We start from the raw sequence: 61,868 nt of genomic DNA, 5'->3' as shown, positions 1-61,868 counted from the left end.
CTTTTCTTGAGTAAACTTAATATAATTCTGTGCTAGTTACACTTGCGAGGTGTGTTTAATCCCAGGGGAAAAAAAAATACATCTCCTGGTTTGATGTAATAGGTATAACAGAGACAAAACAAAGGAGGGTATTTTTCTTGATTAGAACATCTTGGACTATCAGTAGAAAGCCCAGCCTATGAGCTTGTTAAGGTAAAAATTCCTGGCTCATTCATTTTGGTACCTGTGGTGTTTGGTACTCAAATATTTGTTAAATAAGTAAGTAATATCAGCAAGTGACTAGTTAAGGAAAAAATACCTACTTCAGGTATATCAAAGTAATGTAAAGCAGAGTATAATGAATGATTTCAGTAGATCTCAGGCTATGCTGTAAGTCCAGTGGTCACCATCCCTTGGTCTCAGGGTACTCTGTAGCGTGCCTCTCAGAACTCTTCAAAAGTCAGTCTGACTGGAGGACACTGAGCCTTGCCCGTCCTTTGCCTTAATGGTTTCATTGGCAGTGGGAGCCATCCAATGGGCCCTGGAATCTGCTCTATCTCATTTTTTAAAAAGCAAATTTCTACTTTTCTCAAAATCATTAGTCTAGTAGATTATGTATCATTCCACTTAAAAGGTGGTTATCACTTCTGATAATTATCTGATTAATTATCATTCAAGAATTTCTAGACTAGGCTTCAGGCAGAAAGAAAACAGACTTCTGGCAAGCTTTTCCAGTACTGAATACGATTGTATATTTATCACCTTATGAAGAAATTCATTAGGAACCATATCACATTACATATTTGCAACTTTTTTTTGAAAATTCCTCCAAACAGGTATTGGCTGTAGACTAAGTTACATAAAGACAGTTTTTATTTCTGGCTATATATGCTTATCTAGAACTGAAACTCAAAACCATGGTGAGAGTTAGGATCCATAAAAATGACGTCTTTCATGAAAAGCTCAAGTATGCAGAACAGAAATATGTTCTGCACCTTCCATCTTCCTTATTAAAATTTTTTTTTATTTTGAGAGAGAGAGAGGGCAGGTGCGCGAGTGGGGCAGAGGGAGAGGGAGAGAGGGATTCTGGAGCAGACACCCAGCTGAGCATGGGGCTAGATCCTAGGACCCTGAGATCATGACCTGACCCAAAATCAGGAGCAGCCACATAACCTTCAGAGCCACCCAGGCACCCCCTTTCTTCCTTATTTTAAGTTTCCCATTTAACGACTCAATACTACTTTTGTGTGAACTAGATGCAGTGTTCTATCGCTTCTCTTGTAAAAAGAAATAAAAACTGAACTTGTGTACTTTTTTGACTTTTACTTGTCATAAAAGGGGAGGCGCTCAGATAGACAAGTGCCTGTAACTGAATTACTGACAGGAAAAGTGATGGCCTCAGATCAGCTGCCGCAAAACCAAAGCTGCTGCTGTTAACTGACAGTCTCCAAACCTAACCAACTTTTGGTCACTTGTGCTACACAATAGATCAAATTACTTAGCCATCTAGAGGCATTAGTTTTGTAGTGTTTTAACTTGTGGACATCACAAGGAAGTTTCACTGCTTGATATTAGGTATTTTACGAGTGTTTTTCTTTGTGAGTAAAATGATTGCTCTAAGTCAAATTCAGAGAGGGTAGGATGGCAGTTCAGGGGCTGGGGAGATCGGGGCAAGGGGAGGTCTCATTTAATGGGTACAGAGGTTTACTGTTACAAGATGAAAATAGTAAAAAAAATTTTAAGATGAAAAGAGTTATGAAGGTGGCTGTTGGTGATGGTTGCACAACATTATGAATATTATATTATGAATATATTTAATACCACCTAACTATACACTTAAAATGGTTAAGATGATACATTTTATATGTTTATTTTACCACCGTAAAAAAAATGGGGAAAATGGACTGCATAGGTGGTAGGTGTTTGCTAACCGCCGCTTCACAGATTTTAGAGGCTAACCCATCACAGTTGTGTTTAATGGCAGACTCTTGACATGAGGCTTAGAATAGATCCGCATTTGTTTTCTGAGGAAAATCTTGGCTTAGTCCACAAATATTTCCTCAGTTCCTCTCTCTTTCCTTGAACTTGTATAAAACATCATTAGCCCTATCCCCAATTCTGCTGAGTGCTAGTGGAAATGAGTATGCCCTAAATTGCCAACGTGTCTGTCTGCTTTGCAGATATTATCAGAAATGCTCAGTTGAGAGAAGTAGTGTTAATGAAGGATTTCCTGAAGACCATTCACTCTTTTTGGGTGATCTAAATTTAGTCTTGGAAAGTGATCAGAAATCTGTCTTTGGAAAGTCTCGTTTTGGATCTTCCCGTGCTTGCTTTTACTGTTTGAACTGCAGTTTAGGGCCATAAGAACAGCTGGAGTCTAGGGACCATAGGGAAGCAGCCTGGGAATCCCACAACTATTTTTACTGCAGAGGTGCCGATAAGAAGGCTGCTCATCGTGTTCTCTTAACAAGAGACTGCAGAAACTGATTACCACAGATGACTGTGCTTCTCTTGAGCAACTAGTTTTATAATCTGAGCATTTTGAATTACAGATTGGAATGTACTTCCTTCCAGCATGTGTTGGTACTTTAAAAATTTGGAGGCTTGCTCATGGCCAGTCCCCAGACTCTACACTGTACATTTTGTGAATTACTTTTACCCTGAGTTCTTACTTGTTTACTCTTAGTTTCCCTTTGGTTAGTTACTATACTTCCTTAACATCTTATTGGACTGTATGTATTTTGTAAGACATCTTCAATCTTTCCTAAATAAAAGGAATAAAGGAAAAGTACTCATTACTGTAAGTCATAAAGATTAGATTTTTGTTTGTTTGTTTTTACTTGTTTATTTTGGAGGGGTGGGTAGGGGTAGAGAGGGAGAGAGAGTCCTAAGTGGATTCTGAGCTGAGCACAGAGCCCAGGGCAGTGCAGTGCAGGTTTCATCTCATGACCTTGATACCACAACTGACTGACTCAATTGACTGCACCACCCAAACACTCCTGTTTGTTTGTTTTCCCCATAAAGATAAGTTTTAAATGAGACAACAATGAATCTCAAATAATTTAATCTGAAGATTATGTGATTTCCTTTACCTCCACAACAATTACATATGAATTTTCACTACTTTATAGTGACTATAAATGCTAATTTGTGTGAGTAGCAGATTGACTGGAAAAAATGAGTAAACATTCAATGAGTAGGGATCCCTGGGTGGCGCAGCGGTTTGGCGCCTGCCTTTGGCCCAGGGCGCGATCCTGGAGACCCGGGATCGAATCCCACGTCAGGCTCCCGGTGCATGGAGCCTGCTTCTCCCTCCTCCTGTGTCTCTGCCTCTCTCTCTCTCTATGTCTATCATGAATAAATAAATAAATCTTTAAAAAAAAAAAAAAAAAAAAAAAAACATTCAATGAGTAGAAGCTGCAGCTAGGTAAGGCAGTATGGAAAGGAGAAAAAGAATGTGAGCGAGAAGAAAACATGCTGAGTCAAAGTGAAATCAAGAACGATGTTCGTTAAGATTGCACCGAGTAGAATGGGTTGGAAATTGAACATTGAGAAATGGTAATTCAAAGAGACTTCTGTATAGGAGACAGGATGAAGGTGGCTACTTGCCGAAAGGACTGGCTTGAACATCTGACTTTGGCAATAGCTCACCACTAAGGAAGGTTATAAGAGATATTCACGTAATGGCAAAAATCCTGTTGTTTCTTAGTACTCAGGTTGCCTGAGCAGAAGGGCTCTGGGGATGGACTGAAAACGGGCTGGGTTGGTGGTTTGCGATTATGGGAGATGGATATGGGAGCAGAAACAAAATGTTACCTGAAGAAGCCACACTTCTCGAAGAGTCAGATGAGAGGAAGATCTGAGCTGGAGAGAGCTGAGATCTGGCAGTGATCCACAATAATCTAGAGCAAAAGAAGTCCTTGGGTATCTCCAGTGCTGAACCTAAGGCCTGGCACATAGTATGTATTCAAAATTTTTTTGTCGTATAAATAAACCTGAACCAAATTGAGTGCTGCATCTATGTCATTGTGATTGACCATTTGTCTGTGGTTAATGTCCCAACATGGCTCTCACGGCAAGAAGGCCTTCCCTTGTGCACATATGACAGCATCTGGATAAGTCTGCCTTAAGAAATGACTCCCTAGACAGAAGAGGAAATAAATGAATGAGGTCAAGACTGTGGTCTCAGCCACTGTGGGTCATTTCACATGCTGCATATACCTTCTGGAAATTTCTTCTGATATCCTCTACTTTCTTCTTATTCAGCTAATTCTTCTTCATCATTTAAATCTTAATGTACAAGTTACCCTTCAGAGGTTATATCCCCTTGTAGAGCTAGGAACATTTACATAAACTCTAAACACATATAAGATTTTGTTGGCTCCTCCCACCATACACCTAAATATGAATCCAAACACAAACAAATGTGAAACATTTACTTTTTTTTGGAAATGATATACAAAAAATGCATGCATATTCAGAAGAACTTCTTTCTAGATTTTCTTCTGATTCAAATTATCTCCCTCTTTCTCTCACAGATGCTGTCCTATATGTACTCATGCTCTCACTCTTTTTCTCCCTCTCTTTCACTCTTTCTTGAGCTTTTGCTGGTGCTTCAAACAAGGACTGAGTCAGCTGTCCAGGTAATTCTGCACACTTCCCGTTAAGTACTCCCATGGTGTCCCATACCTCTGCAAACACTTTGCACACTGGTCATTGTGTAGTGTTTTGCTGCAGACTGCTTAATTCTGTCTTCCCTATGACACTGTATTCTTCTGGAGGGCAGGGACTCAGTTGGTGAAGTTCAAGAATTCAAATATAAACTTGCTTGACCACTTAGTTGGTAAAATGTTAACAACTTTTAAGTGACCAGTGAAGAAATCAGGGACTCTTCTAGAATCTTCTAGAATGGTCATTTGGACTTGTATGAGTAGAAGGAGGATAAAATACGAGATGAGAAGGACAAATGAAATAAGAGGTATTCTGCACAATATTGATTTAATCAATGACTTCACAGACTATTATTGCTATTCTAGTGAAGTAGATTGATTTCCTCTTGATAATTCCTAGACAAATATAAATCTGTCATTACAAGCAGTCTCTTGCTGACAGTTTTATAAGACCCATTCACAGAATTATACTAAGGGCTTTCCTATCTAGGATCCAGATGCTGGATCCTGGCTCTCCTCCTCCATTCTCACCTCTTCTGTCATCACTCAGTTATTCAGCAAATACCAGCCATTGTGCCAGGTGCCTGGGCTTACAGTTCCACAGACATTGTTCTCAAGGTGTTCATAGTTTATTACCTGGGGTACTGTCCTAGAATTAAGTTATTAAAAGCACAATTTTATGTTTGTCATCTTGAATATAATGATCATATACGTGGAAGTGTTCCGAAATGTACAAACTGTACCTGTCTAGGAAATTACAGGTACATAAAGTAAAGAAGCTCCATAGGAAGATAAAGTTTAGAAATTTCTTATTCTAAAAAAAAAAAAAAAAAAAGAAATTTCTTATTCTGTCACCTGCAGCTTAAGACCTGCTTATTCACTGACCAGATAGATCCTCAATAATTCTCTGAGACCTGATAACATTTCTTGCCAATCAGCATATTCACACTCAGTGTGACTTTCATGAAGAAACATCCTGTCTGTAGAAGAGGAGATTGTATCTCATCTACACGAAGCAGGAGTGATGGTGTTGTCAGTGTGTATGTGTGTATTTATGCATGGATATGAAGACATGGAGAGGTGATGTGTGTATGATTTTAATCCAGAATTATTAATGAATGCAAAATTGTTAGCTTTACACAGAGGAAAACTCATCCCATGATCATAGCTTGCACTTCCAGCTCCAAAATAGGACAAGAAAGAGCAGGTAACTCAGTGGAATCATGAGCATGACATGCCCAGAAATTCAGTTCAAACATATAATGGTGGATCAATATTATCATTGCAATTAAAGAGGAGGAGATTACTGTTAGATGCATCACTCTAACTTTCCACTGTTCTGTGGGGAAAAAAAGAGGAAAAAAACCCCTCACAATCGTAATGGGAATGATAAACAACTTTTCAAACACACATATATATGCATATTTCACTCAGTATTATTTTACATGTTGCTTTTATTTATGTACCTGTACAGAAAGATGCAAATATAACTTGATCTTAAAAAACATGAGTGTGAATTCTAAGAGTCCTTAGTCCAACTCAGTAATTAATGACGACGTCAATGAATGGAAGAGCTCCTGAAGGGTACATTAGAATTCTGAATGGCATCTTATTTGTACTTTATTGAATTGTTTTGGTGTGTCAGACCAGAAAATGCAATCTTTTTTCCGTGTTAAGTAATTAGTGTGTCAGGAAAGATTCCAGTTTTTAGGTTGTATCCATCAGTTTAGTTCTGTGTGTTTTTATTTTTTATTTTTTAATTTTTATTTTATTTTAATTTTTTTTAGTTATGTGTGTTATGTTTTATCAAGTTGCTGATTAAAACTCTGATACAGTACTTAGTGTGTAGTTTTAATACTGTCCCATAGCTTCCCTAAAATGATTACTTCATTACTCACCCCTGACCATGCTCTTCTGCTTCTCAGCAGCAGAGCGGGTGTGCTGATCCAGGACCAGCAAGAACCCATCGTTATTGACACCAGATCAAGGACACACAAGTGTCTCACTGTGGCTCTTTGTAAAACCCATAGATGGAATTTGTCTCCAGTTAAAACCTGAAATTCTCTTCTTCCTGGATTTCCTGTCTTCCTCTTGTCCCTTCAGACTTTCCTCAGAATCCTAGTTCCCAGCTGCTCCCTGGCTCTTGAATCAGAGTCCGAGAAGATGCATCACTGAATCCAATGTGGGAGAATGATGGAAAGTATTAGCATTCTTCAAAGGGGGGCATTTGCTGCTGTTAATCACCTGTCTTAATGGAACTTTGATGATTTTTAAATATTAATATTTTATTTAATATTATTAATAATAATGTTCAGAGGTGAGCAAATGTAACCTGTTCTTTAATTCCTCTTTATTCAGCTTCAATTTATTGATTGAATGTTAGAATAAAAGTACATTGAATTAAATTACATTTGGCTACTTCCAGAAATTTGCAATTTAACTGTGATGCCATAATCACACTATTAAACGCTATACAATCTTGTAACTAATACACAAGGTTTCTTCAGAACCAATTTGATTATTAATGAAAAGGGGGAATCTCTCCAATATGGTGCTCAGAGAAAATAATTGCGGAATGAAAGATATCTTTTGTGGATATACAATGCAGAGAGGTTCAAAGTCAGTGTTACTTCTCTATACTTTTCTCTCCAATGATATCATCTCTGTGGATAATATTAGATCTTCAATATCTTGCTTTTACCTATCGTTTTTCTCTGTATCCCCAATTGGTTTCAGCATCCTGCTCTGCAAGCAATTGTCTTTATTTCATCATTCACATAGAGAGCTTTTTGAAAGCTAGTGAATCAACAGAAGCCCAAAAATTATACATGCACCATGTATGTTTATTTTTTTTAATTTTTATTTATTTATGATAGTCACACAGAGAGAGAGAGAGAGAGAGGCAGAGACACAGGCAGAGGGAGAAGCAGGCTCCATGCACCGGGAGCCCGACGTGGGATTCGATCCCGGGTCTCCAGGATCGTGCCCTGGGCCAAAGGCGGGCACCAAACCGCTGCGCCACCCAGGGATCCCCATGTATGTTTAATAATGGTGCGCAATCTGATTACTCTGAGTACAATTTAAAAAAGAATTTTCTGCTTAAACAGAGTTTATGTGATGGCAACCTCTGTTCTCTTAGGATTACTTGAATGGAAAAATCCCTTTAAGGTTATAGCAGAACTCGTGATACAATATTGAGTAATCAGTAGTGTGAATTAGCTTTGAACTTACCATCAAAATGTGAAAAAGTTAATTTGAATCAAAATTGAGAGTTAAGACCCTCAGTTGTGACTCTGGGTTTCTTTAGGTCATTGACATTCTCAAAGCTCCTTCAGAACAGCGGTAAAGATTGTTACTTTATGGAGTAAAAAAATAATTTGTTGACCTTTATATCATACTGAAATAAAGTCACTAAGGAGAAAATACTGCTCATTTCACTTGTAGGTGGGTTCAATAGAGTTTCACTTCCTCTCACCCACAGTTTTCAAACCGCTAGACCACTAACTGTTCACTGGAGTCTCTAAGGTCATTGTAAAATGAGATAGCAATTTGGTAATTAATTGATTTAATATTGAGTGCCAAGACACAATTGAGGCTCAAAACCCACAAACCCCAAATCTATTAAATTATCCTGTTTTCAATGTCTATTTAGGAAGAAGAAGCAGATAATTTTAAAGTAGCTATTTCATTTTTGCATAACTGCAGTCTGAGGAACTGTTAAATCACATAGTCTGAGAAAGCTTTCAGAAGGCTCTCAAGATTTGAGCTGATGTATTTCATTAAGGAAAAATCATTACCTGCTTGCCAATTTAGCTAAAAATATGATTTATTTCTAATATAAACTTCCAGAAATAAAAACAATATAGCATTGAATTTTAAATTATCAATAACATGGGGCACCCATATGGCTCAGTGGTTGAGTGTCTGCATTTGGCTCAAGGCATGATCCTGGGGTCCTGGGATCAAGTTCCGTCCGCATCAGGCTTCCCAGGGAGAGCCTTCTTCTCCTTCTGCTTATGTCTCTGCCTCTTTCTCTCTGTGTCTCTTATGAATAAATAAATAAAGTCTTTAAAAAAATTATTGATAACAATCAAGATTCAAGTTGCTTCAAGTATGCTAAAATTGATTTGGTCATTTTGTCACTTTCTTTATATGGTGCCTTCTCTGGGTCAATAATTTGTCAGATGCAATGAATCAATGTTTATGTTTATGAATTTAATTTTCCTTTGCCTTATTTGACAAACTAGGCATATTCTCCTAAGATATTTTGTAGGAGTTACTCTTTTTTTCTTAAAATTATTCACCAGTTTTTCATATTATTTCCCACAATCTTACAATATGAGTGTAGTCATCTATTTACTAGCTAGAAGAGCTTTTATGTGGGTAATATTTAATTGGTCTTTTAACCCACTGCATCCAATTTAATCCTCACACCAGGCATTACATAATAATAATAGTAATAGTAAGAATAACAATAATAATGCCTACTATGTGTTAAGCACTGACTAGGAGCCATGCCTTGGACTAAATAATATGTTTTCTTATTTAATCTTCATGTGCTCCTGAGTTTGATATTACTTTATTCCTATTATCACACTATTATTATTACTATTATTATAGCTACCATTTATTGAATATGTGCTGAGTACTTTGCCTGTATTATATCATTTAATCCTCACATTAACTGCATAATGAAGTCACACAGCTATATGGCCAAACCCTGTTGTTAAAACCCTGAAATACTTTCATAGTGGGCAGTGAAGAGTTGCTGCCCTCAATCCCCTGAGTACCCTCTCAATTCTGGTTCTTTGGTTGCCCAGCTCTTCTGGGCCACTCAACTTTCTCCTTCTCAAATCTAGAAACTGAAGAGGTAACACTGGGCACAGGAACCCTTCAGGACCTTGCTCCAGTGCCAAGGTCAGAGTGTCTTCTGACCGGTTGGTGCCCAAGCTATACCAGTTGTTAAATATTTTGACTGTTAGCAGGGATGTACATATCATTCCCATTTTGCAGGGTGGAAAATTAACATAAATCCATAAAAGTTAAGCAACTGGCCAAGATCACCCATCTAGGGAGTAACAGAGTCGGAATTCAAACCCAGATCCTCCTCAAGCTAAAAGCCCTTATTTACTACAGTGTACTGAAAGATGGATAAATCCAGCTGACTTTTGATATTGACTTTCCAGTGTGAATAGCTTTAGAACTCTGTACTCTGTCTAACTACTGGTATAGTGAATTTTAAATCTCATAATTTTAAAAATATTTACTTTAAAGGTGTGAGAATATTGTTCTCCTGATTCCCAGCCATAATAATGAGAATGTAAGTATAGGATGATGGGTATTACTTTGCATCATTCTGCCCACAAGCCCATATTCACTGATTTAGCCAATGTTGTGTTGGCAATAATCTCTCTGTAGGTGGAAATTCTTTGATTTATTTTATTACTGGTTCCCCAAAACAGCGACCTTGGCATTCAGCCTAACCAAAAACTAAAAGTTACAAAAATGATATTTGAATATGCTTTTCAAACTATGTACTTTTATATTAGTGTCCAAAGTCCTAATACTAAAGGCTGAAAATCTTTGACATTTTACTTTGCTTTTCTACTTCGTGTCTCATCTATCATATTTCTCCATTTCTGATAAAAAGTTAGCCTCCAATTTAGCATACATAAATGTCTACATCACTTATACAACCCCATCCTTAGTATTAGAGGAAATTTGAATGCTATTGTTACACTGCTATGTGTCTTTTAAAGGCAGTTACTCAGCACCTGCACATTAAGCAATAAATCTGTCAATTACAAAGTTTACTTTCATTTAACAGAATGTGATAAGCCTTCCAGATTTGGATATGCCACATCCACACACCAAAATGAAAATTTGACTAGCAGAAAGCGGAAATACTCTGGACGTTGTTGGAGAAGTAGTATGTTTTGTCCATATGCAGCATTTGGAGAGGGAATAAACAAGAAAAACTTTGGCAGGTATGTGTGGTATCAGGGGCAGAACCCAGAAGTTTCCTTAATGGAGGCCTCAGTCTAGCTTTTTTTCCAAGACAGTAGCCTGGGCCTATCCTTTCTTTCCTGTTCCCATTTACAGTCAGGCTTTTGGCTCTATTTGAACCCCCTGGGACCACTGGAGAAGTAGCCTGCAGCTGCACCAGGCAACCTCACCCCAAAGCAGCAGCAGAAATGAGATACCTGTTTTCTCTCCTGGGCCCTGAGCAACACCTGGGACCCTAAGGCTATGACCACACAGCTCTCTGGCAATGGTTAATTCTGGGACTTTCGATAGCATTTAGGAAAGGATGCAGCCTGCCACATGGTCACCTTTTCACAGGATCAAGATGGCCATAGCCAGGATCTGAGCTCAGAGAGTTGTAGGAACATACCTGAAGCTGGGGCTATTCTTCAGCACTCAGGAAGATTGGGATCAGTGGGAAGCAGCCAAGGCCTGTGAGCAGTTGAGGGAAGCTATTGTGATTGAGAAGCACTGGAGCAAAGAGGGTATGGGAATCCCCTGGGATGCTGATGAAAGAGAGAGGGGACCTGGAAAGGGAGGGCCTAATCTTTAGGGAGTACTCTGGAGAGGACCTGAACTGGTGATGATGGTGTTATCTTCATTTCTTTCAACTGTTTTTTTTTTTTTTTTCTCCTGGAACCTGAGGAGTGTTTATTAAAAAAAAAAAAAAAATCACCCAGGTTGTGGTCACTTCCATTCTCTTTAAGGTCACACTCTGAGACTAAATGTTCCATTCATACATAGTAGTGAAAACACTCCAAGAATGGCAAGCTTCCTTATCTTTTTGTGAGAGCATCAAACATGTACAAGAGCAGCCATCGTTTCAGCACATGTTATTGAGGCCCTACTATGTGCTAGGAGCTATACTTGCCACTATATAGTTCAAAGGAGATGGGGCAATTGAGGTCTGTTTCACCTGAAAGAAACAGAAAAGTTAACCTCTGGATATCATTCCTGTGTATCCAATATTATGTTAACATTCTGTGGCTGAAGTATGGCTTCGAGGGACCATGCTCCACTAGAGGGGTGTAGACATTTTGAAATAGAAAAGGTTTGCTTGACATTCATTGATGAGAAAGGGATTACCTGGGAAGACTTGGAGAAATGACTGTTCCATAGAGTCTAGTCCAAATATCACAGATTAGAAAATGTTTCATCAAGATTTTGAAATTGATCAAATGGGATGTTCAATTTAGCAAACCCCCCAAAGGACTGACATATGAAACCAGACAGCTATTTTATTAATTTACAATGAGAAAATCTTTAGGGATCAGGGAACCTCCTGTTCAATTTATCTTCCACTCATTCTCTGAACTGAAACCCCAGAAGAATCTAAACTAATAGCTCATATCTTGAGGGGTGTAAGCTTAGAAGAGGAGGTACTTAAGAAAGATTTATATTTAATGACATTATTTTAAGAGAGCCCAAACATGCATTTCCGCTCTAAGGAAATAACTATTAGGCAAAGAAGATACTTAGTAGAAGCTTGGTTCTACTTTCCTTAAGACACAACTGGGCTCTGCAAATACTGGCTTGGTTCCCTTTCCTTAAGACACAACTGGGCTCTGCAAATACTACACTGTGAATCTCGTTTTCCTATATTTTGTGGCAGATCGTGTCTCTCTACTTTTCTCATCTTCAGTATTTAATTAGGTGGCAGGCTATTTCATTTCTGCAAGGTGCATCTCAGTGTTGATTTTTGGCTTAACACCTGGAGGGCAATCTTATTTCCTATTCTTCGAGAATATCTCCTTACGCATGTGCTAATAAGAATGATTATGGAACTTCCAGTTATTATTTATTTTGACATCATTTCCAGTTTTCCATTAGTTTCAGAAATGGAAGAAATAGAAAGCATGGAGGTAGAGCATATCATTAACAAACTAGGTTTAAAATTAGGATTTCCTAATGCTGATAAATTCAAGAGTTTTCAAAAGTTAATTATATGTTATTATTGCTATTCTAATTAGTATGCTTATTTAATTGGGCACTGAGGTGCCAATTAAAAGAAGAAAAGTCTATCATAAAGTAGGGAAAACAATTGATGTAAATTTCTTAGAAGTAAAATCCATGGGAGATACAAAATATTTTGTAAAACCATTGTCACCCAGGCATTCTCTCACTGTGTGTCTCTGGTACAAGAAGATTGCTAAAGCACTCAAAATGCATAAGCAAAATCCCTGTCAGTTTTAAATCAACTCTAGTCAATTTGGTTGCTTAAAACCAAGAATCCTGTTGAGTACATGAGGTCTAGCACCAGATCCAGCCAGCTACTCTGTGAATGCCTTCTTCAGAGCCTCCTCCTCTTCTTGCGTTTCTGGACCAGGCCAGAACCACAATTTAGCTTGAAAAGTCGGTTTCTCAGGAAAGCAGGCCCTATCCTGACTTGTTTCTGGATGTCCACATGATTGGTTGTTAAATCCTTCAGGTTTTCTGATGGAAAAAACAAAAACAAAAAACCAGGGGGGATGTCATCATATATTCAAACCCTCAGGGAAACTTTTTCTCAAAACAGTACTCTTTATTCCCATACTCAAGAAAACCCAGTGTATTAAATACTATTGGCTAACTAAATAGATTTTTTTTAGGAGAACTGGTTTTCAAAGAACTTTTAACTTATATCTACTCTATTTTTTTTTCCTAAGTAGGAATGTATAGAGGCAAATAGTTTCGTTATTCAAAGCAAATTCCTGATCCCAAGTTCAGGGATAGAATTAAGTGTAATAAGATTCAGAACTATTCTTGGATTAACATTTCTTTTTGTAGTGTTAAATTCATATTTTAAAGTCATACTTTTAAAAATACTTAAAATAATGATTGGATACTCTTTTTTTTTCATATGATTTAAGGTATGTAAGCTCACTGAATTTTCTGAACAATCTTCTGTTGTGGTTAAAGTATAATCAGCCTAACTTTACAAAAAGTAAGTTAAAATCAGAAATATTTATATCTACTCCTAGCAAGCCAAACTGTGAAAAGTGAGAATTCACCAGATTCTAAAACTCCTTGCTCCTATTGTATAGTTATATTGTTCAGACATGCCTTTTAATAGTTCAAGAAAACTATCTCTTCAACCCGAGGAACTATAGTTAGTGAACAAATACATAGGAAATAATATTATGCTTGATAGTAATTTAAAAAATGCCAGTGAGAACAACTTTAAAATAGTATTTTACATCTACTAAAGTAGCCGAAAAGTATAGCTTTTTCTTATAACAATTATTAGTGTTGAAGTGAAATTATGTACTGATTCTTGATGGCACTGTATGTGACTACAATCCTTTTAGTAAAGGAATGTGGCTATAAGGAACAACTGACATAAGTATAATTAAGCCCTTTGTTCCACTGAGGAATTTATCCCAGGAAAATAAAGGAAATAAAAAGATGAGTACATTCATTATCTCTTTATTCACAAAAAGACACTCTTACAAAGTAAATAATCAATATTAGGGGCAGAGGTTAAAATTCTGATGATAATCTTTAAAAACTAGGTACCACAGTTTTTCATCAACCTTAATTGAAAACAAACATCTATTTCATGATATTTTCTGTAGTACACAGATTACAGACACAATCCACAGCTGACAGTGGTAAGAAATCACTAATTCTGCAATATAATGTCAAACAAAATTTAATTATTAAAATTTTAATGAAAGTATAGTTTCCTTAACCGGTGGTCCTATTATGACCTGTATACCTCAGAATGACCAATAGTAATGAGGGAAGGTTTCTCTTTATAATATTGTAGCCAATAAACTAGGAAGAAATGGTAGAATTAGAAAATTACTATAGAGGCATTGCTTAATAATGGCTACTTGCATCTGAGGGAGACAATCAGACATGTACTTTCTGATGGAACTATACAAATACCTAGGAGGTAGTTTTGTCCTCTGCCAAATAGAAACAAATAAATAAAGTAAAAAAATCTAAAAAATGATTGCCATAGATTTTAATTTATAGAAACTACACAGGCTAGAGGAATGTGTTTAATGAATCCATGGATATTCAATCAGTAAAATCTAGACAATGAGGCCATTTGTGGGACTGTGACTTATCTTCAACAATAAAATGCAAGAAAATAAAAGATCCAGGAAGAAATTTATAGATGAAAGAAAAAGTCCTCAAAATATATATCAGTTGATAACAACAACTTATCAACTTGTTTGTATCTGGATTTGAACAAATTGTTTTTAAAAAAAGCTTTAAAAAGGAAAATATGCGGGGCGCATGGGTGGTTCAATCAGATAAGCATCTGCCTTTGGCTCAAGTAATGATCCTGGGGTCCTGGGAATCAAGTCCCAAATCAGGCTCCCTGCTCAGTGGGGAGCCTGCTTCTCCTTATGCCTGCTGCTCCCCCTGCTTTTGTGCTCTGTCAAATGAACAAACTTTTAAAATAACTAACTAAATAAATAATCTTTTTTGAAAGAAGGAAAATGTGAACACTGGATATTAATAATATTAAGGAATTTTTTTTCTGCTTTGGGAGGGACTGATAATACTGAGGGTGTTTTAAAAGGGAAGCCCCCTTTTTGTTAAAGATGCATAGTGAAATATATATAGAAGAAATGATAGGATATCTTGGATTTGCTTCAAAATAATCTGCAGTTTCTTCAAATAGAACTCACATCAATTTAGTTATGTGCCTGAAGCCTATGGAATGTTGCACATGTGCTCCAGACCTTTCCATTTATAAATATATTTATTCCTTTGAAGAACCTTATCTTTTCTCACCAGAGCCTATAGAGAGCTTATTTCTGCTTCAGGGATTTTGTCTAGCTTCCCCTACTACTTTAATAGCACATGAACTATTTTCCACATTTGTTTCTTAAAACAAAACAAAACAAAACAAAACAAAACCGTGAGCACAAATTCTGTTACTAAAATGTAGTCCTGCCCTTGGCATTATTGTCATAGAATCTGAGACCCATTAAACCCATTAATACTTATCAGATGTATATGAATGGATTAAGCATGGAATGTGATTGAGAGAGATTAAAAATGAATTCTCTGTCTTGAGAAGTTGATCATTCAATTAGGGGAGAGCATCATGTGGAAACCACTAAAATAATCATGAACATTTATTAACTTCTTACTCTGTGCCCAGTACTGAGCTAAGTGCTTTACATGCATTTAATTTTAATCCTTATAATGATTTTACAAAGTAGATACTATTATTATTCTTTCTTTCTTCTTTTATTTCTAAAATACAAATGAGGAAACTGAAGTGTGCAAACTCAAGATAACATACTCAGTGTCACCCAGACAGATTAGCATAAAGAAACCTGAAACCCAGTTCCCTGTGAAGTAGAAGCCCATATTATACACAGTTACACAAAACTAGCAGTAGTCTATTCCATGAAATTTACTCTGAACCTTCACTGTGCAGAGTAATGTATAGTGAACAGTGCCCTTATAGACACTGCCACTTTAATGGTATGATGGTTAATATTATGTACAACTTGACCGAGTCATGGGATGACCAGATATTTGGTCAAAGATTATTTTGGATGTTTAAAGGAGGGTGCTTTTAGATAAGATTAACATTTTTAATCAGTAAAGAAGACTGTTCTCTATAATGTGAGTGGGCCTCATCCAATTTGTTGAAGGCCTGAATAGAACAAAAAGACTACCCCTCCCCAAATAGAGGGAATTCTTTGGTAGACTGCCTTCGGACCTCATCTTCACAATCAGCTCTCCTGGGTCTCAGCCTGTCAGCCCACATTGTAGATTTAGACTCACCAGTCTCAGTAAGCATATGAGCCAATTCCTAGTAAGTATCTTTCCCTCTGGAGAATCCTGATGAATACAAAAAAACCCAAAGAGAAAACCCAAATAGAAAGAAGCAGTGTTCAAGTTACCACCAGATTTTGTGACACTGACACCATGATTTTATATGAAACTCGTCTTTTCTTCCAGTGAATTATGTTCCTGAAAATGTGCTTCTAAAAGTTATGAACAGGTGATCCCACTTGCTATATTTGATTCCTTCTTGTAGAAAAGACTAAAGGAAACAAGTTTTAGTTTTGTCATCACCATTTTTTCCCAAATCACTTTATTGGTAGAAATGTTGACCTTATATTGATCTTATACTGCTGATTTATGGAATAAGGTTATTAAGTAATTCAATACACATTGGCAGCCCCCATGCCAGGCACTGAAAACCACAGATAAAATAGTCCCTCATCTCAAGTTGTTTATAATCTTAGTAAGGAGCCAGTTTTAGTAAACTAAATCATTACACTATGATGATACCTGCTATGTTGGAGGTATGTCCCAACAGCAGTGGCTAAGCAGTACCTAAATATTGAAGAGATTCAAGAAAACATCCCAGAATGATATTTTAATAATTAAAAATGTGTTTTGTTAGGTCATTGCAGACTGATCCTCTTTTCAGGTCTTCATTTAAGGGAAGATTCACATAATATCAACATAAAAGGACTCCTTATCAACTTTTTTCTTGCTAAATGTCCTTCTGCACCTAATTCTACAATTATTAAGGAATCTACCTTAATACCCCCAAGCAAGTCATGTCTTCCTACTCAATTTCATTTTTCCTTCTTTCTGTCTTCTAGAGAATCCTGGAAGGTGGGTTTCAGAGCAACATTATGCTAAATGAAATTATGCATGTCCAAAATGGAGTTGCAACACTTTTTCTCTCACATATTTCAGGTCAATAATGTGATTCTCTGACTTCACTAGCAGAAAGAATGATTCATTTCCCCATTGGTTTTTCTACTCTCAGATGCAATTAAGGATTTTGAAATTGTTTAAAATAATTAACAATAAACTCTCTTACTTTTCTTCCTTCGCTGGATTAGTTTTCCTTGTGAGCCATTCCTGGGAATTCATACTTAAGAGCTAGATCTTCGTTGACATTAATGAGACAAATATTACTTTATAAGCAGCCCTTTATGCTTATTCAATCAAAAATAAATTTAATTATGGCATTGCATGCTGCAACTTAGACAATGCTCTTAAATTAGACCCTTTGCCAACTTGTGTCTCCTAGTGCCTTTCTTATCTAATTAGAATCTTTATATTAGAATACATTTTCACATCTAATGACAAGAGAGTGGAAAATAATGGTCAGATTTTAGGCATACTTCTGATTTAAAACTGACCTAATTTTATATGTGTATATATATATATATATATCTAGAGAGGTTAGGTTAGGTATATTTCATTATCATGGAAGGGTTTCTGCCCCCTTGCTCCCTCTCCTTCCCTCATAGAATGGCATTCTGAATGATAACACTAAGAAAGGAGGAAACATTTTGAGCTGAGGCAGATTTGTGACTTCCTGGCCAGGAAAATACCAACTAGGACGCATATGTGGTATTTTGCTCAGTGGAAGGCTAAGGACTTGATAATATCTTGTTAAGGGTGGAGTGGTGACATGAAACAAAGTTCAGTTTGTTTCATGCAGGCACCAGTGGCCGAAGGGGATCTGATTTGAAGGGAAAGAACTTGAAGCAGTAGTTCTAGATGTCCTGGGGCCTCAGACTGTAAAGCAGAGAGGTATGTTTGTGATGAGGGGAGGCATACCATAGGCTAGGCCTGGAAGCAAAGCCTGCAGCAGCCAGGAGATAGTGAACTCCCCAGACAGCTTGCTGAGGTCAAGGACAGGCCTCCAGTCCCACAGAGGTTCAGGAGGGAAGTGTGATCAGCCACCAAGGAACAGCCATGAACCTGGTTGGCTTTGGGGAAGCTAGATAGGAATAGAGGGACCTTGGTGCTCACGTGGTGTCCAGGATTCACTTTCATTGAGGGGAGCTCAGAGGAGCAGATGAGCATTATCACCAGGGAAGGAATAGGTAGGAGTTTAGATGGGGCTGGGGAAAGGCAAATGTTTCAGCTAGTTGTGATGGAGTTTACAGCTGGAGTCCAGCCCTTCTGGGGGTAGCCTGACAACTAAGAACCAGGAACTCAGAAGGAAGGCCAATGAGTCGGGATGACCACACTGGAGAGATGGCCATTAATGCTTCCCAAAGTCCCACATAACCTTTCCACTTACCTCTCATTGTCCAGAATTTAGGCACATGGCCACAATTAGCTGCAAAAGGTTGGGAAACAATCTTTTATTCCATTTTTATCGGGGAGTAACAGTGCTCCCCGGTAAAAATTGAGATTCTGTTAAGGAAGAAGAGAATTGATACAAGGAGGCAATCACCACTTTCTACAATAATCCCCACATCCTCTGTAAGAATCATTGTCTTTTTCTTTTAAAATCTAGACTCTGCCACTTGCCAGTGGTATGAGCAATAATAAGTTAATGAGGGATCCCTGGGTGGCGCAGCGGTTTAGCGCCTGCCTTTGGCCCAGGGCGCAATCCTGGAGACCCGGGATTGAATCCCACATCGGGCTCCCAGTGCATGGAGCCTGCTTCTCCCTCTGCCTGTGTCTCTGCCTCTCTCTCTCTCTCTCTGTGTGATTATCATAAATAAATAAAAATTAAAAAAAAAAATAAGTTAATGAATTTATCTAAATCTCAGTCCTGGTATCTATAAAATGGGCATATCACTACCTTGTTCATGAATTTGTGACAATAAAATAAAATTAACATATATAGATGGTACTAAATACATGTCCATTTCCCTTGTCATAAAGCTGATTTTGCTTTTCTCTTGACCATCTCCCTTTACCACTTTCCTGGTATTATTTTGGTTCCTTGATCAAGATTGGCCTGGGGGATTTTCTTACCCAGATCTTATCCATGAAGACAAGGAAACAGACTCATCCAATGCAGTTCTTCTCAGGTCCTATACCTTCAAGAAAGAGAGTTGGTACTATAATAAAACACATCATTTAAATTCTTGGCATTTAACAGATATAGGTTTCATTAAAACTTTTAAAGAAATTTACCAATTTCAGTCTATTTGGGTTAGAGTTTATAAAAAAAGTTCCAACTTTTTGTGTCTGTACTAAATGAGGTCCACAGTTTATGGAACCTAAACACTTCAATACTTGCTGCCTTCTGATAAGACATTTATGGCAGCATGTTTTTCTGGTCATATGACTGTCACCTGTTAGATCTCATTATAATCTTAGATTTATTCTTTGGCTCCAGCTCTTGTTTGCTAGGGCAATGTTGAACTTTAGATTAGATACGAACTCTTCATTAAAGTGGGTGGTTGAAAAAGTCCCTTCAGAAATGCAGTATTTGATTGTCCTTCTTTTGACCTTCTCTTTGCATTTTCTTTCATATCTTAGTAACCATAGAAATAATTAGGAGAGATAAAGTTGGTCCAGATCCACGCCTGTTTTGCATAGAAGGCAATAGTTGCACAGTGCTTGGTCAATGATGATTTGACAGAAAAAGTGAAGGGTTGAATCTTGGACAGCAGCTCTTCTGGCTTTGGGAGGAGGAAGGGAGACAGAAGGGAAGTGAAGTGCTTACTGTACCTGCACTCTTATCTCTGCTCTCCCCTTTAAGTGCACTTCCAAATCCCAGCGGATTCACTTTTCCCTCTACAGGTCCCTGGCGCCCACCTGTTTGGATGTACTCTGCTACTTAGACTCATGTGTCCTTACTTCCTTCTGTTGATCTGTCTTTCAAGGGGTATGGTCAATATGAGCTTTGGAATTACAAAGATCTCTTATGAACCAGTGTACCTGATTCTCAATTTCCTGCTCTGTCAAATGGTAATAAAACTTGCTTCTCAGAGTTATTTTGAGGGTTAAAAAAAGATGCATCTACTGCATACATTTCGAAGCACATAGTAGGATTTTTGTAAAAGCTGGTTTATTTCCCTACATATTAATATTTCTCCTTTGACCCTTGCCATGTTCTTTTTATCTCTAAAATTTACTTCTCAAAATGTGAACCAGCAATATTAGAAATGCCAAATCTTAAGCCGCACCCCCGACCTACTGAATCAGACTGCATTTTGACATCCTTAGATGTTTCATATACATGTTAAAGTTTGAGAAGCACTGCTGTAAAACAAAGACTTCTCTTTTTGTCCTTTTTCCAAGGGGGAAAGAATAATGGGCACGACTAGTTTCATGTCTACCCTGTGTCAGGTGCTGGGTTTTTTTTACTATTTCCCTTATCGTCACTCTGTGAGGTTGGCACAGAGTCCCCTGAACTGTGAGGAAATAAAGATGAAGGGAAGTTAAATGCCCAGCCCAAGAGCAATGAGGAATGGCACAGGTGAGACTCAAACTCAAGTCTCTTTGCCCATTTTGCACTACTTCAAAACCACACAAGCCTACTGACTTTTATTGCTGGAGAAGACAAAAGTGAGGGGAAAAAAGTAGAAATGAAAACAATACAAAACAAGAGACATGAAAACATTAAAGGTAACTTTGAGTTTTGATGCGATTGGTAGAGAACCACTTCCTTAATGACCCATTCCAGCTGTCCTCAATTCTTTTCCAGGTTCCTTACCCTTGGTTTGATATTGGCATACATTTTGGCATCTGATAAAAGCTGATAAAATATTCCACAAACATGAACAGGTTTCAGCCTGTTTAATGAAATAATATATCAGCTGATTGTGGCATCAAACCCAGCATGTAATTGTGTTCGTGAGTTTTAATTTTTCTCTTGACTAGATTATAAGATTGTTAGGGTAAAACAACCTGCACCTTCCTTCCTCCTTCCCTTCCTCCCTCTCTTTCTTCCATCTGTCCTTCTTTCCTTTCTTCCTTCTTAATGGCAACAATACCATAGTATTTATGTTTCTGGGATGAGAGATGAAATTTAATATCAGGTCATTTAATAATTTTAGTTTATCTGCAATTAACAGATTATTAATTATTATGCTTATTGTGCATAATAATCATTATTATGATTATTAATGCTTCTTTTGATTTGAGCAAGGAATCCGTGCTGATCAATACCATTTTAGATCAAGAGATAGTATCTCATATCTGGTCTTTGCTAATCTCGATGTCTTAAATTTCTTGTTATGTTAATAAACTCCATAACTATGACTTATGAAATCTAAAAAGGCATGAAAACATTAACTAACTGAAATGTTTGATTTTCCAATGTGGATTTTAATAATTACACCAATGATTCCAAATGGGTCAAAATAAATAAAATGTAAAAATTGGCCCATGTAGAATATACCTTACATTCTTCTGTAGTGTTATTAAGCAATAAGGGGTATGTTGGAAACAGAAACTGGATTTTTACTCTTTTGGAAGGATCTTATTATAAGCCAGTATTTTACCTTTATAACATTCTTAAATAAGTCTCTTGAAAAGCCCATAATATATACTATAAATATAAATGTATTCAATATTTGAGCTATCAAAGTTAATAAACTGTATCAATTTAACAATTTTTCTATCTTTGAAGTTTAATTCACTAGCTAATATTCCCCAACCAGTCAGAAGTGGAATGATAACTGCTCCCAATAATTTTTAAAATCCTCTCTACTCCACTTATTTATTTAAACTTGTTGGGACAGCCTGGGTGGCTCAGAGGTTTAGCGCTGCCTTCGCCCAGGGCGTGATTCCGCAGTCCCGGGATCGAGTCCCACGCTGGGCTCCCTGCATGGAGCCTGCTTCTCCCTCTGCCTGTGTCTCAGCCTCTCTCTCTCTCTCTCTCTGTTATCTCATGAATAAATAAATAAAATCTTTAAATAAATAAACTTGTTAAGATTTAATTCTGTAAGAGGGGATGATTATCTGAATTTTTTTCTTTTTAAAAAAAGATTTTATTTTTTTATTTTGAGAGAAAGAGAGAGAGAGTAGGAACCTGGGGAGGGGCAGAGGCAAAGGGAGAAGCAGACTCCCCGCTGAGCAGGGAGCCCAACGAGGGGCTCCATCCCAGGACCCTGAGATCATGACCTGAGCGGAAGGCAGACGCTTAACTGACTGAGACACCCAGCTGCCCCTGAATTTATTTCTTCTGGTCACCAAAACTGTGTCTGTGAAAGTCAGGTGATGCTATCTGTCCATTCCAGATACCTGTCTGTTATAGGAGTGAATTTCAGGTCACAAATAGCTGTGCAGGAAATATATTTCTTTTTTTTTTTCATATTTCTTTATTTTCCCCTAAACCAACTGATATATAACTCTTTGCCCATGTCCCGCAGAACAGGCACAGAATTCGCTCACTGTCTTGTTTGGCTCAGGCCACAGGACTGTGCTAAGATTCTGGTCTGATCTGTGACTGGTGGCCCATCCTGGTTGCTGCTGGCATGCCTGTGTCTCATCAAGCATAGTCGGAGGGCTTACCTGCTTCTGGACCATGCCTGGGGAAGCAGAATCTTGGGGGACTCTTCAGGCCCCTGTGCATGGGGTCTATCCTCCTTAGGAGCACTATAAATCTTTCTCTTGGAGGTCTTGCCTTGTCCTTCACTCTATTGCTTGGCTGTGTGACAGGTCTCAGGAACTCCACAGAACCCACTGACTTTTGTCTCCTGACTGAGATCTCAGCTTGCTCTCTCTTTTCTGATTAAAAAAAAAAAAAAAAAAAAAGCTTTTCTTGGAGCTCAGTGCCTCAGTGGTTGAGTGCCTGCCTTTGGCTCAGGTCATGATCCTGGGGTCCCGGGATCTAGTCCTGCATCAGGCTCCCTTCATAGAGCCTGCTTCTCCCTCTGCCCATGTCTCTGCCCCTCTCTCTGGGTCTCTCATGAATAAATAAATAAAATCTTAAAAAAATAAAAATTAAAGAAAAATGCTTTTCTTTCTCTCCTTCCCCTTCAAGACATCCAGGGTTATGTTTTCTATGGACTTAGGTTTTTCAAAAGACCAGAATAGCTTCTATCTTTCTTTGTACGTGTTTTCAGCTTGGTAAAAATTTCTGAAGCAGTAAGTTACAGAGAACTTTCCATCCTACTTGAAACTGAAAGAGGAGAGAATAGGAGCAGTGGGGAAATTATATTAAAAAAAAATTATCATGACACAGATCTATACCAGTCCCTCAAAGACATTTTTGCCTTGGGAATTTCATGAAGACAAAAAAGGCATTTATGTTTTATTAAATCTACTCTGGAATGAAAGTTCTAAATACTTTACCTTAAACTACATAAATGATAAATATACAATTGTGGTATAAATTGTGGAGTTGGGAAGAACTTGTAGACCAGGTTTAAGTCTGCTCTGTGTTCCTTTGTGGCATTTTCTCTTTCACTTCAGCTCATGGAGGCATTTCAAATTTCACGCACACACATATACATACATATGTCATCTTGTTTTTGTTTCATGATTCAATATTTTATCTCTTGACTTTAAAGGTACTGATCATAGTATTTTTGAAATTTGTTTCTACCCTGCAGTATTCTCTAGCATAGGAAACTGTGTTTAAAATATATGCATATCCAAATAGATGATTAAATTTTGGGGTTTGTATTTTACATTTTATTTTAGGTTTGTATTTTAAGCATGTTAAATAAATATCAATGTATAGATTGATTTAAAGGTATTTAACTAGATAACTTGAAGGTAAGAAATCATCTTTTAAAAAGATTTTATTTATTTATTTGACAGAGAGATAGAGCCAGAGAGCACAAGCAGGGGGAATGGGAGAGGGAGAGGTAGAGGGAAAAGGAGGCTCTCTGTTTAGCAGGGAGCCCTATGCTGGGCTTGAACTCAGGCCCCTAGGATCATGACCTGAGATGAAGGCAGATATTTAACCAACTGAGGCCAGCCAGGTGCCCTGGTGAAAAATCATTTTAAAAGGGGAATAATATGTTATTTTTCCAGAGTGAACTAATGAAAAACAATTTTATGCAAATAATGTGCTCCTAAGATGTGTCATACAGAATTTTATAAATTATATTTTTAAATTATTAGGATATGCTGGTAAAGCCATTCTTGGAAACTTGTATTGGAAAGTGAAGAGTTGGCTGAGAATTTCTCTCTTTACTCTGTGATGAGATGCTTAATAAAATGGGCTTAGAAATCATACCATGGTGTTTGAAACCTGCCTTTACAACTTCTGTGGGATTTTGAACTTAATCTCTCAGAACCTCCATAAAATGAGGATAATAATAATAATAATAATAATAATAATAATCAACTTCACAGGGTTTTTGCAGGCATAGAATGAAAAAATACATGTAAAGTACTTAGAACTATGCCTGACATATTTAGTACTCAGTAAACATTAGCTATTACTATTTTTTATAGAAAGTGGTACCACTGTAAATGATTATGGCATGTAATCCATCCTACCAATTATTTATGGATAACTATTACTTATTCTTTTGTTAAAAAGTACTGTATATGACATTTTTGACATATTTGCTTCTTATAATACTGAAGCTGCAGAAAATTCACCATGTGTTATCCAGTGTGATTGCCTTGAAGAGCTATTAAGTGTGATCTCCATCATCAGAATGGAAAAGCCTTACTATAGAACCACATGGAACTCTTCTAGGAGACTCTCCAATACACATCCACCCCCTAAACACCTACACACTCACATATATCTAGCAAAAGGTATTGCTTGCCTCAATGTTTACATGCAAGAACAAACAAGAAATCTATGTCTCTGAAATAGAATGTCAACTTTTCATGCCAACATAGGTTATTTAGTTTGGGGAGGAACATTGTTTGGTAGGGAGGCATTAGAATTTTACAATTGGTTTCTGGAAGTACTGTATTTTAATTCATTGTCAGTTAATCTTTGTGATGAATTTTCTTCCTTCTTTGATATTTGTACTAGTAACAGTGGTACCTAATTACTAATTAAGTACTATTTAACCTACTATCACATGCCTGTGCTTTCTTGGTTTTAACTGGCAACAACCCTATGAGCTGGATACTCATTATTCCCGTTTTAGAGGTAAGGCACAAAAGTTTGAGTAATTTGCATAAAGTTTAATAGCTAGTGAGTGGTGGATCCAGGATTTGAACCAGACAGTTGGCTCTAGCACTTATTTTTCTATTGTACCATATTATACACTAAGATATGTATCTGTGAGTTAAATGTATAACATTCTACAAAATGCCAGAATAGGATTTGTATTTGCCATGGAGTTGATTTTAAATCAAGTAAAAATCTGAAGTGTGACTCTGAGACTATGTTACAATGAACTTTTATAACATTTTTATAAAATATTTTATATAGCAGTGTACTTTATCCAGTTAACATAGATTTTGTTCTTTAAGCTCTAAGTTGGTTCTTTAAAATGAAAAAAAAACAAAGTTCTATAAGGAAGTTCACTTTGTCAAGGAAGGTGTTGAATGAGACTGTGAAAATAATAAAAATGGCACCTTATATTTGTCTAGTGTTTATTTTAAAAATGTTTACAAGTGTTGAATTTGCTCTTACAGGAGGAGCAATTTTTTACTTTGCAAAAAAGATCCAGCATTTTTTAAGAATTACATTATCACATTCATTTAACTAATGAATTCCCTAAAGTTTTGCAAAAATTATCCACTCTCCTTAGGCAGCAGAAAGGGAAAAAAAAATATGTCCCTGAGTTACTGCCCTCAGGAATGTTGGATCGATAGGGATAAGTTTATTCTGTTAATTTTTTTAAAAAAGATTTATTTATTTATTCATTCAGAGAGAGAAAGAGAGAGGCAGAGACACAGGCAGAGGGAGAAGCAGGCTCCCTGCAGGAAGCCTGATATGGGACTCGATCCCGAGTCTCCAGGATCACACCCCTGGCTGCAGGCGGCGCTAAACCGCTGCACCACCGGGGCTGCCCTATTCTGTTAATTTCAAGGAGCTTTTTAAAAACAAATGGTGTGGATGTTACTTATTGATTTATATAGGATTGAGTCTTATCCTATGCTTCATTAATTAGAACTCTTTTTGGTGGAAACTTTGTCCTGTGAAGCTGAAGCCTGATGAAAAGTCTCCATGGGCTCACTTTGGTATCTCAGGCCATCTGTATAAATTCGAGATGGTAAAAACATCGATTTGGTGCTTGAGTTTCCTTTGTAATTATCCTTGTCAGAGGTCTATATGGCTATCCTTCCTTTCTAGAATAGCCCCACAGACATGTGAGTGCTCATTATTTTTCAAGGCAGCCCCTAACTCCTTCCTCTGTTCTTCCCTTTCTCCCTTTCCTCCTCACTTCTTCCCTCTTTTCACCAGAGCCTATGACATTCACTCATTGTTTTTTATCCTTCCTTCAGGCCGCACAAAACAAATCCATCTCCTCTTCAGACTGATAGTCTTACAACTAACTAGAGACAATTATTACCTTTATTCACATCCCTCCATTGATGATTAAAGAATCACTTTATATTAAAGTGGATAGATCCATTCAAGCATTCTTTAGAAACCAGTATTAGCTAAAATTTATTGAGTGCCTATTATGTGCCAGGTACAATGTGTTTCTAATCCTTACAACCTTGTCAGGTGAGTTAATGATAGCTAATATGCGCACAGGCTTTACCATCAACTCATCTAGATATGGTGGACCCAAGTACAATCTTTATCATAGTGGTTGACACATAGTAACATTCAATAAATGTTATCTGTTTCTATCTTCTTGTACTTCTGTAGGCACCTGGAGAATTTTTGGCTCACCTACAGTATTCTACATTTTTCTGTTGTTGGGGTTTTTTTTGTTGTTGTTGTTTTGTTTTGTTTTTGTTTGTTTGTTTGTTTTGCATTTAAACCTAAAAGAATGAAAGAGGCAACATTTGGCTTCTTTTATTAGTTCACTATTTCTCCCAGCTTTGTATTAGCAACATATTTTGGTCCTTAAAGTCATTCAAAAGGATGATCAGGGATCAAGGATGGAAGCCTGCAGTTTTCAAAAACTTCAGGTTATTGTAGGCTAGGCCTTCCTTTGCACAGTTTTGAGGTCTATTTTGTGGAAGAAGCATTATCCCACACAAAGAGAATGGCACCTAAAAGTTGAGTTTCACCTCTAATAGGAGAACACTAAAAACACAGCTCTACTTTGCTTTTCATACATTAAAATTCATTTTGGAGATCCCTGGGTGGCGCAGCGGTTTAGCGCCTGCCTTTGGACCAGGGCGCGATCCTGGAGACCCGAGATCGAATCCCACGTCAGGCTTCCGGCATGGAGCCTACTTCTCCCTCTGCCTATGTCTCTGCCCCTCTCTCTCTCTCTGTGTGACTATCATAAAAAAAAAAAAAAAAAAAAAAAAGATATTTAAAATTCATTTTGGAAAGAAGCCCACACTTTTTCATTCAGCTCAGTGAAAGGGAAGGAGAGTTGATGCCTTTGGTGATCAGGTGTAGGGTGGCTGGTGTCAGCTGCCACTGCAGCCTGAGAACTGGTTGATGTAGGCATATTTAACACAGCGTTACCCTTTTGTCCCTACAAGCAACAGCTCAGATATCTGGAAATCTCTTTTGGCTCACACTTCTTTGAACTGAAGAGGGCTCACAGAACGAGTCTAGGTGGTTAGACAAGCCTTGGCAATGGGACACTTGTGGTGGTTGATTTAGAATTCTCCCCTTTGGGAAAGGAGGTGCTCTGCAATGAAGAGTGCCTGTCAGATTTAGGGAGTATGAGAAGAAATCTGCTGGAAGGAGAGCTGGGATTTGATTTCTGGGTGCTAAATGCCCCACCCCCTGCAATCTCAGGTGGAGTTGGACGTTTTTGTTACCCCGAACATGAGTGGATCATTTTCCCAACTCCTGTTTTTCTCTTTGGCTTCTACCTTATAACTTCAGCCTGACATAGAGTGGGTTAAGCGACTTTCTAAAGCACACAAGTTCACTCCTATTCACAAAATGTCAGAGCCAGAAACAGAGCTGGAAATATATGTCGTGAAGATTTTAAGATATATTTAAGTGGTTCACTGTCACTTCCATGAGTAAATTTACTGCTAGCCCTTCCAGTGTAGGAAATGAAGAAGCTTCTAAGCATATTCCTTTCAACGTCTGTGCTGACTCACACCCAAAAGAACTCTCCACCTGAAAGTACAGGGCCAGATTCTTGTCATGAGATGTGTGTGCTCCACAGGCACCAATACCATAGGTAGTGTGTTGTGGAGGAGCAACAAGTTTTAAAATATGAAGAGCCAGAAGCGAGTCTGTGAAAGCAATTTCCCAAATATTATACATCATAAATAGAAAAATATTTTATGATCTGACTTTCTCCAAATTTAACAGCATCTGAAATATTTACATGACATTACCAAATAGGAGCTGCAACGCTGAAATAAGTGTTGCAATGTATCAATGATTAAAAGCAAAAAGACTCAGCAAGGCTAGAGGAAATACTGAATTGTCATTCTATTTTTTTAAATAGGAAATATCACAAAATAATTATTAAATGAAGAGCTGATTGAAGAGTACATAGCCAAAAATGTATCATACAAGTTAGTATTATAGAGCAGTGCCAGGCAGCTCATTAATTAATATATTGTTGCTTTTTGGATCTTGTGATTTTGTTACATGTCAACTCTTCAAAATTTGTAATTAGTTATAATTTATCTTCACATTCTAAATAAATATTTATATTTATACCTGTTTTTTTTTTTCCATCTTTACCAATCTTTTGGTTAAATGTCCATAATCTGACAATAGACATTGACTTCTACTTCTGATTTTTTAATGATACTTGGTTTGGTCAGGCTGGTAGCCAGTGGATGTTGAGTAAAATAATAAATCACTGCAATCTGGATGGTTAGGTGAATCAAAAAAAGGGAGGCCTAATCTTGGGTAGAATTTGAAGAGATGATGGGGTAGTGGCATTAGCAAAAATGTAGAGATGTTTGTAGCAGCAATGGCCACAATAGCCAAACTGTGGAAGGAGCCTCGGTGTCCATCGAAAGATGAATGGATAAAGAAGATGCGGTTTATGTATACAATGGAATATTACTCAGCCATTAGAAATGACAAATACCCACCATTTGCTTCAACGTGGATGGAACTGGAGGGTATTATGCTGAGTGAAGTAAGTCAATCGGAGAAGGACCAACATTTTATGTTCTCATTCATTTGGGGAATATAAATAATAGTGAAAGGGAATATAAGGGAAGGGAGAAGAAATGTGTGGGAAATATCAGGAAGGGAGACAGAACGTAAAGACTGCTAAATCTGGGAAACGAACTAGGGGTGGTGGAAGGGGAGGAGGGCGGGGGCCGGGAGTGAATGGGAGACGGGCACTGGGGGTTATTCTGTATGTTGGTAAATTGAACACCAATAAAAAATAAATTTAAAAAAATGTAGAGATAGGAAGACTATGGAGATACAGAGATTAACAAATAGTTAAGATCGGTTCAAAAAAATTGTAACTATGTGAAGTAATGGATATGTTAACTAACCTTAGTGTGGTAATCATTTTGCAATATATATGTGTATAAAATCGCTATGTTGTTTACCTTAAAATTATGTAGTGTGATATGTCAATTATATCTCAACAAATCTGGAAAAGAAGATTGGTTCAAGGGAAAGGCTTGTGAATAAGGATTGAAGAAATTGGAAATTTTAGGCCACATTAAGGGATAAGAATTTAAAATGTCAGATTAAGGGAATTTTACTTTATTATATAGTCATGAGAGTGTATTGGACAACTGCTGCCTTTGCCAACTGAAAACCCATCCCCTCATCTTGCAATAGCACCCTTCTTTTTCTTTCTTTTAAAAAAACTTTTAGAGAGTGGGGGGAGGAGCAAAAGGAGAGGGAAAGAAAGAATCCCAAGCAGACAGATATCTCCAGCTCAGCCCAGAACCTGATGCCAGGCTCAATCTCATAACTCTGAGATCATGACCTGAGTCAAAATCAAGAGTTGGATGCTCAACTGACTGAGTCACCCAGGTACCCCATTAGCATCCTTATATTCTACAGGAACCATGCTTTCCCCCCACTGAATCTATGTAGGGTAGGTGGCTTGACATCACCCTGGGCTCTAATCTGAGGCTGTGGTCAATGTTAGGACTTCTGTCAGAAAATTGAGAAGGTGTACTCCCTTTCTGATTATGATGCTACATTACTTCAGTAGAAGCCTGCAGGAGGTGGTGGCTGTTTTGTCACACTTAGGAAGAGTGTGCAGCCAACCCATAGCCAAGAGCTGAAGGTAGAAAGATTCCTAATGACAATGCTTGACTACCTAGATTTAACCATACTTAAAAGTAGAGACCCTCAGCCTTTTTGGTTAGATGTGCGCCAATACATTTCTCTTTTAATTTGTCAGTTTGAACTTGGTTTGTTACTTGCAACTGAAAGGTAACAAATGTTTGTGAACAGGGTATGAAGATTTGTCTAGTAGCAGATGGGTTGCAGAAATCAAAGATGCTGGCAGTGGAATTAGAAAGGAAAGGAAAGAGAGGTATGGAGGAATAATTAAGAGGGTTTGGTAACTAGAACAGGAAGAGGAAGCAAAAATGACTGGACATTTGAGATGAAGTAAATGATGATACCATAGCCAGAAATTTGTGAGTCAGAAAGAAGACCATATTCCCTCAACTCCCTTAGGGGTAAATACATTTATTCCTAGGCTTTGAGTTTGAGCTGATGATAGGAAAATCAAGTGGAAATATTTAGGAGGTAGTTAAAATGTAGGATTAAATTAAACCTCAGGAGAAAACTCAGGATCCAAGATTTAAGAAGTAAATGTGCTGCCCAAATGGATAAGCTGCAGGAGGGAGGTAAGTCTAAGAATGAACAATGGGCTGGCAGACAGCGATGTCGAGAGGAACAGGGCTAGGAACAAATCAGGCCTTTCTCCCCTGCCAGACATCTTGTCTCCACCTGTGGCAGTTCAGGAAGTGAAGTTTGTGAAGGGGGGGCATGCCACTTGGGGAGGCACAGCCACTTAGGTTTACAAGTGCCCTGCAAAGCCAGAATTGAGCAGTTGAAGACTGGAGGGTATGGGTGAGATTTCTGGGGGTGTGGTTCAAGGGATGAAAGTGGGAAAGAACAAGGGAAATAGAGACAAGAGGACTGATTAGAAAACAGTCTTTGGATTCAAAGAGAACCTCTGTAAAAGGGGATAGTCAGCAGTGGAGAACTGCAGAGACAAGGTGATCATCACTGGAGAATGTAGATTCGCAGGAGCTCTGGAGGCAGAACTAGATTAAAGTGAGTAGGTGATACAAAAGTGGAAGCAGTGGCTGGAGACCAGAAATCTGGCAGGGAAAAGAAGGTCAGGAGCAGGGTAGTTTACGAATGGAGTAGCTTAGCCAAGGCTTTTTGTTTACTTTGTTTTAGGACTAGGACAGAGGAGGCTTATTTCAGAGGGTAGACAGAAGAGAAGGGCCAGTGAATGAGAAGGGAGTGAAGATGCCAGAGAGAGAGAGGGTTCAACTGAATGAAGGAGAAGGTAAGATCGACAGTGACACAGAGAGCAGATGGGAAAGGAAGCAATACATTCCCTGTCTGACACAGGTGGAGAGGATGAGAGAAAGGGTGTAAAGAGAGATGCTTGCAGACAGAATGGAGAGGAGGTGAGGCCTCTATCATGTGTTTCCAGGATCGATAAGACAGTAACATGAGGTGTCTGCTGCATTCAACAGGGTCTGGGAATCCAGTTACAGTGGGAATATCCAAATTGTTTCTCTCCTCACGAGACTTCACAAAATATTATGTAACTGTAAGCTGATGTTTGAGCTAGGAAAAAAATAAGTAAAAGGACACAGTCTGCCACAAGCTTTCAGTGAAAATGGGACAATTGTCTGTCTTGTCATGACAAGAGATAGATGATGCAATCTCATCATGACATACATACCATTTGTCATCACTTATACGAAGTAAAAGTACAGATGTAATTGGAGGTGACATACATTTCACAACTGTGTGCTGTGGAATATCTCCTTTCTCTGGGAGGATCCCAGAGAAGCCAATTTTCATGTTTGGTGGCTGTTGTTTAATTTGGTGAATAATAATCCTTGACATCGAGAAGACCTGCTATGAATCAGAGGCAGAGCCAGGAGGTCTATCCTTGACTCTTACTATCAGATCAAACTACTTAATACCAGAAGAACCGGTAAAACCTGCTGGGCAGGAGCCAGTCATTGTGTCTTGTCTGATAAAAGTTGCCATGCTCCCATCCCTCCCAGCCCCTCCCCTCATCTCCCTCTGACAAAATCAGGTTATTCTTCAAGGCATTGCCTTCTTCCCTGAAAAGGTACCTGTGCCAATCAAGTGATGGTGGTGATAGCCCATATCCAAGTCCTCCTTTTTAGAGCCAGTCATTTGTCACGCAAGCCCCTCTAACACTGTCCCTTCCTGGCACCTGCTGTGCTCCTGGACACACCCCTCCTTGCATCTATGTAAGAAAAAGAGAGAGCACAAGTGGTGGCAGGACTGGGCGGGCAGGTGAGCAAAGCAGGGCAGGGCTCTCTTATTTAAGACTTGCTTACTTAATGACAGTTACTTCAAAGAAGTGTGAACTCCAGGAAATTTGCTGCAAAGTCTAAGCTGATGCTTGTAGGGCAAGAGTGTGGGAAAACATAATTTTTTATTGCAAAATAAGTAGCTAGAACCGCATCAGTATCACGGACTATTGATGATGTAATGGAGTTGGATCATAGGACTATGATAGACGAGATTCCCCAAAGTCAAGGGAACCTAATAAATGTACAACTTGTGGATCTCTGGTGGGATGATGTAACATTCCCAAATGGGTGTTTGGAAATGTGAAAGAGGGTTTTTGGTTGTCACAATGATTGGGTGGATCACGGGTGTTTAGTGAGCATGAGGGGCAGGGATGCTGAATGTCCTGCACTGACTGTGCAGACGGCACAAAGAATGATCTCACCAAACAAGCCAATATCACCTTGTTGAAACTCTGGGTCATAGATACCAGGGAATGCTCAATCATGGCATTAGACTTCATGGCTTTTAATTTAATGAATCAGATTTTTTGAAAATGGAATCCAAGTAAGTTGGGTGTTTCAGACACTGATTAATTTCAGTGCCATTTTCAAATATGAAGGAATGGTACCAAGGGACGGCCCCTTAGGAGAATGAATAAAGTCATTTGGATGTTTGAAATAAGATATAAAAGGAAAGAGAGGGAGGAAATTAGTGTTTCATGGGTATATAGTTCAATTTTGCAAGATGAAAAAGTTCTAGAGATCTGTGGCATAACGGTGTGTGAACATACTCAACACTGTTGAACTATACACTTAAAAAAAGTTAAGATGGTAAAGTCAATGTTTTGGTTTCTTTTTAACCACAAGAAAGAACATCAGCAAACTAATTGGGAAAAAAGAGAAAAATGGCTTGGAAATTGATCAGACTCCTCATTTTAAACCTTTGAAACAGAACTTCCATAAAGCAGAGTGAAACATAGGCAAGTCAAGGAGTAGAAGTTTGCTGTTAGGGTCCTGAGCATCTACGTCTTTCCCATCAGGAATCTTCTCTGCTGTAACTCCTTAGCCATGATTCCTTAGCTTCATACAGTGCGTTATAGTTGAGCAATCCTTTGCACTTACATTGTCTCATTTGCCATCCTTGATTCCTTCCTTCCCTTTGTGCATCACGTCCCCTCTGTCATCAAGCCTCACCCAAGGTTAAGCCATCATCATCTGTCTGTTGACTTCAACAATAACCTTCAATCTAGTTTCCTGGATCCCTGCTGCCTCTTTCCTCTACCCTCATCCATTCTCTACAAACCAGCCATAAAGATCTCTTTTAACAGTTACTCAGATCACATCACTCCTTGGCTTGAGACCCTCTAATCTCCCTCTCCTTTGCATTCAAAGTAAAAACCACTTTACACGCCTCTGTCCTTCCTCCTTTCTACCTCTTAACATTTGCCCACTGTGCTCCAGCTGCATTGGTCTGCCTTCACTTCCTTGGACATGCTCAGGTCATTTCTACCTTGGGACCTTTATACTTACTGTTCCCTTTTGCCTGAAAGGCTTAAATGGCTGTTTCTCATACTTCTGGTCTCTAATTGAATGTTGCCTTTTCCAGATTCCTTCCTGGTTCTCCTCCCCATCCTCATCTAAAATAGCCTCCCTCCTTCTAGTCACTCTGTTTATTGCACTTTCAACACTTACCTCAGTCTGAAATTATCCTGTTTATTTGTTCACATTTTATTGTTTGTTTTCCTCTATTAGAATGTAAGCTTTTTAGGTTAAATGAGATTAGATGAGAGAATGTCTGATGTTTGTTATGTAGTAAGTACCGAATAAAGTCTTACCTCTGCTATTCACCATTTCATTACTAGCATTCAGAACACTACCTTTCACATGTTAGACATTCCACAAATATTTGTTCAGTGGATGAATAAATGGCTGAATAAATTTTCATAACAGTCTTATAAGGCAGGCAGAAGAAATTACTCTCTTATTTCATGAGTGTATTCTACAGAGTATCTGCCCTTGCCAAGGTCGCATCAGTGGTGGAGCTAGGGTAGAGCCCAGGTCTTCTGAGTCCTCTATGCTGTATTCATTCTGGTAGTCTATGAACAGTTAATCCTAGTCATTTTAGAGGGTAGAAGAGGGAGGAAGTGGGCACTTGGAGAGATTATAGGTCATACTAAATGTATATTCCTAATTATAAACTTATAGCCACAGGTAAAAAAGTGAGAGGACTCCCTGCGAGCATGTTCCATCTCTCCCATCCCCATACTGAACCCATGCATAACCTGGCTGGAGGAGGCAGGAGAGCATGGTGGTTCACAGCAGCAGCTTTGGAGGGAGGTAAACTTGAGTTCCACTCCTGTTTCTATCACATATCAGCTGTGTCTTTAGACAAATCAGTTATCCCTTCTGAGACTTCATCTCCTTTCTTGGGAAGTGGGACTAACACCACTGATCTTTTAAAATGCTTTAGGGTTTTAAATGAGAGAATGTCTGATGTTTGTTATGTAGTAAGTACTGAATAAAGGGTATGGTATGAGGATGTTATGAAGATAGGATTGAACAGGCTTACAAGCAATTTAGCTTTCCAACACCTCTTTCCTCCACCTATAGACATGGAGAAGATGTTAATCCCTACTGCTTAAAACTGATAAGCTCTCAATGATCATTCAGTTAAACTATTTAATTTGTACTTCCAGGAACTCAAGACCAGAGAAAGTGATGACTTGCCTGGGTTCCGTTGGCCAGTAGAGGTGGGATTAGAGATGGAAATGGAACCTAAATGGACTGACTTTAGTTTGTGACTCTTTCTAGTCACTGCTGACATCACCAGGCATGTAAATCTCAGATTTCCACGTGCTCCTTTCCTGGGCCAAAGCACACAACAGAAGTCAGGAGGTTCCCCCGTGGCAAATAGGGACAGAGCCTGAGGCATTCTGGTGGCCTCCACAGTCCGTTACTGGCTTTATAACTTAGGCTAGTCACTTCTTCTCACTGAATCTTAGTTCTAACACCTAGAATGTGGGGATGATAATAGTACTTACCTTTTAAGTTGCCATAAAAATTAAATAAAATAACCCACATAAAATAGTCTGCAACATAGGAAATAAAAGATTTCCAAATTTATATTAAAAGTGATTTGAATATATACACCCCTATGTTTGTTGCACCTTTATTTATAATAGCCAAGGTTTGGAGGTGACCCGAATATCCATTAATAGATGAATGGATAAGGAAGTGTACACACACTGGAATATTATGTAGCCATAAAAATGAGGTCATCATTTGTGACAATATTGATGGAGGATCTAATGCTAAGTGAAATAAGTAAGACTAAGAAAGGCAAATATATAATTCCACTCATATGTGGAATCTAAAAAAAAAAAATGAATAAACAAAAATCAGAACCAGATCTGTAAATACAGAGAACAAACTCTGAGTTGCCAGAGGGGAAGGAGATGGGAGGATGGGCAAAATGGGTGAATGGGAGTTATAGATACAGGATTCCTGTGATAAAATGACTAAGTCATAGGAATAAAAGGCACAGCATAAGGAATGTGGTCAATGATACTGTAATAACTTTGTATGGTGACAAATGGTAGCTACACATGTGGTGAGCACAATGTATAAATTTGTCAAATCACTATGTTGTAGACCTGAAACTAATGTAATATTGTGTGGAAGTATACACAAAATTAAAAAGAAAGTGATTTAAAAGTGGCTTCTGTAAATATAAAATATAGGGGAAATAGTTTGTTTAAATATAACAATATACAATATATAATATTCTACGAACCTTGCAAAAACATAAAATAAATAGTTCTAAAGAAATATATTAATTACCATTGAATATTGGTACTTGGAAGAGAATAAAACATCACAAATTGACTGGTAAATTAAGTCCCCTACCCTACATGTCATATTGTAAAAGCAGATAATAAGATTATATTTTATTAAGTCCTAGTACTAAAAAGCGAGTTATAATACAAAATACATTAGAATAAATTTATGCATAGTCTATAGTCTACATAAATTTCTTCATAGTCTATACATATATCAATAAAAATGGACACAGGGCAGCCCTGGCTCAGCGGTTTAGTGCTGCCTTCGGCCCAGGGCATGATCCTGGAGACCCGGGGTTGAGTCCCATGTTGGGGTCCCCGCGTGGGGCCTGCTTCTCCCTCTGCCTGTGTCTCTGCCTCTCTCTCTCTCTCTCTCTCTGTGTCTCTATGAATAAATAAATAAAATCTTTAAAAAATAAAAAAATAAAAAATAAAAATGGACACAAAGCAAGTAACATCATAACATACACTTGAATGAATTTCTATATAGGGAGTCACAGCACATATAGTCAAACAAATATTTCAGCAAAAGCTAGCACAAAGTATGGAAGCAAATTATTGCATTAGTAGGAATGCCAATATCATAGTCATGTGGGCAGTTAAATCAGTTCACAACAGTGTGTTCACTATTAACTCATTGCTTCTCTTTTGTTTCCAAGTCTTTATAAGTTTCTTGGTTGTTGCAACCTCAGACTCCTCTGTGGTCCAGGAGAAAGAAATCCCTATTAGTGGGGCCACGCTGCCCGGTCAGCCTCTCTCCTTAGCTCAGACAAGCCGTGGAGAAGGGGTTACTTACAGAGACATCACAGAGAGCCTTCTCACTCAGGGAGGAGGGCTTTGGATGTCCCAAAGGCCAGACAAACCCAGGAGTTGCTTGTTCCTGACAGAAAACAGAAATTAGACTCAATGAGGGTAGAGGATAGATGTTCTTCCGTGACTGAATCATTTTCTACAATATAGAAATTAAGATTTGATCTACTCCCCTCCCCAACTTCAGGGCGCATTCTTCATGACCAAAGTTTAAACAAAAGTCTGAATTTCTATGGTTCATTCCTCATTTCAGGATCTTTTTTGCATATATTAACCATGGAAATCAGAACATTTAGGGAGGAGCTAGGCAAATGTGCCCCAGGAACAGAGAGTGGCTTGAGCATGAAGGGATATGGCTTCTATGTAGCCACGTGGAAGATGCCATAGAGTCACCTGAGATTTCCGGCTACAGAAGTAGTAGTCTTTTACTACCTTAAGGCTTTTTTAACCATTGCTGTGGTTTCTTAGATGTCAATGAATAAGTCTTGGCCTATAGTAGTGGGTTTGTATCTCCATAGTAATTGTGCATAACAGTTTTCTAGGTGGACTTGAGTTCCTACAGAAATGATGCAAGCTGACCTATTTGAATATGTAAAGAAAACATTAAAATTCCTTTTAGAGCACCACAGCTCCTAGTAGGGTGCTCTTTCCACTTCTAAGCCCCCTGACATCTGTTCCTCATGATAATGAATTAATTTCTCATACACATTATTCCCTGCTGCACTACTGCAGGCCAGACCCTTGAAACCTTAAGCCCAAGTTACTGAGAGAGTCTATTTCTCCCATTTTACCCCAGTCCACAGATTGATCTTTTTTATTTTTTTTTTGAGTTTTATTTATTTATTCATGAGAGACAGAGAGAGACAGAGGCATAGGCAGAGAGAGAAGCAGGCTCTCCACCTGGAGCCCAATGAGGGACTAGATCCTAGGACCCCGGGATTACACCATGAGCCAAAGGCAGAGGCTTAACCACTGAGTCACCCAGAGTCCCCATACATTGGTCTTCTATCATGCTTTTGTCTTTATCCTCCCTTCCAGACAATGTCTCCTTGCTGCTTACTATTCAAGCTTTTGGGACTTACTTTCAAACCCTCCAAAATCTGTACTAATAAGCTATCATTTAGCAGCTGTTCTCTGTATGCCAAGTGTCATAGCAAAAGCTTTATACATATTCATTTAATATACTTAACAATTTTATACATACTGCTATTACTATGATCATTCCCACCTTACAAAAGGGATGGAGGGGACGTAAAGTAATTTGCACAGCTAGCCACATACCTAGTGAGTGGCAGAGCCAGGGTTTGAACCCATGAAGTCTGCCTCTAGTACTTTGCAGGTTCCATAACCTCACCTTGGTATGACTTCTACCTGTTAAATGTTAAAGCCCATCATACAACATCCTCCATCACCTTTGCTCTAGCCTAAAATCCAGAGGAATCACAAAAAGCTCAGTTTTTCTCTCATTACTTATCTATGTCTTAGATATCCAATAATTCATGTAGGTCCAAAGACAAATTGGGGACATTTTTTTTTTTTTTTTGCTCACCATCTGACTTCCAAAAGAAGTATTAAGGGTCACTTGGACTTTGTGGCCGAGTCATTGGAGAGGTTGACATTGAAGTTGAAGGTCTACTCTTAACCTCTACATCTATCTTGTCCTCTTGTTATGCATAGTGTTAGGCACAGTATATGTTCCTTGGAACACATGCCCAGTGAGTTCTCAAGTCACAAGTCTTTTATTTATTTTCTTAACATGAGCTTGCTTATTGGCCCTTTTTAAAAAAGATTTTATTTATTTATTCATGAGAGACACAGAGAGAGGCAGAGACACAGGCAGAGGGAGAAGAAGCAGGCCTCCATGAAGGAGCCCGATGCGGGATCCAATCCAGCATCCCTGGAGGCAAAGGCAGATGCTCAACTGCTGGGCCACCCAGGCATCCCTTATTGGTCCATTTTGCACCACCCCTCTATAGAATGGACAAGACTGCTTAAATTAACTTGAACTAAATGCACCAAAATGTTAATGGGTAAATGCGTTTTTGGTTTATTTTCTTTTCCTTTTTACAAATTAAAAAAATTGAATTGTAATAAAAATACACATAAGATTTACCATCTTAACCATTTTTTAAATGTACAGTTTAGTAGTGCTACGCATATTGACAAATTGTGCAACAGATCTCCAATATTTAAACACTGTTTAAACAAATAAAGCTCCAGGTGGTTATCATTGTTTTTGTTAGGAGAGAATAAAATATCTTAAGTGTGAATTTAGCCAACTAGATAATATTGATACTTCTGACAGAAAGAGGGAGTTGGGAGGTTGACATATTGGAGAGGGGTTAGTGGTTATCTCTGGGTTGTGGTACCATGCATGATTATCATCTTTTAGTTATTTAAAATTTGATAACTTTCCTACACTGTGTATGTGTTACTTTTGTTTACTAGAAATGAAACGAAAAAAGGGAAAATAGTACAGCTTCCTAGCAGGTGCCAAACATGCATGCCCAAAGATTGCTTTTTAGGCAAACTTTTGTAGAGGAACTTTCCTGGTTTTACCCAAGATGAAGCAATTTCAAAAGTTTGGGCACAGATGGTTCAAGGATGCCGCTGACAGCTGAGGCTCCTTGAGAGATGCCCAAATTAACTTGGAAGCATTTTGTTTGCCTATACTTTCTAGCTAGGCTGAACACCTTGTTCTGTGCATAGAACCACAGATTAAAACATTCTTTGGCGCCACCTTATGCTAATTGAATGGATTGCACCCACTTAGAGCAGTTTCACTATACTAGATTCCGTAGTTCTAATTCTCCATGAATTAGAGAGATAAAGAAACTATTTTTGTAATAATATGCTGTTAATTTCTTTCCTTTTAAAAAATTTTCTATTACATAATGTGATATGTAAATTTTTTGACAAATATTGTGTGGAATTTATATACATTTGTATCAGGTTCTTCTTTTTGTATCATAAGGATGTCCTAAGGCTTGCTTAGGATGACCCAATGAAAACACTTTATATATGACATGATTGCTAGGAGAGGACAGAGTGAGGGAGTCATGGATAAATTGAAGGAGGAAAGTGCTTAATAATAATGATATGACTAATCAATAATAATGAGAGTTGACACTTATATGGTGCTATGTGCCAGGCCTGATATAAGCATTTTTTATGCATTAACTCATTTAATCCCTCAACACCTGTGAGTGAGGGAGGTAAAATCACTATTTCCATTTTATTTTTTATTTTTTAAAAAGATTTATTTATTTGAGAGAGAGAAAGCATGCATGAGTATGGGGAGGGGTGAGGGGGGACAGAGGGAGAGTTTTAAGCAGACTGCATGCCTGGAGTGTGGAGCCTGATGCGGGGCTCCATCTAAGAACCCTGAGATCAGACCTGGGCCAAAACCAAGCGTCAATTGCTTAACTCATTGTGCCACCCAGGCACCCCATTATCTCCATTTTAAAGACTAGGAAATAGAGGGGGTGCACCTAGGTGGCTCAGTTGGTTTAGCATCTGACTCTTGGTTTTGGCTCAGATCACGATCTTGGGTGAAGGGATAGGGCTCAGTATGTGGAGTCTGCTTGAGATTCCTCCCCCTCCCTTCCCTTCCTCTCCCTTCTCTGCTCCCCCTCCTTTCTCAAATAAGTAAATAAAATCTTAAGGACCAGGAAATGGGAGCACAGGGAGATTCAAGTTAACTCACCCACAGTAAGTAGCCAAACCAAGATTTGAAGTTTGAACATACACATTTTGGCTGCAGAGGCCATAGTCATTAGGTAAAACTGTCTCCAGCATTAAGATAATAGAAGTAATAGTTTCCATTTCCTGAACAATTACGGTGGCTAAGTGCCTTACATGCTTGATCTTATTTCATCCTAGTGCTAATCCCATGAGCTATTACTGATCTCCTTTAGAGATAGGGGACCTAGGCTTAGGTAGTTGTGTAACTTGCCTAAAATCATCCAGCTCTTTAATGGCTGAGTCCAGACCCATGTGATTTTAGAGCTCCAGCTCTTAACTGCACAGCCATATGGCTTTTGAGAGTGATACCTAATCACTGTGTGCAGAGAGGAAGTGAAAAAATTACTACAGTAAAATAGTGGTTTGGAATAGGTGATTACACTCCCTTGTGCCCTTGGTTTTCAAACTAAATCTTGACTATGTTTTAGTGGGACTCTTTTTATAGTGTAATACACATTTCTTACCCTTTTTAAGAAAACAACAGAACTTTTCTTCATCTGTAAGGGAAGTCATTATGCACTTTAGCGGTGGTATGATGCTGTAAAGCCATAATTCAAAATTGTAGCCCCATTTTCCCATAAACACAATGAAACAAAACCTCCATATTTTTTTTGAGATTTACATCTGAATTTTCAAATTTTTACTCTAGTCTCATGATGTCAAACTGTTGTTTCTGGTTATTTCCTATGTATTTCCTACAGTAGCCTATTTCTCATCTTTAATATCAATGTGCTGTGAGATAAAAAGAATAAAGAGAAAAGAGAACCAAGAAAAACGTGAACAAACTAGGAGAGAAGAAACACTAATAGAGAGTCCTGGGGCTCACCCATGAAGAAAAGATATGTGTCTGTATGAATAAACCATGTTAAATCGATTTGAGTTCTTTGGGTCATTTTTGTCTACTACCTTTCTCCTCTGCATGCTGGGTAGCTGACTTATCTAGATAGCTAGATTCTGAAGAGATGAAATGTTACCATACATGATAATAAAATGGCTATTTTGACTTCACAGCCCATCTTGGCTATGCCATAGTTAAGGCCTGTTCACACACATAATCTAGGAATGGGACACCATTTTCTTTCTTTCTTTTTTTTTTTTTTGACACCATTTTCTTTAGAGTTTTTGCCATGAGCATTTGCTTTCTTACTTGTGCAATAATTGCTTTACTGCTACTTCATTTTCCAAGAGTGGTCAGAAAACTACTCCGTGAAGTTTGTGCCATCTATTAGTTTGCTGTCTCCTTGGCAGTAGGATTGATGGATGTCCAGTTCCTACTCGGTAGTTATCTACTTTGTGCATTCTGTAACTGTTTTATCTTTGCTTGATCTCTTTCCATTCTGAGAACACCTCGAGTGACAGAGGTGACCTCAACTGAAGCAGTGGGTGGCAGTCTCATCTGGGGATGAAGGAGGAAGAAATCAGGACTGGAGATCTGAAAACAGGCCTTTGATTGTTTCAGGGGAGTGGCTGGTTCCTAGAACAGCGTGGGGCTGGGGCTGCAGTACTTTCCTCAGCTCTCTTGCTATATCAGATAAGAAGCAGCCCCCATGGGAGGCCAGACCCAGGAGAGCGAGGCTGGAGTCCTACATGCCAAGGGTACCTAGTTTTGCAGCCTGGAACTGAACGAGGGTCTTCACGGTCTTTCACCAAGTCTAATGAAATAGCTCACATTACTCTGCAGTCACTTGTCTAGTTATGTTACCTAGGATTTGTTTTGTTTTACAAATGTAGCAAATTTCATAGGGAAAAGGGATTTATTGGAATGTGTTAAATCAGAATCAGAGAAAAGATCTACAGGCTATTTTCCATAATGCTACCAGAGCAATTTAATGCAAATACAAGTCATTTCAAGTTTCTCTCTTGCTCAAAACATACCAAGAGCTTTTCATTACACCTAGAATAAAACTTTACCAGGCCCTTTGGCCGTCTTGCTTTGGCTACCATGACATCATCTCTGCTAGCCTCATTTTACTCAATCTGCCGCAGGTACCCAGCCCTCCCTGCTGCTGTTATTCTAAGTACCAAGCTCTCTCCTGTTTCAGAGCCTTTGGACTTGTTTCAACTGCTGAAGAAACTTCCCCAGGATTTTATATAGATACTCCTTTGCTACATTCAATTATGTTTACTTGTTTGTCATCTCTTTCTTCAACTAGAATGTCAACTTTATGGGAACAAGGCTTTACTTCTGATCCAGGCACATAGTAGGCTCTCAATAAGTACTGGTTAAATGGGTAACCAGGCTATAAGTAGCTCCAGGAACCTCAGTGGCAGGAGCTGAGGGGTAATTTCTAAGGCACAGGAAAGAAAGAGCTGAATGGAATACACTAAACTTTTTTTCTAAAAAGTATGGAAGAGCAAACAATATAATGAACTATTACTGGACTGAGATTTGGTAGAGGATGGGAGCTCAGAATGTGAATACATTACTTGATCACTTTTGCTGTCATGAGGCTGAGCTAAGGCATTACTGAGCTATGGATGGTAGAACTATAACCCGGGGTATGCAAAGAGTGTGTGCCCTGATAAACAACATCCTACCCCCACTCTTTGGACTGGAAAGATAGTAGTAAAAATGAGCTGGAAGAAAGTCAGATCTTGTGCAGTCTACCTTCCAGTCACATAGGCAGCTCAGATGATCCTGGGCAAGGTGACCCTAACACCTTCAGGTACCTGAATGTATCAAATAATAACAACACCTGGGAGATTATAATCCTACTCTTGGCCTTAAATTATTTCTACAGATAATTTTTCTTTTTTTTTAAGATTTTTTAATTTATTCATTTGAGAGAGAGAAAGAGAAAGAGAGCAAAAAGCAAGGGGAGAAGCAGAGGGAGAAGCAGATTCCCTGCTGAATTGGGAACCTGATGTGGGGTTCAATCCCAGGACCTGGAGATCATAACCTGAGCTGAAGGCAGACACCTAACCAGCTGAGCCACTGAGGAGCTCCTACAGATGATTTTTCATACATCTGACTTTATAAGTTTAATCCATTTTATAACTTCTAGGGGAATCACTAAAAAACAAAAGCAAAATGAGTGTAGATATTTCAAACTAATAGGGAATAGAACACACAGAAAAAAAATCACTGCACAAGAAGACAAGAGAACCGAGAAAAGGAACATAGAGTTGGTAGACAAATGGAATGCACACAGTGAAATAGTAAATATAACCTCAAAGACAACAATAATTACATTGAATTTAAATTGATTATATGCTCCAGTTAAAGAATTATGTGTATGACTGGATACATATACATTTTTTCAAGCAATATAACTGAATGATAAAGATAATAAAGATAAAGAAAGACAGGAAGTCAAATATCAAATCCCCTTGCCAAGTTTATTTAAAAACTAGAACAGCTACATTAGTATCAGACAAAACAGAATTTAGGGAAAAAACATTACTAGAATTAAGGGGCTTTACTTCATAATGATGAAAGGTCCAATTCACCAGGGAGATATGGCAATTCTATATTTGCATGCTCTGAATAAAACAACACCAACATATACAGAACAAACTCAGGGATAAGGAGAAACAAATTCACCATCACAGCAAAGATTTGAATGCATCTTGTTTTTACTCATTGATAAAGCAAGGAGATTTTAAAAAATTAGGAACGAATAAAATGACCTGAACAATATGATTCACACTTGACCAAACATATACAGTTAGCTGAATACTGTACATTTTCCAAAGTCATACAGAATATTTACAAAAATTGACACTAGAGTACCTGGGTGGCTCAGTTGGTTAAGCGTCTGACTCTTAATTTCAGCTCAGGTCATGATCTCAGGGTCATGAGATTGAGCCCCATGTTAGGCTCTATGCTGGGGATGGAGCCTGCTTAAATTTCTCTCTCTTCCTCTTCCTCTCCCCTCCCCACTGCCTGTCCTCTCTCTCTCTTAAAAAAAAAAATTGACACTATACTGAGTTGTAAAGAAAATCTTAACAAATTTAAAATAACTGAAATCATACAAAACATATTCTTGAATACAGTGTATTTATGCTAGAAATAAACAACAAACAAATAAAAATACCCATATGCTTAGAATTTCATCATTATGTACCTAAACCATCCATAGGTCTAAAAAGAAATCACAATGGAGATTAGAGCATATTTTTACCTGAACAATAGTGAAAGTGCTACAAATTCAGTATTTTAAGATAGGGTTAGATCAGTACTTAGCAGAAAATTGCCTTAAATGTGTATTAAGGGGCACCTAGGTGGCTCAGTCAGTTGAGTAGCCAACTCTTGATTTTGGCTCAGGTCATTATCTCAAGGTCCTGGGATGGTGCCCCACTGTGGGCTCTGTACTCAGTGGGAAGTCTGCTTGAGATTCTCACTCTCCTTCTTCTGTCCCCCCACCCCCAACTTGCATGCACACGCTCCTTCTCTATCAAATAAATAAGTAAATCTTTTTAAAAATTGTATATATTAAGAAGTAAAAAAAGGCTGAAAACTACTTAGCCATACATCAATCTCAAGAAGTTAGAAAATAACAGAAAAGTGAATCCACAGAAATTAGAAGGCAGAAAATAAAACAGTTGAGAACATGAACTAAGGAAATAAAAAATAAACATTCAATAGAAAAAAATAAACAAGGTCAAAATGCAGTCATTTGAAAAGTCTAATAAAATCTATTAACTTCTGGTGGGACTTATCAAAAAAGAAAGAGAGAAGGAAAGAAGGAACAAATAATCAATAATTATTAATATATAAAAAGATTATAAGAGGATGTGAACAACCTTATGCCAAAAAAGTTGAAAATTTAAATAAAATCATCAGATTCCTAGAAAAATAGCAAATTTAACAAAACTGACACAAGCTTACCAACTTACTAAAACTGACACAAGAAAACATAGAAAACCTAAATACTTCTATAACTATAGAAGGAACTATACAGAAAAAAAGCCCCTAGTTAAAGCTCATCCTGAATAGAAGATCCTATGCCTGATTGGCTTAACTGGAGAGTTCTACCTAATGGGAAAAAATGCCAACATTCCATGGATGGTTTCTTGGAAGAAAAAGATACAGTGTCCAGTTAATTTCAGGAAGCTAGCTAGCATGATCCTGTACTGGTAGCCAATAAAGACCAATTTCACTTATGAATATAGTTGCAAAAATTTTGGCAAAGTTGTTAACAAACCGAATACAAAAATACATGAAAAAGAATACATCACGACCAAATTGAGTTTATTCTAGGAAATAAAATGTAGCTTAACATCAAAAGTTCAATAAATGAGAGGCAGGGGAAGGTGGAGGAGTAGGGTCCTCAGCTCACGCGGCCCCACCAACCTACCTAGGTAACGTTCAAACCATCCTGAACCGTCCTGAATTCGACCTGAGATTTTTTTTTTTAAAGATTTAATTTATTTATTCATGAGAGACACACATAGAGAGAGGCAGAGACACAGGCAGAGGGAGAAGCAGGCTCCCTGCAGGGAGCCCAATGTGGGACTCGAACCCGGGACTCCAAGATCCCGCCCTGGGCTGAAGGCAGTGCCAAACCACTGAACCACCCCGGGGATCCCCTTGACCTGAGATGTCAAGAGAGAACAGCCGGATCGCTACAGAGAAGGGTTTTCACCCCTAACAAGATAGGAAGGCGGGAAAGATAAAATAAAAAAGCATCCAGTGGGGGAGGGCCCGCGAGGAGCCGGGCTAAGGGGGCGGCGGGAGCCTCGGGACAGGAGAGCCCCCCCCCCCGCCCGGAGAAGCGGGAACTTTAAAAATCCGCACCAGGTTCTTCCCCGAGGGAAAGGCGCTGGCAGGGAACTCGGGCAGGATCCCAGGGGGGGCGGTGGAGCCCCCAGGGTCCCGGGGTCACTAACAGAGGAGGGGCGCCCGGGGGAGAGCGCCCACACCCGGGGCTGGGCGGGTAAAGGGCTGGAGCGCGCCTGGTGGGGCCCGGGAGCAGCTCGGGGGCGGCTCAGGCGGCGGCTCCGCGGGAGGGGGCTGCGGCCCCGGAGCGATCCCAGTGGCGCAGGCCCCGGAGCCCAGGGCGCGGGGGACACAGCCGGGATCCTGCGCTCCCCCGGGACAGGCGGAGGCCCGGGCGGCCCTGAGCTGTGCAGATCGGCGCCCCCGCCCCCCGAGCATCCAGGCCCCTGCGGACTGGGACCCGGGAGTTCTGCGGGGAGCTGACTCCAGGGCTGGAGAGCTGGCCGCCGCCAGTGGGGTTGTTCCTGTGTCACCCCGTGCCTGGGATGGAGCGGGGCGCCAAGGGAGCAGGGGCCTCACAGGATCAACAGCTCCCACTGAGCCGTGCACCTGGCAAGGGCGGGGCAGCTCCCCCAGGTGCACACACCCGAGAGTCAGCACCGCCCTCTCCGCCCGCCCCCCGCCCCGCCCCGCCCCAGACCAGCTGGAAGGACAGGGGAAGAGCAAGTTCTTAGTGGAGCAGCACTGGAGAGCTCCAGGGGAAGTCGAGGGACTTACAGTATATAGAACCAGAGGAAACCCCTCCTATTTTTTTCTTCCTTTTTCCAGTACAACTCGTTTTTATATCAGACTATAAATTTCCAATATTTTTTCTCTTTTTCCACCTTAACTACAGTATTTTACCACCTCTTCATTTTTAAGTTTCTTCCTTTTTGATTTGCATACTTCTACAATTACAGATATATTTTCCACTTCTAGATTCCCTTCAACATACTCAACTTATTTTTGGGAGATATACAAGATATGGTTTGTTTTTTGTTTCCTCTGCCTCAGTTTGTTCTACAATGATGGAAATTAATACCTTCTAAAACATGACCAGCATGCACCCAAAACCAAGTAGTATACTGTGCTGGTTCATTCTGTAAGATTTTATTCTCTCTTCCTTCCCATTCTGCCCCCTTCTTTTATCTCATTTATGTTTTGGTGGTCAAGGGGGGGCGCTCTCTACAAGCATTTCTGGTTTATATAAATTTGGGACTGAGCATCTTCTAACATACAGAACTTAATACACTCAGGACCAAGAGGATCGCCCTCTAGGACCCCTCAGATAGACTATATTCTCCCTTTACTACAACTTTGTCACCACCACCATCTCCCAGCACCCCCTTTTTCTTCTCCTTTTTTTTTCCTCTTTACTTTCGCTTTTTTCCTCTTTTCTTTTTTTTCTTCTTCTTTGGGATTCTTGGCCTTTTATTTTTTACTACTTTGTTTTAAAATTTGTTTTTCACTTTAGTGGCCCTTTTATTTTATTTCATTCTGATGAAATTCTTTTTTGAATTTCTGGTATCTGACCTCATCAGAATCATCTAGGGTGAAATGTACTTAGGTAGTGGTTGATATTCTTGACTCAGCCCACTCATACAGCCACTCTGCACTGAGCAAAATGACTAGAAGGAATAACTCACCACAAAAGAAAGTATCAGAAACAGAACTCTCTGCCACAGAGTTACAGAATTTTGATTACAATTTGATGTCAGAAAGCCAATTCAGAAGCACAATTATAAAGCTACTGGTGGCTCTGGAAAAAAGCATAAAGGAATCAAGAGACTTCAAGACTGCAGAATTTAGATCTAATCAGGCCGAAATTAAAAACCAATTAAATGAGATGCAATCCAAACTGGAGGTCCTAACAACGAGGGTTAATGAGGTAGAAGAATGAGTGAGCAACATAGAAGACAAGTTGATGGCAAGGAAGGAAACTGAGGAAAAAAGAGAAAAACAACTAAAAGACCATGAGGAGAGGTTAAGGGAAATAAATGATAGCCTCAGAAAGAAAAATCTATGTATACTTGAGGTTCCAGAGGGTGCCAAGATGGACAGAGGGCCAGAAAGCATATTTGAACAAATCATAGCTGAGAACTTCCCTAATTTGGGGAGGGAAACAGGCATTCAGATCCAGGAGATAGAGAGGTTCCCCTCCCTATCAAAGTCATATAAAAACTGTTCAACACCTTGACATTTAATAGTGAAACTTGCAAATTCCAAAGATAAAGAGAAAATCCTTAAAGCAGCAAGAGACAAGAGATCCCTAACTTATATGGGGAGAAATATTAAATTAATAGCAGACCTCTCCGTAGAGACCTGGCAGGCCAGAAAGGGCTGGCAGGATATATTCAGGGTCTTAAATGAGAAGAAAATGCAGCCAAGAATACTTTATCCAGTAAGGCTCTCATTCAAAAAGAAAAGAAGGAGAGATAAAGAGCTTCCAAGATAGGCAGAAACTGAAAGAATATGTGACCACCAAACCAGCTCTGCAAGAAATATTAAGAGGGACCCTGTAAAAGAAAGAGGAAGCCCAAAGAAATAATCCACAAAAACAAGGAGTGAATAGGTATTGTAATGACACTAAATTCATATCTTTCAATAGTTACTCTGGACATGAATGGGCTAAATGATCCCATCAAAAGACGCAGGGTTTCGGATTGGATAAGAAAGCAAGACCCATCCATTTGCTGTCTACAAGAGACTCATTTTAGACCTAAGGACACCGCCAGCCTGAAAATGAAAGGTTGGAGAACCATTTACCATTCAAATGGTCCTCAAAAGAAAGCTGGGGTAGCAATCCTCATATCAGATAAATAAAAGTTTATCCCAAAGACTAGTAAGAGATGAAGAGGGACACTATATCATACTTAAAGGGTCTATCCAACAAGAAGACCTAACAATCGTGAATATTTATGTCCCTAACGTGGGAGCTGCCAAGTATATCAATCAATTAATAACCAAAGTAAAGACAGACAATAATACACTAATAAGAGGAGACTTCAACATGGCACTTTCTGCAAATGACAGATATTCTAAGCACAACATCACCAAAGAAACAAGAGCTTTAAATGATACATTGGACCACATGGATTTCACAGATATATACAGAAGTTTCTATCTGGACACAACTGAATACACATTCTTCTCAAGTGCACATGAAACTTTCTCCAGAATAGACCACATACTGGGTCACAAATCAGGTCTCAACCGATACCAAAAGATTGGGATTGTCCCCTGCATATTTTCATACTAAAATGCTTTGAAACTAGAACTCAATCACAAGAAGAAATTTGGAAAAAACTCAAACACATGGAGGTTAAAGACCATCCTGCTAAAAGATGAAAGGGTCAACCAGGAAATTAGAGAAGAATTAAAAAGATTCATGGAAACTAATGGGAATGAAGATACAACCGTTCAAAATCTTTGGGATACAGCAAAAGCAGTCCTGAGAGGGAAATACATCGCAATACAAGCATCCCTCAAAAAACTGGAAAAAACTCAAATATACAAGCTAACCTTGCACCTAAAGGAACTGGAGAAAGAACAGCAAATAAAACCTACACCCAGCAGAAGAAGAGAGTTAATAAAGATCCAGGCAGAACTCAATAAAATAAAGACCGTAAGAACTGTAGAACAGATCAACAAAACTAGGAGTTGGTTCTTTGAAAGAATTAATAGGATAGATAAACCATTAGCCAGCCTTATTAAAAACAAAAGAGAAAAGACTCTAATTAATAAAATCATGAATGAAAGAGGAGAGTTCGCAACCAATACCAAGCAAATACAAATTATTTTAAAAATGTATTATGAACAGCTATATGCCAATAAATTAGGCAATCTAGAAGAAATGGATGCATTTCTGGAAAACCAGAAATTACCAAAACTGGAACCGGAAGAAATAGAAAACATGAACAGGCCAATAACCAGGGAGGAAATTGAAGCAGTCATCAAAAAACTCCCAAGACACAAATGTCCAGGGCCAGATGGTTTCCCAGGGGAATTCTATCAAATGTTTAAAGAAGAAACAATACCTATTCTACTAAAGCTGTTCCAAAAAATAGAATGGGATGGAATACTTCCAAACTCGTTCTATGAGGCCAGCATCACCTTAATTCCAAAACCAGACAAAGACCCCACCAAAAAGAAGAATTATAGACCAATATCCCTGATGCAAAAATTCTCAACAAGATACTAGCCAATAGGATCCGACAGTACATTAAGAAGATTATTCACCTTGACCAAGTGGGATTTATCCCTGGGATGCAAGGCTGGTTCAACACTCATAAAGCAATCAACGTGATAGATCATATCATCAAGAGAAAAAACAAGAACCATATGATCCTCTCAATAGATGCAGAGAAAGCATTTGACAAAATACAGCATCCATTCCTGATCAAAACTCTTCAGAGTGTAGTGATAGAGGGAACATTCCTCAGCATCTTAAAAGCCATCTATGAAAAGCCCACAGCAAATATCATTCTCAGAGGGGAAACGCTGAGCGCCTTTCCCCTAAGATCAGGAACACGACAGGGATGTCCACTCTCACCACTGCTATTCAACATAGTACTAGAAGTCCTAGCCTCAGCAATCAGACGACAAAAAGAAATAAAAGGCATTCAAATTGGCAAAGAAGAAGTCAAACTCGCCCTCTTCGCAGATGATGTGATACTGTACATAGAAAACCCAAAAGACTCCACCCCAAGATTGCTAGAACTCATACAGTAATTAGGCAGTGTGGCAGGATACAAAATCAATGTCAAGAAATCAGTGGAATTTCTATACACTAACAATGAGACTGAAGAAAAAGAAATTAAGGAGTCAATCCCATTTACAATTGCACCCAAAAGCAGAAGATACCTAGGAATAAACCTAACCAAAGAGGTAAAGGATCTATACCCTAAAAACTACAGAACACTTCTGAAAGAAATTGAGGAAGACACAAAGAGATGGAAAAATATTCCATGCTCATGGATTGGAAGAATACATATTGTGAAAATGTCAATGCTACCCAGGGCGATTTATATATTGCAATCCCTATCAAAATGCAGTCCCTATCAAAAACCATGGACTTTCTTCAAGAGAGTTGGAACAAATAATCTAAAGATTTGTGTGGAATCAGAAAAGACCCTGAATAGCCAGGGGAATATTGAAAAAGAAAACCAGAGATGGGGGCATCACAATGCTGGATTTCAAGCTGTATTACAAAGCTGTGATCATCAAGACAGTGTGGTACTGGCACAAAAACAGACACACAGATCAATGGAACAGAATGGAGAATCCAGAAATGGGCCCTCAACTCTGAGGTCAACTAATATTTGACAAAGCAGGAAAGACTATCCACTGGAAAAAGGACAGCCTCTTCAATAAATGGTGCTGGGAAAATTGGACAGCCACGTGCAGAAGAATAAAACTAGACTGTTGTCTTACACGATACACAAAGATAAACTCAAAATGGATGAATGATCTAAATGTGAGACAAGAGTCCATCAAAATCCTAGAGGAGAGCACAGGCAACACCCTTTTTGAACTTGGCCACAGCAATTTCTTGCAAGATACATCTATGAAGGCAAGGGAAAGAAAAGCAAAAATGAACTATTGGGACTTAATGAGGATAAAAAGCTTTTGCACAGCAAAAGAAACAGTCAACAAAACTAAAAGACAACCTACAGAATGGGAGAAGATATTTGTAAATGACATATCAGTTAAAGGACTAATAGCCAAGATCTATAAAGAACTTATTAAACTCAATACCCAAGAAACAAACAATCTAATCATGGAATGGGCAGAAGACATGAACAGAAATCTCACAGAGGAAGACATAGACATGGCCAACAAGCACATGACAAAATGCTCCCCATCACTTGCCATCAGGGAAATACAAATCAAAACCACAATGAGATACCACCTCCCACCAGTGAGAATGGGGAAAATTAACAAGACAGGAAACAACAAATGTTGGAGAGGATGTGGAGAAAGGGGAACCCTCTTACACTGTTGGTGGGAATGTGAACTGGTACAGCCACTCTGGAAAACTTTGTGGAGGTTCCTCAAAGAGTTAAAAATAGATCTGCCCTACAACTCAGCAATTGCACTACTGGGGTTTTACTCCAAAGATACAGATGCAGTGGAAGACCGAGACACCTGCACCCTGAAATTTATAGCAGGAATGTCCACAATAGCCAAACTGTGGAAGGAGCCTCGGTGTCCTTCAACAGATGAATGGATAAAGAAGACATGGTCTATATATACAATGGAATATTATTCAGCCATTAGAAACAATGAATACCCACCATTTGCTTCAACGTGGATAGAACTGGAGGGTATTATGCTGAGTGAAGTAAGTCAATCGGAGAAGGACAATCATTTTATGGTTTTATTCATATGGGGAATATAAAAAATAGTGAAAGGAATTATAGGGGAAAGGAGAGAAAATGAGTGAGAAATATCAGAGAGGGAGACAGAATATGAGAGACCCCTAACTCTGGGAAACGAACAAGGGGTAGTGGAAGGGGAGGTGGGCAGGGGAATGGGGTGACTGGGTGACAGGTACTGAGAGGGACACTTGATGGGATGAGCACTGGGTGTTATACTATATGTTGGCGAATCGAGCTCCAATAAAAAATATACAAAAAAGTTCAATAAATGTAAATGTTTACATTGACAGATTATATGAGGAAAGTTATATAACCATCTCAACTGATTCAGGAAACACATTTGAAAAATTCAACATCTATTCATAATTTGGAAAAAAATAGTGTTGGTAAACTAGGAATAGAAAAGAAATTTTTAAATATAAAGGATAAAGAATATCTAAAACAAAAACAGAGAACTAATTGAATGTTGGAATCTTTCTCTTTCTCTTTAAAATCAGTGTATTGATCATGTTCAAAATTTTCTCTATCTTATGATGTTTTGACATCTTAAATATTTTGCTCATGAAAGAGTGGTGACCTCCCAAGGCCAGCTAATTCCTCAAATTAGTAAATAATTTACTTGGGAGCCAGCCACTCACGTGCAAGCTAACCACCTCCTTTATCTAACTCTCACACACTTAACCAATATTTCTCCTGGCTGAAATCATCCCTGGGAAAATACCAGGAAGCTAGAGACCACCCCTGTATTCCAAGGTCCATCTTTTACTGTTCAAACTAGCCAATCCTAAACTGCTTATTCTGTCCTTTTTCATGGAAACTCCAATAAAAGTTCAGGGCCTAGGCTTTTCCCTCCCTTCTATATGCCTCTGGACCATACCAGGTCCCCATGTGGTCCTATATGATGTTGTACGGCCTTTTCTTTTTGGAAATATAAGTACTAAGTTCTTCTTTGATGGCATTAACTTCTCTGTGTCATCACCTGGTCACCTCCATAAATTAATATCCTGTAGGTACAAATGAGAGAATTAGGAAAAGTACAAAGATGCCCACTCTAAGTATTTTTAAAAAGATTTTATTTATTTATTCATGAGAGACACACAGAGAGGCAGAGACACAGGCAGAGACACAGGCAGAGGGAGAAGCAGGCTCCATGCAGGAAGCCCGATGCGGGACTCGATCCCAGGACTCCAGGATCAGGCCCTGGGCTGTAGGCGGCGCTAAACCGCTGAGCCACCCTGGCTGCCCAACTATTAGTATTTCTATCTAGAATTTTAGGTCAGACCCAATCAGAGCAGGTAGGTAAGAAAATAAAATAAGAATTATATAGATTGGAAAGGGAGAAACAAATTGTCATTTTTCAAAGATGATATGATTATAACATAGAAAGTTATATCATATAAAGGACCTATTAATACATTACTAAAATTATAATTATTTAAAGCTATAAATTATTGTTAAAGACAATTACACATTATTAAAATTATTACCAAATTGAGTGGTGTGGACAAAATCAATATAAACATTAGCTGCATTTCTATATACCAGTAATCAACATTTAGAAAGGAAATAAAAGATAGTCTTCAAAATTGCATAAGAAGTCAGGTGCCTAGGTGTAACTCTGAAAAAAAAATGTGCAAGACTTTTGTGAAGAAAACTACAAAACTTAATGAAATAAAAGCAACTTAAATAAATGTACCACAAATGTACCATATTTATGAATTTGATGACTCAACATTTTAAAAAGTTAATTTTTTCAAATTAATCTACAGATTGAATGTACTCCCAACCAAAATAGCAACATTGTTTTCTGTTTCTCCTTCTCTTCCTCTCTGTGCGTGTGTGTGCGTGCATGTGTGTGTGTGTGTGTGTGTAAAACTTGACAAGCTAATTCCAAAACTGATATGGAAATGCATAGGGTCAAAAATAGCCAGGGTAATCTAGAGGAAGAAGACAAACATGGGAAGACTTGCTTTACTTGATATTAAGACTTAAAACTATTAGTAATTAAGCGTCATTTTGGTTCAAGGATAGACAAATAGACAAATAACTATAAACGAACATAATAGTTTAAAACCCATACATATATTTATGGGTTGGTTATATTATTTATTTCAAGGAAGGCAATACAGAATAGTAGCGAAAGGACTATATTTTCAGTAAAAAGTGTTGGTACTCATGAGCCATAAATGCAAAAAGGAGAAAGAGAAAAGAAAGAAATTGGATTCACAATTAACATCATGAGGAAAGTAAATTTTAGGTGGAAAGTAGATCTCAATGTCAAATGCAAAACACAGTATTTTGAAGATAATCTAGGATGATATCTTCTTGCTTATGGGCTAGGAAAAGATATTTTTAAATAAGGCATGGAAAAAGATTGCTAAATTTTACTACATGTGTCAGAAGACACATTTAAGACGCATTAAGGGAAGGAAAAGGAAAGTCACCAAATGGAGAAAACACTTGCAACACATCTAACAGAGGGCTCACGTCTATATATAAAAATCATCTGTAATTCCTTCAATTTCCTTTAAGGAAAATACCAAATAACTCAACAGAAAAATGTAACAGATTTAAACAGACAATTCACAAAAGAGGATGTCCAAATGGCCAGTAAATATATGTAAGGGCATTTAGACTCATAAATGAGGTCATGGAAGTTAAAACTACAGTGAGGTACAATTACATGCCCATCAGATTGTGTGAAATTAAAATTCTAACCCTGAGAAGTGTTGGCAAAAATGTGGAACAATAGCTACTTTCAGACAGTGTTGGTGTTGTGGAGGGTAGTACACTGATTTAACCATTCCAGAAAACTGACAGCATCCTATAAAGTTGTAGATATGCATAGCCTATAACTTAGAGATTCCTCTCCTTAGGATATACTCTAAAGAAATGTGTGATAATGGTTTTCAGGATATGTACATAGGAGTGTTTATAAAGCATTAATCAAAATAGCCCTGAACTAGAAACAACTCAAAACCCATTAACAACAGAGGGGTTAAATAAATTATAGTATCATGAAATGAAATACTATACAGTAAGAAAAACATGAAGGAACAATGACATACAAGTGCATGGATGAGTTTTATGTACCTAATTTTGAGTAAAGAAAAACTAAAAAAAAAACAAACAAAACAAAACTAGATGCAAAAAAGTACATACTTTATAAATATTATGTTTAAACAGGTTTCAAAAATGGCCCAAACTAGATTATATTAGTTAGGAACTTGTACTTGGATAGTAAACTATAAAGTAATGCAAAGAGATAATCACTATAAAATTCAAGAGAATTGGGGCACCTACGTGGCTCATGAGCATCTGCCTTTGGCTCATGTCGTGATCCTGGGGTCCTGGCATTGAGTTCCACATTTGGCTCCCTGTGAGGAACCTGCTTCTCCCTCTGCCTGTGTCTCTGCCTCTGTCTGTGTCACTCATGAATAAATAAATAAAATCTAAAAAAAAATTCAAGAGAATTGTCTGGGTCAGGGCTTTCTTAGGATTTTCCCAGGGTCAGGAGGGTAGTGAGCTGCAAAGTTTAAGTGAATTTAAACAATATAACACTCTGAAGGGTATGGGATGGAATTCTCTTTTACTATGCAGATTTGAAATAAAACCCTGAGGCAAGAAGGATGAGTGGGAATAATCTGGAACAGACAGGATCCCTTTTGGAAGGGCAGAGGGCAGCTGGAGAAGAGGCTCTGTCCAGTCAAAGAGTCTCATGAAGGTCTTGAGTGGATACAAGAATAGGAGTCACAGTGTTGGTACTGAATACATTACACATTTCACAATTTGTCCTTAGACTTATCTTGCATAGGAATTAATTGTACAACCTAGATATTCCAGGATACTCTAGATTCCAAGTGATCATATGTTACCTGAAACAGATCTATTGTTCACTGAATTATGCACAGTTGATCCTTGACAACTCTGACCCTTGACAACTTGAGTTTGCACTGAATGGATCCACTTATGCATGGATTTTCTTTTTTATAAATACAGTACAGTGCTGTAAATATATTTTCTCTGAAGATTTTCTTAATTGCATTTAATTGTCTCTAGCTTACTTCACTGTAAGAATACAGTATATAAAACATACAGCACACAAAGTATGTGTTATTTCACATCAACTGTATGTGTTATTGATTGGTAAGGCTTCTGGTCAACAGTAGGCTATTAGTAGTTAGGTTTTTTGGAGCAGTCAAAAGTTATAAAGGAATTTTAACTGCCCTGCAGGGGGTGCCTTGGCACCCCTAATGCTCTTGTTATTCAAATTTCAACTATTATTTCTTTTTATATATTTTGTATTTCTCTTCATATAATTTATAGTAAAAACGATTCATTAAATGTATCCATAAAACCCTTAAATAATTTCCAAATAAATCAATTCACACTTGAGAGGAAATTTTTTAAGAAAGCAGGCATTCTGATTGTTGGTTCAGGGACTTTGACCAACTGTCACCATAGTGCTGAGAATCGAGACTCTGGTCTCCTCATACACCTCAGCTTGAGTGGTGAAGTTGGGGTACAGCAGGGGGTCTTCCAGTCACAAGGGGTTAGAAGTTCATGCATGTGGAATTTTGGGAAGTGCAACTGTGCTGTTTATAACTTAAGACAAAGTGGAAGAGTTAAACTGAAGCCAGTGACAACCCATATGGTAAATGACTATTTCAAAGAACTTTTTGGTTGTATGTTTTGTAGAAGATATCTCATCTGTTATTGCTAAAATAACTGGCATTTTTTCCCTGTTGATTTTTCTCCTTAGATTCCTCAAGGCCCATAATTTCCTGTGGGCTTCAAAACAAGTGTTACTTGGGTGGGTGGATGGTGGTGGATGGCATAGATGTGAGGGTGAAGAAGAAAACGCCCACCTTGATATGGCTGTTGCTGTAGCTCAACTCAGAAATGATGGTAGAAATAATGAGGAAAATAATAGCAGCTTTAAAAATGATTTGGCAGCAATTTTATTTGTTGTACAATAAAATGGCTGGCCTGTGGCTATATATGTAGAGTTAGGAGTAAATTTTCAAAGCATGCTCAGGAGGCATGCATGGTAATCCTATTATCTGATAACAGGATTTGTGCACATACCTCCCACATGCAGCATCAGTAACCCACCCTTTTAGTATTGCTGTGAAATGCAATTTGTGTGCAGATGGAAAGTTTACAGAACATGGGCCTGTGCCATGAAGCTCAACAAAGCCAGCGCACTGTGTGGCAAGGTTTCTGAACCCAACCCCTGTTGTTCCTGCTGTCTCCTTCCTTACTGATTTCTGTCCCTTGGCCAAGCAGGCTTTGTGATAGTCTGCATCGACCCAGAAACTTGTAAAACGAGCTAATCGAATAGGTGCAGCAGAAACCAACCTTGAGTTTCTAGGATGCTTTGGAGACATGCCATACACAGGAGGTGGAGACATGACTTTGTCAAACAAATGGTGGTAGAATGTAAGGGGCCAAGAGGCCAAACGGCATGAATTTTGGCTAATTATTTTACAGAAACATCCATAGAAATAGAGGAAGCAGGAACTAGAGGCAAATGCGTGACAGGCAACGTCTCACTCCGTCAAGGCTGCCATAACAAAATAGCACAGACTAGATGGGTGTAAGCAACAGAAGTTTATTTCCCCACAGTTCTGGAGGTTTGAAGTCCAAGATCAAGGTGTCATCAAGTCTGGTTTCTCCTGAGGCCTCTCTGCTTGGTTCACAGATGGACACTTTCTCACTCAGTTCTTACATGGACTTTCCTCACTAGACCCTCTGATGTTTTTTCTTCTTATGACATGAGTCACATTACATTTGGAACCCACTTTATGAAAACACTTAAATTTAACCTTAACCACCTATTTCCAAATATAGTCAAACTGAGGCTAAGGTTTCCACATATGAATTTTGGGGGAATACAGTAGTCCATAACAGAAAATAACATAGGTAGTGCTTTAAAAATAAGGTCTCACTATTCACATTTTAAGGTTTGTGTTTACACATGCTCTACCTATCTTCCCTTTTTTAAAAATAAAAATTTATTTATTTATTCATGAGAAACATGGAGAGAGGGGCAGAGACACAGGCAGAGGGAGAAGTAGGTTTCCTACGGGGAACCTGATGCAGACTCGATCCAGGGACCCCAGGATCATGCCCTGAACCAAAGGCAGATGCTCAACCGCTGAGCCACCCAGGTGTCCCCCTATCTTACTTTCTGATAGTAAGAATACAATATATATATACAATAACTGATGTATATATCTTTACATAAACATCATATGAAAAGCAGAAGATGTTAGTGATAGAAGCTCTTGTGAAAAGTATGGAAAAGAATATACTTCCATTGCTTATGAGTGAGAAAGTATAGATTCATGTTTTCATTTTCTAGAAAAAGGGTTATATGGTAAATTCGCACATTGATATGTGAATTTCTTGATTCCTTCCAACAAATCAATCAAGATGGGAAAATTTTTATAAACCAATAAAAGGCATACATATTAGAAATAAATAAGCCCGCCTCTATTTGTAGTAGGCCTAATTTTCTATGTAGAAAATCCCGAAGAATATTTTTTTAAAGATTTTATTTATTTATTCATGAGAGACACAGAGAAAAAGGCAGAGACATAGGCAGAGGGAGCCTGATGTGGTGGTACTCAATCCCAGGGCCCCAGGATCATGACCTGAGCTGAAGGCAGATGCTCAACCACTGAGCCACCCAGGTGTCCCCCAAAGAATATATTTTTAAAAAGACTAAACTATAAGTTTAAAAGATTGCAGGATATACAGTCAATATAAAAAATCAATTATAATTCTATATACTATTAGTGAATAATCAGACATCAAAATTTAAAAGTGGAATTATTTACAATAGCATCAAAAAAATGAAATGCTCAGCGATAAATCTAGCAAAATAGTGCAAACGCTGTACACTGAAAAGTAAAAAGCAATGTTAAGAAAAATTAAAGAACTAAGAAAATGTACTGAATTTCACAGAATCAGAATACTCAATATTGTGAAGATATCATCAACCTATTTCTACCAACAGAGTCCCTATACCCAAGTTTCATACTATCTTATGGTTTAGAGTTTTCCCTAACTACATGTTTGTCCTATACACTCATTGCTATATCTGTTGCACACTGAACAGCCATACATTCTTTAAACCATGTATAATCACATGTTATTAAGAGCAATGGTCAACATAAATACATTTTTCTTATTTTATTTTATTTTATTTATTTTTAACAATTTTATTTATTTGACAGAGAGCGAGAGCAAGAGCGAGAGAGAGCGAGAGTGAGCAAGAGAGAGAGCACAGTAGGCAGAGTGGCAGGCAGAGGGAGAGGAAGAAGCAGGCTCCCTGCTCAGCAGGGAGTGTGACATGTGGCTCTATACCAGGGCCCTGGGATCATGACCTGGGCTGAAGGAAGCCGCTTAACCAACTAACCCACCAACGTGCCCCTCTTTATTTTATTCCATTGGATCTCATTATGATGGAGAATAGCACTGAGGTGGACATCCTTATCTTGTTCCTAATCTTAGAGGGAAAGCAATCAGTCTTTTTTTTTTTTTTTTTAAGATTTATTTATTGGGGATCCCTGGGTGGTGCAGTGGTTTGGCGCCTGCCTTTGGCCCAGGGCACGATCCTGGAGACCCGGGATCGAGTCCCACGTCGGGCTCCCGGTGCATGGAGCCTGCTTCTCCCTCTGCCTGTGTCTCTGCCTCTCTCTCTCTCTCTCTCTCTCTGTGACTATCATAAATTAAAAACAAAAAATTTAAAGATTTATTTATTTATTTATTTATTTATTTATTTATTTATTTATTTATGATAGAGAGAGAAAGAGAGAGAGAGGCAGAGACACAGGAGGAGGGAGAAGCAGGCTCCATGCCGGGAGCCTGACGTGGGACTCGGTCCCGGGACTCCAGGATCGCGCCCTGGGCCAAAGGCAGGCGCCAAACCGCCGCGCCACCCAGGGATCCCCAGCAATCAGTCTTTTATCATGAAGTATGATATTAAATATAACATTATTTTTGTAGATGCCCTTTATTGATTTTTAACTTAAGAAACTAGAAAAAGAAGAAAAAAATCAAGCCCCAAATAAACAGAATAAGGGGAAAAAATAAAGATAGCAGAAATCAATGAAATAGGAAACAGAAAGCAATAGAGAAAAACTAATGAGATGAAAAACTCGTTATTTGAAGAGATTAGTAAAATGTATAAATCTCCAGTTAAACTGAGAAGAAAAGAGATGACATAAGTTAACAACTGTCAGGCATGAAAAAGAGGATGTAAGTACCAAGCTTACAGTGCTTGCCCAAGCGATAACAGTGTGTTACTTGAATCATTAAATTTCTATGTAAATGAGGATTTTTGCTATTTCCTAGGCTCGTGATTCTCAAACTTAAGTATGCAATTGCCTTTAGGGTTTAAATTTGTTGAAACACAGATTGCTAGGCCCTGGGTTTCTGATTTAGGAGTTTGGGGGTGAGGCCTGAGAATCTGCATTTCTAACAATTTATTACGTGATGGAGACTACACTTTGAGAGCAGCGACTGTGTTAGATACAAAGCCTTTAGGACACTG

At 38.5% G+C, this 61,868-nt stretch overlaps 1 long non-coding RNA gene across 1 annotated transcript; it reads right to left on the bottom strand.

Moving 5' to 3' along the window:
• Window positions 1-12,232: 12,232 nt before the first annotated feature.
• On the bottom strand, window positions 12,233-37,558 carry LOC144302213 (uncharacterized). Its single transcript, XR_013369061.1, has 3 exons — window positions 37,467-37,558; window positions 19,374-19,438; window positions 12,233-13,106 (listed from the first exon to the last, which is right to left on the bottom strand). It is a non-coding gene; the product is annotated as an uncharacterized LOC144302213 (long non-coding RNA).
• Between the last annotated feature and the right edge of the window lie 24,310 nt (window positions 37,559-61,868).

This window comes from Canis aureus, chromosome 31, assembly GCF_053574225.1.
Source record: "Canis aureus isolate CA01 chromosome 31, VMU_Caureus_v.1.0, whole genome shotgun sequence".
NCBI classification, from domain to species: domain Eukaryota; kingdom Metazoa; phylum Chordata; class Mammalia; order Carnivora; family Canidae; genus Canis; species Canis aureus.
Note: the sequence above shows the minus strand (reverse complement) of the source record. Positions and strands in the feature narration are given on the sequence as shown.